Source organism: Hyaena hyaena, unplaced genomic scaffold (assembly GCF_003009895.1).
Source record: "Hyaena hyaena isolate Hyena2069 unplaced genomic scaffold, ASM300989v1 scaffold_3, whole genome shotgun sequence".
NCBI lineage: Eukaryota > Metazoa > Chordata > Mammalia > Carnivora > Hyaenidae > Hyaena > Hyaena hyaena.
In genome coordinates this window covers 6,454,199-6,515,146 of record NW_024080635.1, presented here as the reverse complement: position 1 = coordinate 6,515,146, position 60,948 = coordinate 6,454,199, and the positions used below count along the sequence as shown (strand labels likewise).

Sequence of the window (60,948 nt, the reverse complement as noted above, 5' to 3'; positions counted from 1 at the left end):
AAATGCGTATTAAGAAATCACTCTGGGAGAGCTGTGGGTACTGACGGTGGCAATAGATGAATAGGAACCTACCTGGAGCTGGGGCGCTAAGATCCCCAGGGCATCCAGTGTTGGCTTCCGTGGAGGGAGATCTCTAGGGCCTCATGAGGTGAGGGCCTGACGGGATTGGGGCCCGGGCTTCTTTCAAGCCTCTGCCTGGGTCAGGCCTGGAACATTCTGTGTGAATGAGTGCGCGGTGGTGGTGGTGGTGTGGATGGGTGCTAAGAGAACAGGGGCCTTCCCTCCATTAGCAGGGAGAAGGAATATTTGGGGCATGATCCCAACGAACAGATGAGGGGAAAGAGATGACCCTGGCGTGGTCCGTAGGGGAGGACAAGGTTTGGGAGGGAGGAGCCGGAAAGGCCTCTTCTAAGGCGTAGCAGAGCACCGAGCAGGGGCTCACGGCCGAGGCGGGGCCAATGCTCCCGCGCGCGGGGGGCGGGGGTCCGCTCCGGGAAAGCCGCGCCGCGGGGGCTGGGGCGGGGCCTCCTAAGCCCCGCCCCTCGCGCAGGTAGCCAATGGGCGCGGCGGTGCCGGGTGACGGAGGGAGTCGAAGTGCTAGTGCCGCGGCGGCAGCGGCGGCGGACGGCCCTGCCCGAACGTGAGGGTCTCGCGGGGGGGGGGAGGGGGCGCGGGGGCGCAGAGCCGGGGACCCCGGGACCCGGGAGGCGGTGCGGCCCGGGCCGCGGGAGGAGCGCGGGCGGCCCGGCGGCGGCGCGATGCCGCTCGCCCAGCTCAAGGAGCCCTGGCCGCTCATGGAGCTGGTGCCGCTGGACCCGGAGGTGAGTGAACGGGGCGGAGGATGGGCGCCGGCGGGCGGCCGGCGAGCCTGGGTCCCTACAGGGGCGGGGCGGTTTGCGGAGCCGCTGCAGCCTGGCGGGCGCCCGCGAGGGCACGAGTGCACTCCGATCACTTGCCTCCTTTTCGGCTCCACCCCGCCTCCCCGTGTCCCTTGTGTGTGTGTGTGTGTGTGTGTGTGTGTGTGTGCGTGCGTGCGCAAGGGACAGTTCCTCCAAGCGCCCAGGACCCCCTTATCCCGGAGAGGGGAATCCCGCGGGGCCCTAAGATCTGCCCCCCTCACTCCATACACCTAGGACCTGTACCGGGAGCTGTCGGAGCTTCCTCTATCAGAGCAGATGGGCAGGGCTGAAGTGCCAGATGTCTGGGATTCTACAAGAGACGAGGGTCATGGGAACCCCACTTCTCCTCGACGTCTCCCGGCACTCTACCCCAAGAGCTCCCTCTGTCTCCGCTGCTGACCCTAGCAGGATTACCCCTCTTGACCCTTGGCAGTTGTGGAAAGTGGGGTGACACCACCCATCTAAGGCTGAAACTTGTTTTTCTTTGCCCTGAGGCTAGGGTCAGAGGACACCTGTATCCCCTACCCCAGGCTTGAAGAGAGTGGGGAAAACCCCTTAGACCTTGTGAAGATTATTCCTGGAGACAGGGAGAACCTTGGTGCCTGCCTCCTTTCTTGTGAGCCCTTCCTTAGGAAGGGCTGGGCCCCTGGGGCGTTTGGCCTCTGTCACCTAGCCTCTTCTAGAAGCAGCTCCTGCCCTCCTCTGAGGATTCTGTGGTGCCAGGCCCTAGGATGCAGAAGGCCAGTGCTTCCTGTGCCCATTGACCCCCAGGGTCAAGGTCAAGACCCTGCACCAGCAGATCAGCAGATGGAGAAAACTTTCCCCTCAGCCTCATGCTGGAAAGGAGGCAGGTGACACTCCTTTTCCAGAAGGGATGTGAGGGGTATACTGGGAGGGTGTGAAGACCTCAGTGAGCCCAGGAGCCAAGGTGATTTTCTCCTGCCTTTGGTCCCTAGCCCCTGCCTAGCTCCACTCCTCTGTCTTCTCTTACCTGGGGCAACCACCCTGCCTCTCTGGGCCACAGTTGTGATCAGAGTGAGGACCCCAGGTCCCCAGCACCCCAGGTGTGCTACCCCTTTAAAGGGACGGTCATGGCTGACACTGGTTATTGGAGGGTGGGCGCGGCAGGATTAGGTAACCAACCTGAAGGTGCAATTTGGAGTAAATTGCTCTGGGATCCCTGCCATGGGGTTTTTACAGGCCCTGCACGACTCTCGGAGGTTCTCTCGCTGACTCACCCTCTGAGGTGAGGAACGCTGCCCTCTGCAGTAGGCCCCCCCCCAGGCCTGGGGCATAAGGGCCTGGTTGGGGGGGCGCTCCAAGGTGGATTCCTTTGCCCTGGCATGCCCCTAAGACTTAGGCCTCCCTAGAGGAAGGTAGGCTGGGAAGGACTTAACCCAAGGACTTACCTTGGGTTATACTCGAGGAAGCCAGACACCCAGGAGCTGGATTCCCAGTGCAGGGCACTACTTCCTGCTTCCCTTTGGGGAATCCTGGGGCAAGGGCCAGCTTAACCAGGGGACCAGGTTTAAACAGGAAACTCAACTCAGTTTTGAGTACTACTGCACCTGAGCTCTGTGAGGGGAGAAGACTGGTTTATTTCCTAGGATTGGGGGTGAAGGGGGGTCATGATTTTTCAGAGCTTCACCTTGGAAAGACTGTGACCCTCAGTCGGTCCTTAGCTTCTCTGCACCTTTGTTCCTCCAGTGGCCGGGGCTGAGTTCTAGCTTTGTGCTTCCTGGGCTTGAGAGGTGCAGAGCCCTGGGTGCTGCTGCCTCGTCTCCCCCTCCCCCACTCCATGGAAGTGCCAGGCGACTGGGTGTTATTGTTTGGGTAATAGGAGCCATGGGGCAGCCAGGGCGCTGGTTGGGCTGTTCTCACTGGAGAACAGGGCCTCGCTGTTCTTAGCCAGGTGACATGTAAGCGATACAGTAGCCTGACCTACAGGTACAGACACGGCCACCGGCTCCTGGCCGGGAATGAGGCAGGCAAGGGGCCGGTGGGGGCATTTGGCAGAGGCCTGGGATCTGGACTGCCGTGCTCTCCCTGTGACGCTACCGAAAATGGGCCGCTGGGAGGCAGGGCCTGGCCCAGGTGGAAGTGTGGGAGAGGACTCTGCCTGGGCCTTCCCTGGCCCTGCCGAAAGCAGTAACCTTGTCCTTAGGCCCAGGCCTGCCGTGCACAGGGCTTCAGTGTGTGCCACCTACCCTGCCTCACTTATGTCACTTTATTAAAATAAAATAATTCTTGAAACAGTTTCTCAAAGTAGAGATTGTTCCCAGGCCTGGCTGTCTTAGTGAGTAGAGCATGCGACTCTTGATCTCAGGGTTGTGAGTTCAAGCCCCGTGTTAGGTGAAGAGCCTCTTTAAAAAAATGGGGGGGGGGGTTATTACCCCTGTTTTCATATGGAACAGCTGAACTCGGAGGAGAGCTGACCTGTGAATTAATGCAGAGACAGGCTGGGAACCCAGATCTCTCACTGTCGTCCAAGTTTTTTTTAGGGGGGTGAGGGGTGGTAAGGATGGGGAAGGGCTGGGATCAAACTGGCCCAGGTGGAAGGTACTCCAGGAGAGGCTCCGGATGTTGGCAGACTCCCCGTGTCCCGCAGGGCCTCTGTCCAGCCTTTTCGGAGGGCTGGTGGTGCCAGCCAGCCTTGGCACCTGGCCCCCAGCCTCCAGCAGCGTGCCGGGCTGCCAGTGCTGGGCTCTGAACCCAGCTCCTGGGGCTACTTCCTGCCTGTGGGGCACGTGCTGTCTTTGTCCATCTGCTGCCCGGCTCCTCCAGATGCTGCCCAGGGCCCCCCTTCTCAAGACAGAGCTGCTTGGGTGGGAAGGAAGGATGTCTTTTGGAATCCATCTCTGACCTCTGGGGAGGGGGTACAGTGGTCTTAGAGCACTCCTATGAGCAGTGCTCTCTGAGGAAGAGCAGGGCGAATAGGAGAGGCCAGAGGGCCCTTCTTATACCAGACATTTTAGATAAGGTCTTTCATTAGTATTTTGCAAGGTCAGGATCATTGTCCCCTTTCATTCATTCATTTATTCATTCATTCAGCTAATATTTATTGAGTACTATCATGTGACAAGTACTATGCTAGGCAACAGTGCAGCTGTGAACAAGACAGACCTAGCCTCATGATACAGATGAGAAAACTGAGGGCCAGAGAAGTGATATGACAGACCCAAGGTCAGAGTGTGTGTCTGGCAGAGCTGGGATTAGCAGTATGTCTTCGTCGCCACAGAACTGTGGTCTCTCCACTGCTATGCAGTAGTAATGCCAGAGAGCGCTTGGACCCTGTCTTCTCAGGACCCTGGCTCTGAGGGAGATATTCACCTGTGGTCTCTTTGCACTCCAGTCCTTTTTCCTGGGCTGCCCATCCCCTTTTAGAGGACTTGCGCATCAGCTGTTCCAGGCATGGGGTTCTATGAGGATGGCACCCAGGCCAGAGACCCTGGGACAGAGGCAGCCAAACAGGTCCTGTGGGGTCCCTTAAACCATTCAGGATACTGCTCAGTAAGCCCACATGTCTGAGTACATCCATGGCTTCCTCACCTCCCTCATTGGCGATTTAGGCTTACAGGCATATGACTTTGGGTTATGGCCCCATGGCTGTCACGTGCTAGCTGTGGGACCTCAGGTAAGTCCCTTAACTTTCTGAGCCTCATCTGAAAAATAGGAGTAATAGCTCTTTACTGAGCTGCGCTTGCATTTGACAGACTGTGCTCTGGACCCTGAGCTGGGTGCTAGGGAGGTGATGATGGACAAGCCATGTGTCTTCCTGAGTTAACCCATGGCTTGCTTGGTGCTGTGGGGCCCAGGGGAGGGAGGAAAGGACTTGAGACTTTGTGGACACAGAAGATGACATTTGAAGTGAGTCCTGAAAGAAGACCAGGAGTTTGCCAAAGAGACAAGGCGGGAAGGGTTTTCTTGGTATTCAGAGTCACATGCAGATCCTTGGGGATATGAAACAAGCTGGTGGCCTTCTCAAAGTCCCAGGTCACTCAGTTAAGCTCAAGAAGAGGGCCCAGTCATAATAATAGCTTTGTTTGTGGACCAGTTATGTGCCTGGTATAGATATGTAGAGGCATTATTTTGTTTGCTTCTTGTAGCCACCCACCAGTGAGATACATTACTTTTCTCCCCATTTCACAGATAAGGAAACTGAAGCCCTGAGAAGTGAAATAACCTCACTTATGCAGGGCCATGCAGCAGTAGAAGCCAGAGTTTGAACCCAGAAGGTCAGGTTCTAGAACCCACATACTTAATCACCTGTGTTGGGCAGTTGGGATGATGGCGTTGGGTGTCATGCCAGGGAGCTGGGACTTCATTCTGTAGGCAGCGGGGAGTCATGGAAGGGTTTGGGGCCTGGTACGTGGAAGGTTTTCAATAAGGAGTGACTGACCGAGAGAGTTGATTGGTCAAGTGCAAGGGTCAGTTGAGTTTTAGGAGGGATGGGGGTTTGGAATGGGGAAGGCAGGGGGCTGGGGTGCACGTAGGCTGTTGTGACCATCTGTGGATTCCACAATTCCATAATTGTGGAATTATGTCAAGAGTAGAATGCTGGGTGAAATGGAACTCAATATATAAATGCACCACGCACCCCACTCCCTCCTGCCTGGCCCAGATCAACCCAGCCGTCTCCCCAGGTTGCTGGGAGAGGACAGCATGTATGTGTATGTGTGTCTGGAGGGGCCTGGGGAGGATTGGGGGCATTAAAGGGGCTCAGGGGGCAGGATGTCCTGGGAGAGGCAGGGAGGAGCTGCTCTAGGAGCAGGGAGATTATGTAATGGGCAGAGCACAGCTGTGCCTGCTTCTGCCAAGCAAAGCTACAGCTGCCCTGTGGACCCAGCCCCTGGCTCCAAAGTCCTGACCTGCCCTAGGCTGGGTCTTGCTAACTGGTAGGAGCCTCTGTCTGCCTCACCACACTTTTGCTTGCCAAGAGGGGTGGAGACAGCTCCTTTCTGCTTCCCAAGGCCTGGTTACTCACCTCGTATCACACAGGAAAGGGATGGGCTGGGTTTGGTATACCCCCGAGGGCGAAGTCTAAGAGATGGAGAAAACAGGGCTACCTAGAAAGGGGCCCAGTGCCCGCCTCTCTACAGGTGCTTCCCCCACTAGGGTGTGGGCTCCTTTTCGGCAGACCTTTTTTTTTTTTTTAGCACCTCCTGGGTGTCAGAGACCAGATTTTGGGTCCCCACTTACCAGTTGTGTGACCTTAGGTGCCATCAATATGCTCCTCTGAACCTCAGTTTCTTCTTCTGCCAAATGGGGCCAGGGCCTACCTCCCAGGTCATGAGGATTTAACAGTGCCACAGGTGTGAGGCACCGAGCCCAGTGCCTGGCATGTGGCAGGGGCTCAGAAGAGAGCAGCTGCTAGCACCAAGTCCTAATCTCTGTCCTCCTAGGACTCCCTGTTTATTAGAAAGGGCAAGAAGCCTATGTGTAAATAGTCCCTGCAGCGTGACACATGGTACAGTGAAGGAATGCAGGGGCGCAGTGGGGCTACAGCGACTCTGCCTGGCAAGGGCAGGGGAGGGGTCCCATAGTGGGGTGAGGACAGGGCAGCCACCATCTCCAGGCTGAACACTTTCCCAGCCTTTGTCCCCTTACATCCCTGCAGCAGTTCTAGGAGGGGGCTGTGACTGTCCCCATGCTACAGGTCAGGAGACTGAGGCCTCTTGCTGTTGATTCGTTGGCACAGAATCCCACAGTTTGTCTCTGGCAGAGCTGGGAGCCACATATGTCCTTTCCTTCTCACTGGGAGGAGATGACATTTAAGCTCAGTCTTCATAGATCAGGGGTTTGCTAGGCAGAGAGCACGAGGGAGGGAGGATTGGGAAATGCTGGTGAGGGACTGTCGCCAGGCTCGATACCTGTGCCCCTACAGTGAAAGTGGAGGTAGAGGGCTCCTGCTTACATGGCCTTCCTAGCTCTTGGGGGCAGCCACGGGCACGGGTTCTGATAGGGTCTGTTTTTACTCTGTCCCTCACTGGTAAGTTCTGATAATGTTCCCCCATCTCCCTTTTCTTTTCCAGAATGGACAGGCCTCAGGGGAAGAAGCTGGACTGCAGCCATCCAAGGTGAGGCCCAAGGCAAGCACCCTGAGCAAGGGACCATTTGCAGGGCTGTGAAGGAAGAGGGACACCTGCCCAGCTCGGCCTTCCTCTCTGGGCCCGTGGAATCCTCGAGGTGACCCTGTGCACAGAGATCGCTTGTTCCAACCTTCCTATTCCTTTCTTTTTTTTTTTTTAAGATTTTATTTTTTTAAGTCCTCTCACACCCAACGTGGGGCTTGAACTTACAATCTTAAGATCAAGAGGCGCATGCTCTACCAACTGAGGTAGAGTTCAACTCTACCTCAACCATCCTATTTCTTAGGTGAGGGCACTGTGGCTGAGGCAGGGTCAGGAGTAGAACTCTGGCTTCTCATTACCCAGGCCACTTCCTTGGTTTATTCGCTCACGGAAGTGAGAAAAGAGCTGAAGGGGTGATGGGACAGGCTCAGATCAGCTGGGCTTTCATGAAGGCCTGGGATCATCAGGGTACGTGGTGCTGGTGCATGAAGGGAGGGAACTTGGTGGCCTCCTATGTCTACCCAGGGCCCAGTGCCTGGCATGTGGCCCACCGGGGCCATTCCTCTGGGTTCGCACCTCCTAGCCGGGAGGCTGGTTCCCTCACTCCTACTATCTTTACTCCCCCTGGGCACCTCCCTTTAGCCCTTCAGCCCCTGTTGCTGGTTTTGTGTGTTGACAAAAGCACCAGGGGCTGGATGACGGGTGTGTGACCTTGGGTGGGTCCTTTGTTCTTTCTGGGCCTGGGCTTTCTCATCTCTGTGCCTAGTTTTCAGGAGCTGTGAGGTTCCAGAGCTACTGGCTGGGGGGTGGGGTGCTTTGGACGTTGCTTGGGCAGAACAGAGCATGGGTTCTGGTAGTAGAGCAGACCTGCGTTCAAGTCCTGGCTCCGCCCTCACTATTTGGCCAGATGTCTTCTCCCTTCTGAGTCTCTGTTTCCTCATCTGTAAATTGGGGGTAATGGTTCCTGCCTCACAGGAGTGATGGGAAGGACAGATGAGGTAGTAACCGCCTGGCACACTGACTTCAGCACCAGCAGTGTGAGCACCCCAGCACCAGCAGTGTGAGCACCCCAGTGTATTGCTCAGCTTCAGTTCCCTCCTGTGGCCACGCCCACTACATCTGGGTTGGCCTGAGCACTACACCTGCCATAAGCTTGACCTTTGAAATAGACCCAGGGCTAGTCCTGATGTTTGCCTTATCAGCCTCCTAAGATAAGGGAGCTGAGCTGCCTGGGATAGGGCAAGGTAAGATCGGGAGGCTCCTACCCCCTTCTGATCATTGTGGCCACCAGAGGCCAGACCAAGTGGTAGGGACTGGGTCCCTTGGTTGTCCTGGCCCCACGTCTGGAGACTCTTCTCCCACAAGGTAGCTCTCCCTAGTTGCTTAGTAACAAAATGGAGGGGTTCAAAGAAGAACTAGGATGTTCAGATCTTGGGGCTTAAGTTCTGGGGGCTACAGAGGAGCTTGCAGCTTTGGGGGAGCAGGTGGTCAGTATAGCTTCTCACCTCAGGAGCTAGAGGGACTTGTTGGGAGAGGACGGAAGCTTACCCCGCCAGGTAACCTGCATTTGACCTCAAGCCTATGACCATTGCTCTCCAGCAGAAGACGCTGGGGAGGGAAGAGGGACAAGGCGGGAGATGGATGGGCAAGGAGAGCCTTGAATTCCACGTTAAGGAAGGGAAAGAGCTTAACCCATACCAGGAGCTCTGCGTTTAGTTTTCACAACACCCCTGATGTAGAAATTGTTACTGTCCCCATTTTACAGTTGAGAAAATTGAGGCCCAGGGTCACATAGCTGGTGAGCAATGGAGTCAGGTCTTGCTTGACCACAGAGCCCACACTTCTCCCAGCCCAGAGGACACTGCATGCTGAAGAGGGGGAGTATTGGATCACTGTGACCCCAGGTTCCACCATTTCCAGGCGCCTGCTTCATCTGTCTTTTCTGTTGCCCCTAAGAACCTCAGAGTATCCCCCATTGCCCACTTCTGGGCTCAACACACCAGGGGGCGCTCAGCCTGTGGTCAGGACCTCATCACTTTGTGCAGTGGAATGAGCTGGCAGCAGGCCAGTTTATCCTTTGCCTCATCAGACTTTTGGGGCACCTTGCTGCGGCACTGGGGACCCTCAAATGAGGTCAATACCCCCAGCCCCAGCAAGCTCTCAGGCTTGGGGAGAGGGTAGAGACAGGAAAGCTGTGAGATGGGCACTGTGGTGGGGAAGAGCATGACTGTGGGCACACAGAATCTCCATTCTGTGCCAGGCCCCATTTTGGGTAGAGAAACATAGCACTTTCCACGTACCCACATTTCTCCGGGCGACATGGTAAGATGAGCACGTCCTGGGGAGCCCCGCCGGGGGCATCTGCGCTCCGGACTGAGCATGGACCACATGGATGGTCACTGCCATGTTTGGCAGAGGAGGAAGAGCTTCAGTGGGCTGTAGGGCACCAGGCCATCTTCCCTGCAGAGCTGGCAACTTGGCTGGGCCTGGAAAAGCAGGATTTGGCAGCGCCAGAGAGGATTGGGTCTTCCAGGTGGAGAAGAGGCAGGCAGGAGCACTTGCAAGTCAGGTGTTCTGAGTTCACAATCCTGCCCCTCTTTCTTGTTTGCTGTAGAACTCAGGCGAGTGATTTGCCCGTCTGAGGTCTGAGGTTTGAGGTTCGGATGCTTTTCCTGTAAAAGAAGAATAGGGTCCACCCCTCAGGGCCACCTGGAGGAGGGAATGTGATATGTATAAATTAAACAATCCCACAAAGTTTGGTGTGATTTTTTTTTCTTTAAAGATTTTATTTTTAAGTAATCTCTACACCCCAGTGTGGGGCTCTCACTCACAACCCCGAGATCAAGAGTTGCCCACTGCCCCAAATGAACTAGCCAGGCGCCCCCAAAGAGTGGGGGTAACGCTTGTTTATTTTATTCATTTTAGGAAGAAAGGGGGAATTGGGGTTTTAGCAGCCACAGTATGGACAGCGGTCTAGGGCAGGAGCTCCCGGATCCCTTCTGCACCCCTGCGCACCTGGTGTCCTCAGGCACACTGGGGCTCCCCTCACCCTCCCTCCTTCCATGACAGTGGACCAGGCATCCCAGGCCCCCTCCCCCGGCTATCTCCGGAGCTGGACCCCTTTGAAGCGCCTGCAGGTCTATTTTGAGAGCTAAGCATTTCCCCCCTCCCCTCCTCTCTTCCTGTTTATGAAACCCTGATCCATCCCGGATCCCTGATGCTACTCTGGCCAGAGCACAAGCAGGATGTGACTGTGGACTTCGGGGAGCCTTGGAAGCCTCAGGTGTTGGGGGGAGAGCTTCCCTTGGACTGGCCAGGGTAGGCTAGCCCACCCTCCCAGGTCCTGGCACCCTGTGGCTGAGCTGTGTCCCTTCAGACTGCACAAGGGGACTCTACGGCAGTAAGACTGGCCATCTTATCAAGGGGGAAGTCCTGTTTACAACATCCTTTTGTCTCTGCGGCTCATTTTGTAGCAGCAGCCCTCCGAGGGTTGGACATTTAGCTTTAACCCCTTTTACAAAGGAGGAAACTGAGGCTCAGACAGGGAAGGAAATTTGCCTGGTAGCACTCAGCTAATGAGTGGGCAGTTATTTTTTTTTTTTAATTTTTATTTCTAGGAGAGAGAGAGAGTGTGTGAGCAGGGGAGGGTCAGAGAGAGAGGGAGATACAGACTCTGAAATAGGCTCCAGGCTCTGAGCTGGCAGTCAGCACAGAGCCCGACGTGGGGCTCGAACCCACGAACCGCGAGATCATGACCTAAGCGAAAGTCGGACATGTAACCGACTAAGCCACCCAGGCGCCCCTTAACATTTATGATTTTTGAGAGACAGAGACAGAGCATGAGTTACGGAGGGGCAGAGAGAGGGAGACACAGAATCTGAAACAGGCTCCAGGCTCCGAGCCATCAGTAGAGTCCAACGTGGGGCTCGAACCCACGAACCGCGAGATCATGACCTAAGCGAAAGTCGGACGCTTAACCGACTAAGCCACCCAGGCGCCCCTTGAGTGGGCAGTTCTTAACTTCCTACCCTGTACTCCTGGCCTCAGCCTCTTCACGCTGGTCTCTCTCTACATGGAGTGCCTTTTCCCCCTCTTTTCTGCCTGGCCAACTCCTGTTCATTCTCAGCATTTAGCTGGACCCCCCTCTCTGTGGAAGGTATTTTGGGACCTCACCCTAGGCAGATAGTTACTGTCTCTGGGCCATTGCAGCCAGAGACTTGTGTTTTGTTATGTATTTTCAGGAGCTGCCTGAGAACAAGGCTTGAGTTTGCCTTAATATGTGCCCTTCCTAGTGCTGAGTTCCTGGCTTGGGGACAGAGCAGGAGCCTGGTGTCTGTGAGCGATGTCCAAAGGGGAAATAGGCTCGCAGGGAGGGTGATCACGAAACACTTCCGTGTAGGCTTTGGAAGCAAACAGTCTTTGATCTTGCTCTTAGCTGTCCGCCTTTCTAGCCATGTGGCTTGGGGCAAGTCACTTTCTGAGACCAGTTTTCGCATCTCTGAAATGGGGTGACAATATCTCCCTCGGAGCTAAGGCGCAGGGCCTGGCAGAACCCATACCAGTAGAGGCTGAAGGAAAGGATGGCCCTGGTGCATTATTTGCTCAGTTTCTAAGGAGCACAGTTCTCGCTGTCACTCACGCCAGGCCTGGCCCAGAGCAGCAAGGCCGCCTGTGAACTGTGGCCCCCCTCCTCGCCCCCCCGGAGGCATGCTAGGGAGACGTAGCAGGAGCTATCTGTCCCCCCAGAGGGGGCAGGCCTGGGAGGCCCTGCATATACTGCCAGCCGGGGAAGGGGTGGTAGGTGTCCGTTACAGCCAGGATTCGCAGCTGGGCTCCAGCTGGTGGAGGGAGGCCCAGGGTGGGGACCCTAGGGACCAGGGATCAGGCTAGGGGGCTCTGGGCTTCTCTCCCAGCTGCCCTGTGGGAGGAAGTAGGTAAGAGGAAGTATCTATAGGGGGGAATGGGGCAGGGACCAAGGGATGTGGTCTGGTGCCTGTCCTCCCCCACTCTTGCCACCAGAGGCCTCACAGCCCCAGCACATACCCTTCGGCGAAGGCAGTTGTGAGACTGTTTCCTTCCTGTTGTCCCTTCCTGTACCCTGCTGGCCACAGAGTCTTCCTTTGCGTCTGAGGGATTTGAGGGGTGGTGGGGGCCCCGGCTGGCTCTGGCTCACCGCGCTTTGGGGCTCCCAGGGTCGTCCCAGCCTCCAGACTCCTGCCTGCAGAAGCTGGGCGGCAGCGAGCAGTCTAAGGAGGCGCCTTTCACAACCCGCGGCGGGCCATCATCAGACTGTTGTTGGAGGCCCTTTGAGGACTGGAAGGGGAAGTCCGTGTGTACGTGGGAGCGTGTGTTTCCACATGTCTGTGGAAATGGTTTCCGATCATCGGCCTGTTTGTATTTGTGGGCGTGCCAGTTCCTGTGGGTGTACGGGTGGGACTGGGGCGGCCTGGCCACGTGGAAGAGGGCTGGGCCTGGTCCACCCCTGCTCTACCGCTCCATGCCCCTTCTCTCAGACTTCTGTGAGGTCTTGCTAGGCCCTTTTGCCCCCCGCTCTCCCCTTGCCCATCCCGGGGGCCTGGGCTGGCGGGCTTCTGCAGGGCAGGGCTGGGTGTGGTGCTGCCTGCGCTGAGGGCTGCCATTTTGGGTGGGTCCAGCCATAGGAAGGTCAGTATGTGGGAAAGGAGCTCCTGCGCTCTGGGCTGGGGCACTCAGAGACTGTGGCCTTGCTGACTTCTGCCCCACATTCTCTCAAGGGGATGTTTGCAGGTGCTGGGATGCCCAGTGTGTCACTGCCTCATTGCTTTGTGACTTTTGTCCGTGTTCTAGTCTCCCCTCCTTAGGATCAAAGGAGACCAGGAAGGATGTATCCCTGCCTCCCCTCCCCCCGGCCCCCCCTCCCCGAGTCATGGGCTTAGGGTCTACAATGTCCCCTCCTCAGCAGGGGAGCCTGACCCATCTTCTGTCCCTCCTCCCTGCAGAGGGGGAAGTGAGAAGGAGGGGGTCAGGGACCCTGCCTTCTGGGCTGGGAAGGCTGAAAAAGCAGAAGTAGAGGAGTAACGGGGCCCTCTGGCCACCGGCTTGAGCCCCACCATGCAGACCCCGGCAGAGTTCCCCAGGGTTGAGAGAGACTCACTCCCCTGTCCCAGAAAGGTGAGCAGAGGGTTGGCCTGCTTCCAGCAGCGTCTGTCACCATGACCCTGGGCAAGGAATGGGTTTGGGAGTGGCTCTGTCCCCTGGGGTTTCCGGGTGACTGCTTCGGTCCCAAGGGAGTGTTCTCAGAGGCAGACAGGCAAGCAAGTGGAGGCTCAAACCTCAGGGCGGGGTGGGCAAGGGTTGCTGTGTGGCCTTGGCTCACCTCAGCCCCTCTCTGAGCCAGGCTCTCTGCCGGTCCCACCCAGGGTTATACTCAGGGGCCTGATGAGCCTGCAGCCTCTTATAGCCGGAGCTTTTGTGGCTGTTCAAGGTCCCCTGAAGATGGGGCTGTGTCTGTCAGGGTCTAGACATAGAATGGGAAGTCCGCAGACCGACCCCAGTACTGAGGGAGGGGGTGGGCTTGGAGGGGCAGGGCAGGGCTCTGACCGACTTACCTGCCCACCCCTTCCTGGCACTTGAGGCCCGCTGACCCCAGGCCAGGCAGTAACTAGAGGAAGGATTCGAGTTTAAGCTGGCTCTGCCGCTGGTTCTCTTTCGGGCTGGGTGAGTCACTGTCCTCTGGGCCTCGGTTTCCTGTTTCTGAAATGGGGAAACATTTAGGGAAATTTGGATCAGAGGCACAGCCATCGGATTGCATTCAGGAGATGCTCCTCTCAGTCCGCTATCTTAGTCCTGGGCCCTGGCACAGGAAGAAACCTCCGAGGTGTGTCGGCCACAAACGCTGGACTGTCCTCCCACGCGCTAGGTGTTCTCAGGCGGTGTCTCTGCACCTCCCTCCCCACCCCCTGGCAGAGCAGCGAGAACCCAGAGCTCTGCCGTTGAGTCCCGGGTCTGACTTTCTGTGTGTCTTTCCTGCCTATGTGTATGGCCTGGGCATCTGTCGGTCTACTTGGGCCTCACTGACTGGCCGTCTCTTTCTGCCACCCGCCTGCTTGTGTTGTGGGGTTCCTGTCTCTGTCTTCACTCGACGAGTGCCTGTCTTCACCTGTTGGGTACATCTCATACGCTGGGTGCCTGTTGGGTTGTGTCCCCTTCTGTCTCTGCCTGTTGAGTACGTGTCCCATCTGTCTCCACCTGTTGGATGCAAGCCCCCATCTGCCTCTGCCTGTTGGGTCCCCATCTGTCTCTGCCTGTTGAGTTTTATCCCCTTCTGTCTCTGCCTGTCAGATACGTGTCTCCATGCACCTCTGCTTGTTAAATATGAGTTCCCTCCAGCCTCTGCTCGTTGGGTGCATGTTGGGTATGTATTCTTCCTACCGCCCTTTCTTGGGCTCGTGTCCCTATCTGTCCCTGCTCTGTGGGCATGTGTGCCCTCCCCCCTCTGCCTGTTAGATACCTACCTTCCTACCTGTTGATGCCTGCCTCTGCCTGTTGGCTGTCCCTCTTTATCGGCCTCTACATGCTAGGTGCCTGTCTTTGCCTGTTGGGTACCTGTCTACCCCTCAGCAGCTGGGTTGGCCTGGGGCTTTCCCTTTGCAGACCCACAGGGAGGATTGGGGGGAAGGGCCTGAGGGCGGCCCTCAGGCAGTGGGGAGGGGGGAAAAGAGAGGAAGGGAACGTGGTGAGATTGTAGGCCTGGAGCTGGGAAACCACAGGCCCTGAGTGATTGGCGGCCCTGAGCAGGGCCCAGCCCCCGCCCTCACCCTGCACATCCGCCTTGGGCCTGGCCACCTCCGAGGCAGCCCCCGACGCTGCCTGCTCCTGCCATGGTGCCTCGGCCCTGCCGGGCGGATGGAGCAGGATCCCAAGCCGCCCCGCTTGCGGCTCTGGGCCCTGCTCCCCTGGCTGCCCAGGAAGCAGCGGCCCAGGATCAGCCAGACCTCTCTGCCTGCCCCTGGCCCTGGCTCTGGCCCCAGGCGGGACTCGGTGAGTGTGCCCAGATGTCTGGTCCTGGCCTGCCGATGGCCTTTGGAGCAGGTGCCTGGGCAGCGAGTTTGGCCTCAGTTGGCTGTGAACTCTCCAAGCCCAGGCCTGGCCCTGCTGGATGACTGGACCCTGCCCAGGTTTGCTTTCCTAGGGAAGTGAGGAGGCACTTCAGGCCTCTAGGGCAATACCAGCAGACTGGAGGGAGGCCAGAAGGGTCCTAGAATGACTAAGACCTGGCAAGGGGTTTTCAGTAGACTTCTATGAAGGAAGTTTCTATGGGTGGATCATGGAGTCTCTGGCCTTTGCTCCTTTCCACCCCAGAATGGCACTTGGGTTGGCTGGGGAATCTGGTGACTTTTGGGTCGCTGTGCATCTCAGCCCTGTCCTTCTGGCCAGAAGGATCCTGTCATCCATTCTGACCAGGAACAAAAGCCCAGCTCTGCCTCCCCAGTCTGAGCACAAACTCTTACTTCCTATTGTGGGAGAACCAAAACCTTTGCAGAGGGGAGGGGAGCCCCGCAGGGAGGGCCCACGCAGAGCTTTGGGCCTCCGCCAGAGCCTGGGGTTGGCTCAACCTGCCTGTGCCCGGGCGTCCCTTTGGGCCTCTCTAGGCCAGCACGGCAGGAGCAAGAGGAGCAATGCCTCGCCTGACTCAGCACCTTGGTAGTTTGACCCTCCCTGGCCCCTGAGACCCTTTTGGGATTGATGAACCAGGAGGCGGGTCCCTTTGGCATAGCTGTCTGGTGCTGCTGGCAGGGCCCTGTCTGCTCAGGTCTGGTGGGAGTGGGCTTGGATGGGGATTATTGCCCTGGATGAAAGCCACCATGCCCACCGGCTGTATCCCTCTGTCAGGATGAGGGCATCCTCAAGGAGATCTCCATCACGCACCACGTCAAGGCCGGCTCTGAGAAGGCCGACCCATCGCATTTTGAGCTGCTCAAGGTTCTGGGCCAGGGATCCTTTGGCAAAGTGAGTCCTGAGCCCGCAACTGGGAGGGCAGCACTGGTGATGTCAGAGGTGGGGGTGAGGGGTCACTGGGGGGTTCAGGATCCAAGGGCAAGGGTTGGTGGGTCTGAGGGGAGGACAGGAGGTCACCTTGGGACCCAGGGAGGGCAAGAAAAGGTCAACCCGGAGCTCAGGGAAGTCAGAGGTCAGTCTGACCTAGAGGATGGGAGCTGATGGGCTCAGGCCCCTCCCCCGCTTCTCCTCTGCTTCCCTCCCCCCCCCCCCCCCCCCCCCCCCCCCCCCCCCCGCTTTCCCAGGTCTTCCTGGTGCGGAAGATCACCCGACCTGACAGTGGGCACCTGTATGCCATGAAGGTACTAAAGAAGGCAACGCTGAAAGGTGAGTGGAGGTCACCTCCCCAGGCAGAGCCCAGGCCGGGCACAGGATTGAGGGAGATGGCGCAGCTCTCAAAGGTGTTGGGTCTGATGGAGGAGACAGCTCTATCTCCAGGAGTACCTAGGCTGAAGGTAGAGAAACACGCCTGTCCTCAGCCACCCCCTACTCCCTCTCCCATTTCATGGCAAAGACACGGTCCATTTCGAAGAAAAGACTTCTGGGAAATAACCTCATCCTTCCCCTCCCCCCTCCCCCTAAACCAGCCACCAATTACCATAGCTGAAGGTGAAGGTCTGGAAGGAGCCGGGGGTGAGCGCAGTATGCTTGTGGCAGGGGCCTTCACACAGCTGATACTGAGGTCACTTGGGCAGAGTTGCTTCACGATGCTTGAAGAGTCTGAGGGACCTTCAGGGTGGAGAAAGGCGTGAGGGAAGAAGCAGGAAGTCCAGGCGGGCAGCTAGGGCAGGCAGTAGAGACTGAGTTGAGGCAGGGCCCCAGAGATGGACAGCAGGGAGGTTCAGAAGGGAGCCCAAGGCCAGGTCTAGAATTCCACAGCTCACAAAGGGGCTCACTGTGGTTAGTAGTGGACTCTGGGCTGGGCAACGACCCTTTGGCCTGGGAACCAGTACAGCCACTGACCAGGTAGAGTAGGCCCTGGCTGAGGGGAGGTAGGGAGGATCAGAAGCGTTGGCCTCAGGGACTTTAGGGGTCATGTGGCCCATAAAGGACTGTCGGTGGGGTGCTGTAAGGCCAGGCTGGTAGGGGTAGAACTCATTCCCCAGGGGGGTTGATGGGAACCATGAGGGAGGATGTCAGACTTGGTCACTGCTGTGAAGGTCTCCCAGGCTGGGGCGGGAGTGGCTGCGTCGACCCTGCAGTATGGCGCGGTTGGTGCCGTGAGCAAGAAGTGGAGAGTGGGGTGCAGCCTCACAGCGAGGAGGCTCACGTAAGGAGCAGCCACGTGAGCTGCGCCTTGAAGGATCAGGAGTTCTCCAGCCTGAAAACAGTAGAGGAAGCGTTCCCCAGGAAGGAGGAGCCATTGGCCTGAGCAAACGTGTAAAAATGTAAGGTGTATTTGGCAAACAGTGGCAGGAATAGTTAACTCCAACACGGTCCATGACCCACCTGGTGAGGGAAACGAAAAAATTAAAATAGAGGGTAAAAAGGAGCTTGCCCTGGAGGAGCAAGCACAAGCCCTATAGGAGAGAGGGCCCTAATTTAGCTTGGCAGTTTAAGGAAGACTTCCTGGAGGAGATGAGGCCTAAGCTGAGTCAAAGAAGAACCTGCTGGTAGTCAGGATGCCTAGGGACTTTCATTCTTAAAAAAAGAGTAGGTGGGAGTGCCTGCTCAGACTCATGAGTCTGAATTTTAGGCCCAAGAACTCTCCCTAAGCAGCTCCCAGGTGCCTGTTCTCTCCATCCCCCCCAGACTGGAATTGGGGATTTTTGATCTGGTGACGGCATCCCAGGGGGAGCCTCAGGGGAAAAGGCTAAAGGCACACAGGACAGGACAGGTTGCTCAGAGGGGCTGCATTGAATGGCCTTTGCTGGCATGTGGTGGGAGGTGGGGCGAGAGGATGTGCTGGGCGCTAAGAAGTGAGGAACTCGTGGAAAAGACAGCCCTTCTTAGGCAGGGCTTGGGGCTGACTGTTTAGGGGGCAGGGCTAGACTGTTAGTGACTGTCTCTCTCCTCGGGCCAGTGCGTGACCGCGTTCGGACCAAGATGGAGAGAGACATCCTCGCTGATGTGAACCACCCGTTTGTGGTGAAGCTACACTATGGTGAGACCGCAGTCCACTTGAGTTCCCGGCCTACTTGAGTTCGCACCCCGCCTGCCAGCCTTTGCCCTTGCCTATGGGCTACTGCCTTCCCCGTATGTTGCCCCCCACCCCCAGCAGGCCAAGGGAGCTTAGGATAAAGGTGCAGGGCCCAGGGCCCAGCTGGCTCCACCGTTGCCTTTTCCCCTCTCCCCAGCCTTCCAGACTGAGGGAAAGCTCTATCTTATTCTGGACTTCCTGCGTGGCGGGGACCTCTTCACACGGCTCTCTAAAGAGGTGAGCTGACACCCCACTGCCACAGGGCCCTGGGATGGAGCTGGAGGGTCAACGAGGCTTTGCATCCCAGAGCCCTGTGAAGAACGTGTCCAGTGTGGCTTGGGCCTGGGACCTCCCAAGCCTGCCTAGCAGTCCCTGGCCCAGGAACTGACACCCAGTGTCACACTGGGACAGAGCATACAGCCTGGCAAAGCCTTAGTTTCTCCCAGAATGGGTGAGGGGAGATCTAACGCCTCCCTGGTTCCCAAGAGCTAAGGAGTCTTTCTTCTCTCCACCTCCATTCTTCCAAGGCTGCCCTGGGCAGGGCTGTGAGGATGGGAAGAAGCTTAAATCCACCCAGAAACCTAGGTATTTTAATATTATGTCCCATAATAACCCAAAGGATTTTAACTGACATAAAAGAATTTGAGCCAGATATAAAAATGGGACCGTTAATACAAGTCAAACTTTAAAAGAGGAACAAACTTTAAGAAAATTTTTTAAATGTTATTTTAATGTTTGAATAGGTAATACATTTACACGATTGAAAAGAAAAGAAAATTTACATGGTTGAAAAGACCCTTCCATAGGTCAACACTTTCACTGATTTCTTGTTTAAGTGCTTCACGTTTGGTAATATACCCATTGTGGTACTTGTTCTGAATTCCAACTCCCATTTCCTTACATAAAAAGTGCTAATCTGTATGTCCGTTCCGTACCTTGCCTTGTTCAAGATAGTAGATCATGGAGATGGATCCACATGAGAACGTGGAAGATTCTTGTTCTAGTTCATGGCTGCATAGCACTCCATTACACGTGGGAGAGACGGTTTATACGAGTCTTCTGCTCAACCCTTTTGCTGTGTCCAAACAATCCCACAATGAGTGACTTGTATGTTAGTCATTTCATACTTCAAACCCCTTTATATATTTTTTTAATTTTTTAAAAAAATGTTTAATGTTTATTTTTGAGAGAGAGAGACAGAGTGTGAGTGAGTGGGGGAAGGGCAGAGAGAGAGACACACACACAGAATCCGAAGCAGGCTTCAGGCTCAGAGCTGTCAGCACAGAGCCTGACGCAAGGCTCAAACCCATGAACCTGAGAGATCATGGCCTGAGCCAAAGTCAGACACTCAACTGACTGAGCCACCTGGGCACCCCTCACACCCCTTTATATAGAGAATGGTGTGTGCCACTGGGGTGTCTGAGAGTCCTTCCCAAGGTGGCCCCTCGGCCCCAGGAAGCAGCAGTGCCCTAGCTCCTGAGGAAGAGGCAGTCGCAGCTGACGTCCGCCCCTGCCCCTCATAGGTGATGTTCACAGAGGAGGACGTGAAGTTCTACCTGGCTGAGCTGGCTTTGGGCCTGGACCACCTGCACAGCCTGGGCATCATTTACCGAGACCTCAAGCCTGAAAAGTGAGCGAAGCCCCAGCTCTGGCCCAGCCTCCCTAGTGAGGGCAGAGGCAGGCCTCGGGGTCTCTCCTGACAGGGGTGGGTGTGACTCTTCCCAACAAAGTCTCCCTCTGTGGGGCTGCCCCGTGGATAGGTGGGTGGGACGGGGTGATGGCAGCAGCAGGCTCCCCTCAGGGGTCTGCCCGATTACCAATGCTGCCGTTCAAAGGGCTAGGCACCTCCTTGCAGGTACGTTGCCTACATTGTTTTTGGCTAATCCAGTGGGATGTCTGAGATGCCACCCCTCAAGGTCATTCTTTGATATGGTCCTCTCTAGAATTTTCCTTAAGATCTAAATATCCTCAGATGGTGATTTGACAGCCAGGGGCAGGTGCTGGGCTGGAATGAGATGTGGTGTTAGAATTAGGCAGACCTGAATTCAAATCTTGTCTCCATCACCTTTTAGCTCTGTGGGGAGTTACCTAACTTCCCTGAGCTTTAGTGTCCTCGTTGTTTAGATAGGGCCATGATAGCACCTACCTCATCCAGTTGTTCCGAGGACTAGCAAAGAAGGCAGGGAACACATCTGCACGGCACCGCCACCACCCTGTTCCACCGCTCATCGGATGGCTCTGGGTGGACCACCTTCTCTGGGCTGGGCCCAGCCCCCACAGCCCCATGGTGTCACCAGAACCCAAGGGGCCACAGCTGAGGGGCCCCAACTCCCATCTCTTCATTACAGCATCCTTCTGGATGAGGAGGGCCACATCAAACTCACTGGTGAGTGGAAGGCACCTGCCCCCTCAATTCCCAGGGGAGGTCAGGATGGGCTTTTGATGGGCCTGGGCTGAGCGCTAGGGGGCCGTTCTTCCTAAGAGGCTATGCCAGGCACTCGGAGGTGGGCAGAAGCCCAGACCCTAGACTTGGGATGGCCTGGTGTGAACCCCAGCCCTGCACTGTGTAACCTTGAGCGTCACCTAACCTAACCTCTCTGGGTCTTGGCTCCCTCCTGAGTATCATGGGAGTGATGCCCTCGAGCCTGTGGGCAAGGGGCTTGGGTGTGCGGGGGTTGGCAGCGAGGAAGGTGGGGGGGGGGGTTCCTAAAGATGTGTCCTCTTGCCCTCCTTGCTACAGATTTTGGCCTGAGCAAGGAGGCCATTGACCATGAGAAGAAAGCCTATTCTTTCTGCGGGACGGTGGAATACATGGCCCCCGAGGTCGTCAACCGCCAGGGCCACACCCACAGTGCAGACTGGTGGTCCTATGGGGTGCTGATGGTGAGTGGTCAGACAGGGGGAAAAGCATTCAGCCCATCTCTCAGGCCTCAGTTTTCCCATCTGAACAGTGAGAGGGTTGGTGGTCCCTAAGACTTCCTCCTGTCTTCTCCCAGTCAAGCTGCCTCAACTTCCACCCAGCTGCAGTTTCCTTCCTTGGGAGGATTCCAGGCTTGGCCCCACCTGGTCTGCCCCCGGCCCAGGATTGGGCCTCTCCTCAGCCTCAGCTCCCTAGTACTGCTTTTGATGTTCTGATTGACAAAGGAACCAGAGACAGTCACAATTCTTGATCCAGGTGGACCTGCCACAGGCCAGCAAGAAGCCTGGGAGTAGAGCTGAGTGGTTTGCGTGGGAGGAGGTGGGGGACATGGGACATGGAGACCAGGGCCTAACAGACCCTTGTCTTTTGCAGTTTGAGATGCTGACGGGCTCCCTGCCCTTCCAGGGGAAGGACCGAAAAGAGACCATGACACTGATTCTAAAGTAAGCACCAGCCCTTCCCTGACACCTCAGGGTCTCCCCTGATGCCTGGCCCCAGTTTGGAGGCCAGAATAATACCCTGTGCCTGCCTCAGATGTCCCCATCAATGAGACCCTCCTCTGGGTTAAGCATTATGCTTTCTAGGGCCCCCTTTTCATCCACCAGGGCCTGTGGGCAGGGAATCCCTGAAGTCTTTGGGAGGTGAGTTAGTGGATGGTTTGTCTGGATTGAGCTGGAGATTAGACCTGGACAGAGTGGGGAGGGGAGACAGGCCTCTGGGGCGGGCTCAGCCCTGATGAGACCTGGGGGCTGTTTTAGGGCGAAGCTAGGCATGCCCCAGTTTCTGAGCACGGAAGCCCAGAGCCTCCTGCGGGCCCTGTTCAAGCGGAATCCTGCCAACCGGCTCGGTAAGCAGCCCCAGCTCGGGAGGGGAGCGGGGTACAGCTGCAGCCTAGGCCGCAGAGTCACATCTAGGGCTGAAAGGGGCCGTTGTCCTTTGTGTGGGCAGACAATGCCGCCGGCCACCCTGCTTTCTGGCTCCATGTGCGGTGTTTGGGGCGGGGGGTGACCTGTGTGTAGGGGGAAGGCAGGAACTGAGTCATCCCCTCTCCCCCTGGGGACAAGGACAGAGGCCCCCACACAGCTCCGCCAAGGCTGCTGGCACCAGAGGAAGCATGAGCTCAGGAGTCAGAAGGCTCAGGTCCCAATCCTGTCCCCACGGCAGGTCCTCACTGTCCCGCACACAGTTGTCCCTCCATAAATATTTGTTGAGTGAGTGCCATTTATGAGCTAAGTGACCCAAGGCAGTTGACTTCACCTCCCGGGGCTCTGGGTCCTTGTCTCCACGGGAGATGAATGAACATGCCTGGTGTGGAGTAGCCGTCCAGGATGTCTTGGCTCCTTGGGTCCTGGGTTCATCTGGACCATGACCTGCTTTGTAAGGTACAGTTCAGGTCCCTGGGGTCAAATGGAGTGAGAGCCTGCCTGGTGGCTAAGAAGGGCCATGGGATCAAAGCGATGGAGATGAGGCCTGGGTTGGGAGGGAGATGGGGGCCCGCTGCAGATGTCAGAATAAGTCTGATCTCTGTTCTGTGTGGCCTCGGACAAGTTGCCTGACCTCTCTGGGCCTTTCTTCTTCCATAAGAACATCAGAGCTTGATCATAAGGGTCTCCAGAAAGTGGAGAATGCCAAGCAGGCAGTAGGCCTTTGGGGCGATGGCTGGGTGGATTTGGGGTGGGAAAAGCCTTTCGTCCCCCCTGCTCCTAGTAGACAGCTGTGGCCACTGGTCCCAGATGATGGTGAGGTCTCTCAGCAGACATGGTGGGTGTCTGGGGGTTGGACCATCCAGGGGCAGACGCCTCATCTGGGCTCTTTCAGGCTCCGGCCCTGATGGGGCAGAGGAAATCAAGCGTCACGTCTTCTACTCTACCATTGACTGGAATGTGAGTGTGTCCGTCCACCCCAGAGCCCCGGTCAGGCCTTCACCTGTGGTGGGAGGGGGCTTCTACCAATGAGGGCTTTAGATGTGGAGCAGAGGGTGACAGCCTGGCCTTGGAAGCAAGGGCCAGCCTCCCAAGGGCAAGCAATTATGCTCCTGTCTGTATAGCCTGTGCTCTAGGCCAATCATCTTCTCCCGCATGAGGCTCCTGGCGGGCGGCTAGGGGTAGGCTGTGGTGACGAGTGCCCACCCCCCTTGCAGAAGCTGTACCGTCGTGAGATCAAGCCACCCTTCAAGCCAGCCGTGGCACAACCTGATGACACCTTCTACTTCGACACTGAGTTCACGTCCCGCACACCCAAAGGTCTTGGGCTGGGGAAGCAGGGAGTCCAGGGCCCCTCGGGATTTAGGGTGGTCGCGCTAGTAGGCCCAGGTGTGTGGGTGGACCGGAGGGTGGGTCTCTGACTCTTTGTCCCCATCTCATTCTTCCTGACTCTCCCACTCCAGGGCTGTATGGGTCTCTTTGTATGTGGGTGAGGGGGTGGGGGGAGTGGGTGGTTAAGGCCACAATAGAAAAGTCAGGCCCCCTGCCCCGGGCATCTTCCAGCCCACTGGGAAGACCAAACACATCAGGCTCACACTCACGTCAGGGCTAAAGAATCTGACCCAGCAAAAACATGAGGTGGAGACAGTCTGGCAGAGCAGAGGTGACAGCGCCCACAGGTCAGGGGCAAGTGTGGGAATCGCCTTTGGCTGCTCTGATCACTGGACCTCAGTGTATTCATCTAGAACCTGGGCTCGGTCACAGACCCACTCAGTTCCTGGCGTTATTACGAGAAGCCAAAGGGGGCTTTCTGGGAGGGAGTTTGGTAAACCCCAGTATTTTGGTCAGATATCAGGGGTTAGTGTTAGTTCTGGAAGGCTTCCCGGATGGATGAGTTTTAGCAAAGGGGCTGCTCTTCTCCCTGTGGCTTGCACATCTCTGATGACAGGGAGCTTGGCACTTCGCCAAGCAATTGGTCTCATCTTTATTCACTTATCTGACCAGTACGTACCCGGTTCCTGCCGGTGCCCTTGATCAGCCATGTGGGATTGCCCTGCCTCATAGGGCTGACTGTGGTTGGGGGAGAGGCGTGAAAACCCTGCTGGGCGGTGTGGCAAGTGCAGCTCATAGAGGTGAGGAGCTGGAGGAGAAGCCTCAGGCAAGGCTTCTCAGTGAGGGTGTGCTCACGGGGCCTTGAAGGATAGACAAGCAGTGGAGTACTTGGTCAGAGGAACAGCATGTGCGGTGGCTCAGAGTCTCCTTTAAGGCTCTGGGAAGCCTGGTGGGGCTGAGCTGGAGAGTGGTAAGAGAGGAGGCTGAGATCACAAGGGCCTCGGTTGCCAGGCTGAGGAAGGGGGCTTTCCTCTGAGGGCAGAGAGTGGCACTTGAAGTGTTCCAGCAGGGGGTAGATTTGCAGTTGGGACCATCCCTCCCGCTGCCTATGCAGAAGATGGACCTGAAGGGGCAGACCTGAGGCAGCAAAACAAAGGGGGAGGCCTCCAGAAAGGGATGAAGTGTCTTGGCCTGGGCCGAATGCCCATTGTGGGGTGTCTTTTATGTTTCTCGAGTGTCAGGGCTGGACTGGTCTAAACACACACGAGCAGATGGGCTAACTGAGGCCTGGCAGGAGGCGCCTGTCCAAGCCCCCTCCACAGCAAGCTGCCGAGGGCGGGCCTGGAAGCCCCACGGTCTCCCTTTTCTGGGCTGCCTCGGGGTGAAGGACGCCTTCTCAGGGTCACATCCCCCTCCCACCCTTGCAGACTCCCCAGGCATCCCACCCAGCGCAGGCGCCCATCAGCTGTTCCGCGGCTTCAGCTTTGTGGCCACCGGCCTGATGGAGGATGATGGCAAGCCTCGGCCCACGCAGGCCCCACTGCACTCAGTGGTACAGGTGAGGGGGGCAGTCGTCTTTTCGACCCTGAAGCCACAAAGGCAGAACACCTGAGAACACAGGCTCTGGAGTTCGAACCCCGATTGCTACCGTGTAGCCCACTCCAAACCTCCTTGGGCCACACGTTCTCCGTGTGTAAAACAGGGATATATGTTTCCTGGCACAAAGCCGGGGACTTTGTGGAGCCTAGACAGATAAATGCAAGGTGGCGCCCAGGGTGGTGGTGCTGTGGGGTGGCTCTCGGATCCCTGACCCGGATTGGTGGCAGAGGGCTCATTTTTTTCTTACACTTGCCCCCCATTGGTACACTTTCCCAGCGCCGTGGGAAATTTAGAATTGAGAGGCCTGAGCGTAGACTCTGGAGCTCATTGCCTGGGTTTGGAGCTTCCATGGTTAAGGGGCTTTGGGTGAGACCCTTACCTTCCCAGTGCCTCAGTTGCCTCATCTGTAAATGGGAGTGATGATAGGACTTTTCTCCATTAGGTTGTTGCGTGTGTAAAATGAAGGTGACTGTGTAATTTAGTCTATATCTGGGACATTTTTGTCTGGGGCAAATATTACACCAGACCAGATATGAGGACGACAGGCGTAAATCAGGGCTGTCATAAGGGATGGCATCACCTGCCAAAAAATGCTGAGAGCAGTGCTTGCCGCACGCCAAACACCATGAAAGCCTTTGCTGTTGTTAATGTCTCAGAACTTTAAGACGTGTCAAGAGGTGGGTTGTGACAGCCCAGAAGGGGGAGGCAACCTGCCCACGTTCACGGGACGTAGCAGAGCTGGGAGCCAGCTCAGGGCTCCTGTGTCCCTCAGGCCTTCCCGGCTTTCTCAGAGCCGCAGATCTCTCCATGTGCAAGAGCCAGTGAGCATGCCCATACACAGTAGAAAACTGAGGTCCCGAAGCCAAGGCCGTAGGTACTGGGGGACAACCCCTGCGTTCTAGAGCAGAGGGGCAGCCCCACCCATTTGTCTTTTGCAGCAACTCCATGGGAAGAACCTGGTTTTTAGCGATGGCTACGTGGTAAAGGAGACGATCGGTGTGGGCTCCTACTCCGTGTGCAAGCGCTGTGTCCATAAGGCCACCAACATGGAGTACGCTGTCAAGGTGGGCCTCTCGACCAGGTCGCAGCCCAGGCTGCTGGGCCCGGGGGGGAGCCACTGGAGCCTCAGTCCTTTGGCAGGGGGTTGGGGGAGTGTTGGTGCTTTAGGCTCTGTGGGGGGTGAAAAGTGTGCAGCTAAGACCCCCAAACACTGCAGTTGTGGGCTCCGTGACAGGGAGGGACTCTGGAGACTGTCTCCCTGATATCACCTACATACCCCCCTTCCTTAGGTCATCGACAAGAGCAAGCGGGATCCCTCAGAGGAGATAGAGATTCTTCTGCGGTATGGGCAGCACCCCAACATCATCACTCTGAAAGATGTGAGTGGGGCGTCCTTGAGACTGAAGTGGGGGCTGGGGACTCAACTCTGGGATCTGGCTCAGGACTGTCATTCCTCTGACTTCTGATTTTCCTCTGCTCACGGGAGGGGAGGGATCTTTGTGCCTTGGGTCTGGCTGCACCCCCAGGCCCTCCACTTCAGACTCAGGCATCTCTGACAGCTTCCCTGACCCTCAGGGGACCAGTGTCAATATCCTCCTGTCTAGGGAGAGGACAGAGGCCCAGACAGGCGAAGGCCCTTCCAGGACCACGGGTGCACAGAGCTGAACACACGTCCGAGGCCTATGTTATTCTTTCCTGGCCCAGGGAATGGGTGACCAAGGGGCCCAGTCCTGGCACGGAGGGGAGGGACCTGACGCTGAGGTCTGTAACAGGTGTACGATGATGGCAAGCACGTGTACCTGGTGACAGAGCTGATGCGGGGTGGGGAGCTGCTGGACAAGATCCTGAGGCAGAAATTCTTCTCGGAGCGGGAGGCCAGCTTTGTCCTGCACACCATCAGCAAAACCGTGGAGTACCTGCACTCCCAGGGGGTGAGTCTGGGGTAGGGGGCGCCCAGTGCAGATGGTGGGCGGCCAAGGGTCATACCATCAGTAGAGTGCATGAACCATGGGCTGGTGCAGGCAGCAGCAGTCTTCAACCAGCCAGACAGGGGGGGACTAGGGATGGAGGGTGGGTGAGTAGACAGATATGAGGAAGGGAAAGAGGGAGAGACGAGGCCCGATTGTGAAAAGGAACGTTTACACAGTGCTCACTGTGTGCCAGGCACCGTGCCAAGCTCTTTCCTTATGTTATCTCAATCGATTTTCACAACCCTATGAGGTAGGTGCTGTTATTGCCCCCACTTTACAGGTAAGAAGACCAAGGCTCAGAGATGTGAGGTCACTTGCCGAAAGTCACCCTGAGGAATGCGGTTGGGGGGCTGCAGAGAGGGAGTGGGTTTTTGAGTTGGGAAGCAGCAGGGTCAGCAGGGAGGTCAGTCTGGTTGTGGGGTCAGCTGCTAGGACAGAGGAAGTGGATGCAGGAGTAGATGTTTCTGGAAACACAGCAGGTGCTATGGAAGAGCGTTTGTCCGAATGATAGGATGTGGCCTTTATCATTGCATCGGATGAAGGTAGAAAGTTTCCTATGGTGTATAGAAGCTGGAAACAGAGTTAGCACGCATTTCTCTCTGGACGAGGTGATGTTTTGGGGGCACTGCCAGTCAGTGTGGGGGTCAAGAATCCTACTGCCTGTGTCCACATCCTGTGTAGATGGTCGGGAGGGCCTGTCACCTCTGAGCTGCTTCCTCGTCTGCACACTCGTGATAGCAAGAGCTGCCACCTCGCAGGGTGGACGCAGGCTGAAGCAAGGTGCTGCCCCGGAAGGCACTGGGGACCAGGGCAGCCCCATGGAAAATGCTGCACAAACATCTGGGGAAATAAGGCCAGATCATTGCTGTGCCCTTTTTTTTTTTAAACATTTATTTATTTTTGAGAGACAGACAGAGCACGAGCAGGGAAGGGGCAGAGAGAGAGAGGGGAGACACAGAATCTGAAGCAGGCTCCAGGCTCTGAGCTGTCAGCACAGAGCCTGATGTGGGGCTCGAACCCATGAACCGTGTGAGCATGACCTGAGCCAAAGTCATAAGCTTAACCCACTGAGCCACCCAGGTGCCCTTGCTATGCCTTTTTTTTAAATTAACTTTTTATTATCAAAAATTTTAAACATGCGAAGCTATGAGAAAAGTATAATGAACCTCCAGACACCCATGGCCCAGATTAAAGAATTGTTGAGATTTTTATCTCCCTTCTTCCCTCTCTTTCTTTCCTTCTCTTTTCTTCCTCCATTTTTTCCTTCCTTCTTTCCTTCCTTTCTTTCTTCTGACCCCCCTTTCTTTTTTGTTGTTGCTGAAGTATCTCTCCCAGCTTTTTACTGAGGAAAACATTTAAATCTATAGAAAAGTTCAAAGAATCCTACAATGAAAATGATTTCCCTTCTACATTCACCAAACCTTTGCAGTGTGCCACATTTGCTTTCTTGCTCTCTCTCTTTCTGTCTTTGTCTCTATCTCTATGCCCTTATCTCTATATATAAATATATATTTTTATGGGTGCAGTTGAGAAGCATTGCAGATATTATGACACTTGACCCATAAATACTTATAATCAAAGTGTTTTATTTTTATTTTTTTAATGTTTTTTTTTTAATGTTTTATTTATTTCTAGGAGAGAGAGAGAGAGAGACAGCATGAGCAGGGGAGGGTCAGAGAGAGAGCGAGTCACAGACTGAAACAGGCTCCAGGCTCTGAGCTGGCAGTCAGCACAGAGCCCGACGCGGGGCTTGAACCCATGAACTGCGAGATCATGACCCAAGCGAAAGTCGGATGCTTAACCAACTAAGCCACCCAGGCGCCCCTTAAGTGTTTTATATATACAGAGAGTGAGAGCAAGAAATAGCGTGAGTGGGGGAGGGGCATAGGGAGAGAGAGAATCCCAAGCAGGCTTCACGCTCAGTGTGGTGGGGCCCGAGGTGGAGCTCCATCTCACAACCCTGGGATCACTGAGCCCACCCCTAAGGTATCTTAGCATATCTCAGACCTCACGTAATCTTATTGTTATCTGTGATTCTATAACACACATTCTTTCATAACAACTAACAGAATTAACAATTCCTTGTGTTCACATGGTACTCATTTAATAGATGCATTTCCCTGTTGTACTTTCAGAAAGTCTTTTTGCCATCAGTCTATTGGAATCCCAGTCTCTGCAGGACTTCACTTTCAGTCACTTGTTAAATCCCTAAGTCACTTTTCAAAAACCGAGATAAGGGGCACCTGGGTGGCTCAGTCGGCTGAGCTTCAAACTCTTGATTTCAACTCATGAGCCCAGGGTTGTTGGATCGAACCTCACATTGGGCTCTGCACTGAGCATGGAACCTGCTTAAGATTCTCTCTGTCTCTCAGGGGCATCTGGGTGGCTCAGTTGGTTGAGCACCTGACTCTTGATTTCAGCTCAGATCATGGTCTCATGGTTCATGAGTTCAAGCCCTGTGCCTGGCTCTGCACAAAGTGTAGAGCTTGCTTGGTATTCTTTCTCTCTCCCTCTCTCTCTGTCCCTCTCCTGCTCATCTCTCTGTCTCTCTCTCAAAATAAATAAATAAACTTAAAAAAAAAAAGATCCTCTCCCTCTTTCTGCCCCTTTCCTCCAGCTCACACATGTGCACCCTCTCCCCCTTCTCGAAAAATAAAAAATACTGAGATACAATTTGCATACAGTAGATCTTAAGTGTATAATCTGATGAGTTTTTTGTTTAGTGTGTACATCCACATAACCTCCATAGTAAAACCTCCCCCTTTTTTTTTTTGGTGGAATGTTTTATTTATGTGTTTTGAGGGGGGGAGGGGCAGAGAGAGAGAGGAGAGAGGGAATCCCAAGCAGACTCCACACAGAGCCCAATGTGGGACTCGAACTCACGAACAGTGAAATCCTGACCTGAGCCGAAACCAAGAGTCAGACACTTAATCGACTGAGCCACCCAGGCGCCCCCACCCCCTTTTCTGTGCTACGGGAATGCCCCACTTTGTGAATGTGTGTGCGTTCTTGTGGCACCATTTTAGTTGTTTCTCTGGTGCCTGTATTTCTAAAGTCTTAACTATATTCTGCTTCAACTTCTTTTTGGGAGCAGGGAGTTAGAAAACACTTGATGGGGGGCGCCTGGGTGGCTCAGTCGGCTAAGCGCTGACTCTTGATTCCGGCTCAGGTCATGATCTCAGGGTTCATGAGATCAAGCTCTGGGTCGGGCTCTGAGCTGATAGCATGGAGCCCGCGTGGGATTCTCTCTCTCTCCCTCTCAGTCTGCCCCTCCCCACCGCCCTCCCCCCCAAATTAAGTAAACATTTTTAAAAAACAACAAAACACCACTTCATGGGAGGTGCAGTGTACTTCGTATGACATCAGCTCCTCAAGCCCAGTGTCCCCGTGCCCCCTTAGTCATTGTCATGGCGGTAAGAGTCCCCTCAGGCGGTGAGAGTCTAGGGATGGGTGCACTGGTAGCAGGCAGTGCTCGGGCCGGATGGCGCGCTCTGCTCACCCTCCCCAGCCTTTCTGGCAATGACTTCATCCTTTCAGGATCTTTGCCTGAATTCTCGTTTCAGGAGGGTTTGCAAAAATGGCAGCGTCTGATTCTGTCTAATTCACTTGGGGGAATTCTTTTGTACAAAAAAGAACCAGAGCCTCAATTTGATTACCACATATACCATTTTAATAGACACGTTTGAAGTGGTTTTGGTTTTTGAAATGGCCAGTGCAAATAGGCTAATATTTAAATATGTCAGGTCACATAGTAAATATTTCCTTTCCCCTCTTTGTTCTCAAGTGAGTGTTCGTTAAAGTTACCCCCCAAGAAGATTTAGACAACAGAGCCAAAGCAGTGAGTTTCCAGTGGGTCACCTAAAGGTCAGAGCAAGGAAGGACTTTCTAGAGTAAGAACTGCCCCCTCTACTAGGGACGTAAAAGTTCCAAGTGCAGACAGCCACTTGGTGGCACTGTGATGGGAGAAAGTTGTCTGTTTCCCAAAGCCACAAGTCCATGGGTCTCTAAAATGTCTGACCCTTTTAGGGGCGCCTGGGTGGCTCAGTCGGTTAAGCGTCTGATTTCAGCTCAGGTCATGATCTCACGGTTCGTGAGTTCAAACCCCACATCGGACTCTGGGCTGACAGCTCAGACCCTGGAGCCTGCTTCAGATTCTGTGTCCCCCTCTCTCTCTCTGCCCTTCCATTCATGCTCTGTCTCTCTCCATCTCTCAAAAATGAATAAAGTTTAAAAAAAACAACAACACTTTTTTAAAAATAAAGTTTCTGACCCTTTCCAAATGCCAGGGGAGATGATGAGGAAATGGGAAACTCTCACTGAGGTATTTGGAGGGAGATTCTTTGGGCTAATTATGAATTGGCAGCGTCTGTGGTCAAGAAGCTAGGAACCTCATAAGGGGGATGGGAAGGGAGTGACTGGGAGCAGGGTCCACTGGGACCTTCTATTTGTTTTAATGTTATCTTTATGGTGAAGTATTATATAAACACAAATCATAATGTACAAGTCAGTAAATTTTCAGAAAGTGAATACTCCCAGGTAGCCAGCACCCAGATCAAGAACCCCTTCCAGTCCCTGCCCCGCCCCCCAAGGACAACTATTCTAAGCTAACAGCTAATAGCTTAGCCTGGTTTTGCCTGTCTTTGAATCGTACATCAACATACTCTGTTATACGTGGCCTCTGCCACGGCACGTGCTCTCTGGGATTCATCCATGGTGCTGTGTGGCTACAGTTCATACATCCTCATGGCTGAGTAATTTCTGCTAATGGACGTTGGGTTGTTAACCAGTTTTTGATTCTGACAAATAACACTGCTGTGACATGTTTGCAACATGTGGGTTTTAATGCTGTGTGTGCCCCTGGCAGTGGACCTCTGTGTGTGTGTGTGTGTGTGTGTGTGTGTGTGTGTGTGTGTGTGTGTTCATCCTTAGTGGGTGATGCCAAACAGTTCTCCAAAGCTGTTCTGCCAGCTTACACCCCTCCAGACTGCACGGGAGTCTTGGGGCTTGCTGACACTTGTGCTTTTGCATCGTTTTAATCTAGCCATTCTGGTAGATGTGGAGTCCTTTCTCATAGTGGTTTTATTTTTTTAATGAAAAAACATTTTTTTAATGTTTATTTATTTTTGAAGAAGAGAGAGACAGAGTATGAGCGGAGGAGGGGCAGAGAGAGAGACACACACAGAATCCGAAGCAGGCTCCAGGCTCTGAGCTGTCAGCCCAGAGCTCGATGTGGGGCTTGAGTCCAGGAGCTGTGAGATGATGACCTGAGCCGAAGTCGGACGCTTAACGGACTAAGCCTCCCAGGCGCCCCAGAGTGGTTTGAAATCGCCTCTCTCTGATGGCCAGGGAAGTTGAGCACCTCTCTGTGGACTTCTTGCCATTTGGGCAGCCTCTTTCGTGACCTGCCTGTCAGTGTGTGATGTTTGTTTTTAAAAATCGGGTTGTCTGCCTTTTTCATCTTATTTTGCAAGAGTTTTTTGTTTATCATATGGAGCCCTCTTGAGCCTAGCTTCCCTCCTGTTGTCTCCAAATGAGCCCCGGTGTGCCCAGGGCAGCCTGTTTGAGAACTCAGTAGGGAGTCACACTTTGGCTTCTTTGTTTAACCAGATGATTTACACAGAAAAACTTTTTTTTTTTTTTTGTGGCCGGTCTGAGTCACCTAAATGTACGTCCTCCTCCGGTGATGGCAATGAAGACAAAGGTGTGGCTGCTGCCGGGGTAGCCAGCATTTCACAGCACTTCCCACAGGCCACACACGTCTAAGCCCCTTACAGGTCAACTCACTTCGCTGTTCCGATAAGCAGTCGGAAGTGGGTATTGTTGCTATGCCCACGTTATACGTGAGGGAACTGAGGCTCTGGAAGTGAGTAAAAGTCTCACAGCTAATCTGGCTTCCTCTATCCTGTTCTTGTCCTCTAAACTGTAAGGGCTTCTTTTGAAAAAAAAAAAAAAATCTCTTTTAATATTCTTTTTTTTTTTTTTAATGTTTTATTTATTTCTAGGAGAGAGAGAGAGAGAGAGAGAGCGTGAGCAGGGGAGGGTCAGAGAGAGAGGGAGTCACAGACTCTGAAACAGGCTCCAGGCTCTGAGCTGGCAGTCAGCACAGAGCCCAACGCGGGGCTCGAACCCACGAACCGCGAGATCATGACCTAAGCAAAAGTCGGACGCTTAACCGACTAAGCCACCCAGGTGCCCCTTAATATTCTTATTTTTGAGAGAGAGAGAGACAGAGTATGACGGGAGGGTCAGAGAGAGAGGGAGACACAGAATCCAAAGCAGGCTCCAGGCTCTGAGCTGTCAGCACAGAGCCTGATGCAGGGCTCAAACTCACAGACCATGAGATCATGACCTGAGCCGAAGTCTGACGCTTAACTGACTGAGCCATCTAGGTGCCTATAATCTATAAGCGCTTTTTAACAGGCACTCACTGCATCTTAACCTCCGGCATGGGGTGGGGGGGGCTCATTCAGCCCAAGGAGTGCTGGTGTTACTATGACAGCAGCTGTCATTTCCCAAGCCCTGTGCTAAATAGTCCTGGTATACAACTCATACTCCTGCCTCAGCGCTGTTACCAATCCCATTTCCCAGGTGAGAAAACTGAAGACCAGAGAGGTTACGTGACATGCCCAAGGTCACACAGCTATTGCCGGTAAAAAGCCAGGATCCACACTCTGGCCTGACTGAAATCACAACTCTGCCAGAGACCACAGCCTATTACTCAGTGGCTGCATCTGACCCACATGCATATTTTGTCTGCCCTGCAAGATGTGGGGTGGCTTATTGTTTAAGGTTTGGCTGATTTGGGTAGTTTGGCTGCTTTTGAAAACTGTGGGCTGAGTTGCTACGTGGGTGACTGTCAGCCGGAGTAAGTAACAGGTGCCCCTTTAGACTGGTTGGCATAGCTCCCTCCCAGCCTGGCTTCACTCATTGCTTGTCCAGCCTATTGTGCTTTCCGGTGCAGAGAGATGCGAGTATTTGCTACCCATTCCGCTACACATACACCTGGGGAACAGATAGCAGAGTCACCAGTGGGGCTACCTGCCATCGTGAGCCACGGTTACCTTCAGGAGTGAGTCGTTTCTCTGTGTTGTGTTAGAGCAGAATAAAGATCGAAAGCTTCGCTATCCCTATTTCCCCAAAGTGTCATCTGTGTCACACCGAACTGAAAAGGCTGTGGAATGAAGGTCAGAACCAGGTTCAAGTCTCACTTCTGCTTCTTACATGCACAACGAAGTCAAGTTTCTTCTCATAACCCCGGTTTCCTTCTCTGTAAAATAGAAGCCGGCAGCCCCTGCCCTGCCCACTTACGTAGGTGTAACCGGCAGCCCTCATGAGATCAAGGTCAGAGAAGTGCTTTGTAAACCAGGAAAATCATTTGTACAGGGGAGTCAGTGTCCTCAGCCAAGCCAAGCCCCCCTGCCCTCTGGGAGGCTTGTCTGGGGCCCTCCGCAGGGAAGAGAATCTACATCCTTGAGGTCTGGCCTTGTCTTCAGGGTCATAGAATTGTATTAGGAAGGAGAGCCCTAGGAGCTGGGCAGGCACTGCCCAGGAAGGGGCTTCCTGTGGGTTTGGATACACTGCGCAGCGCATTGCCAGGACCACCCTACCTGTGTGGCGCTCTCTTCCGCATCTAGCGCTGTTCCCTCTGTTGAGGTGGACTGCCCTGGGCCATGTCCAGCCTCCAGCCTACCCGCCCCCACAGGCACCTGCCAGAGGGCTTGGGCTCAAGTGGGACTGTGACAGGATCGCCTCATCAAGCCAGCTGATCTGTGAGAGTCCACTAATGTTACCCTCAGGATCTCTGCGTGTTTCAGAGGTGTAATTTGTTTATTCATTGCACAAAGTTCACTTGGCACACGCTCCCTGCTGGGTGCAGGAGGTAGGCAGGCGTTGCATAGATAGGTATGGTTATTTGTGCTTGAAGGAGCCTCCTCTGGCCTGCGCTCAGGACTCTTGAGGAGACGTGGTGGACGGTGAGGCTAAAAGGGCTAGCTGAGCCTCCCACACCAGGAAGGGGACTGGGGCTTTATCTTGTAGGCAGTAGGGAGCCATCGAAGGTTTTTGACAATGCCCTGTTAGCTTATGGGAGGAGGAGCATGAGAGTAAGACCAAGTTTAGTCTGAGATGTGTTGGGTTTGAAGGTCTGTGGAACATTCAGTGGTTTCTATCTGATTTGCAGTCATGCGAGCCTGGACTCAGGAACGTTCTGGGCTAGGGTTGGTCAGTGATCTGGGAGTGGTCAATAACTAGGTAATAGAGGAGTGGCTATACATAGAACCATACCGAGGGAGGGAGGAGGATGAAAAGTGGAGTGGTTCGGCCCCCTCAGATTACAGAGGACCAGGTGGGAGCCAGAGGAGTCATTTGCTTCAGGCCTCAGAAGTAAGTGTCATTTGAGGCTTCTGGGTGGCTTAGTCGGTTGAGCATCTGACTTCAGCTCAGGTCATGATCTCATGGTTTGTGGGTTTGTGGGGTTCTGTGCTGACAGCTTGGAGCCTGGAGCCTGCTTCAGATTCTGTGTCTCCTTCTCTCTCTCTGCTCCTCCCCTGCTCACTCTCTCTCTCAAAAATAAGCATTAAGAGGGGCACCTGGGTGGCTCAGTCGGTTAAGCATCTGACTTCGGCTCAGGTCATGATCTCATGGTTCATGGGTTTGAGCCCTGTGTCGGGCTCTTTGCTGACAGCTAGCTCAGAGCCTGGAGCCTGCTTCAGATTCTGTATCTCCCTCTCTCTCTGACCCTCCCCTGCTCACGCTGTTTCTCTCTCTCAGAAATAAACAAAGCATTAAAAAAAAAAAAAAAAGGCATTAAGAAAAAGTAAAAAAAAAAAAAGAAGAAGTAAGTGTCATTCATCCACTTATAGATACTCATTGAAATCCACCCGTGTGCTAGGAACTATTCTAAATGTTGAGATAAAACAGGGAGCAAACCACTCATGGAACTTATATTCCAGAGGGCAGATTCAGAAGAACAATTAAATAAATATTATGTCAACTGGTGGTAAATGCTATGGATAAAAAGAAAGCAGGGTGAGGAGAGTAAGGAGTACTGGTTGGCGATTGCTGTGTTATATGGAATGGTCCAGGGAAGGCCTCACTGCGATAAGGTAACATTTGAGCTGAGACCTGAAAGAAACAAGAGAATAAGCAAGGCAGGTGCCTGAGGGAAGAATGTTCCTAAAAGCTGAAACAGTAAGTGCAAAGGCCCTGAGGCAGGAATGCGCTTGGCACGTTGAAGGATGTGCAAAGAGGCTGGTGTGGCTAATGCTGACTGTGCAAGGAGGAGGGTGCTTAGAGGACAGCAGAGTACAAGAGATGTGGGTGAGGGGCAGGAGAAAGATCTGGTGGGGCCACTTAGGCCAGGAGTTTGCCAACTCACAAGGAGTTTGCCTCTTAAGTCCGGAAACCTCGGAGGGGTTGCAGCCAGAATGACTTGATCCGACTTACAGTTAACGGGCTCACTGTGGCTGCTGTATTTAGAACCGACTGTAGGAGGCAGGCCAGTTAGGAGGTGGTTGCTGTAATCCCAGGGAGGGGTGAGAGCGTCCCCGGTTGGGGGCACTGCTGCCGGTAGACGGTTGAGAAGTGGCTCAGCTCTGGATATATTTTAATGGTAGAGACAGCAGAGTTTACTGAGGCCTTGATTGAGGAATACAAGAAAAAAAGAGGGATTGAGAATGACTCAGAATTTTGACCCAAGCAATGGGAAGTATCGATGGAGTTGCCTTTAGGAAAAACTGTGAAGAGCAGACTTAAAGGGAGAAGTAAGGAGAGTTCGGGTGTGGACAGGTGAAATTAGGGCTGCCTCCCAGACACTGACGTGAAATTCAAGTCGGCAGTACCAGCAGCACTCAGGGCCCCGTTTCAGGCCCTTCCCTTCCTTTCAAATTCTGGGTCCTTCTGTCCCTTTCTGGGCCCATCTTCCTAACTCTCAGCTCTCCCCTCCCTGGCAGTTGACCTGGGCCACTAGCAGCCCGTCCACATCGAGAACTGACCGGACCCTCTGCCCCTAGGTTGTTCATAGGGACCTGAAGCCCAGCAACATCCTGTACGTGGACGAGTCTGGGAACCCCGAGTGCCTGCGCATCTGTGACTTTGGCTTTGCCAAGCAGCTGCGGGCCGAGAATGGCCTCCTCATGACGCCTTGCTACACTGCCAACTTTGTGGCACCCGAGGTGAGTGCTCCAGCCTCCCCACCGGCGAGAGTGAGGGGTCCCGGCGCAGGAAGCCTTGTGCCCTTCACAGAGGCCCTACGCTCGCCAGGATTCTAGCATGTACGGTCTTGGCGTAGGTACCAAGAGAGGAGCCAGCTCAGCCCTTGGTTGGGATCCTTGTCCTAACCCTTTGGGGAGTAGCACACAAGTGTATGGGGCCACTTGCCACGGCCCCTCAGTCTCAGCCCCCTCCCCTGCCTTGCTGCTAGGTACTGAAACGCCAGGGCTACGATGAAGGCTGTGACATCTGGAGCCTGGGCATTCTGCTCTATACCATGCTGGCGGGGTGAGTGTCCCCTTCCCCCGTCCCCCCCCAGCCCCTTCCTCCAGCCCTCGTGCACAGGCCAGGGTTGTCTGATGGGAGAGACTCAGCCCTGCCTCAGGAAGGTCTGAAGACACGGATGTAGGCCTGCCTTTGGGAGCCTCGCCTGGAGGGAGAAGATACTGCCCTGGGGAATACCCAGTCTGGGGGTGGGGGGGAGGAGACAGTTCCCCCTCCCACCCCCAGCCCCAGGATGGAGGCCCGAGGCTATACCCAAACTGGGTGGACTTTTCTCCAGATACACTCCATTTGCCAACGGACCCAGTGACACACCAGAGGAAATCCTGACCCGGATCGGCAGTGGGAAGTTCACCCTGAGTGGGGGAAATTGGAACACAGTTTCAGAGACAGCCAAGGTAAGTCTGCGAGGCCCAGCTCATTTGGGATGGCAGGGGGTGGTCCCGTGCTAGGATTTTCTAGCAGTTCATGAACAGATGGCCTGCAACCTGGTTTCTCCAAGTGGAATGTTCCGTAAATCCCTGTTGCTATATTTCTCCAAGTGGAAGATTCCCAGGCGGACTGCCTTCCTACCTTGTTAGGACAACCTGATGATTGTCACCGGCCCTTCCCATGTCCTGAACCCTGTGAGGGAGAGAAGGCTGCGTAATTGCAGCCCCTGCCTTGTGGGAACTTGGTGTGCGGAGAGATCCAGGCAGCAGGGAAAGGCAGGTCCTCCCCCAGGCATTAAAGGCTTGGAGCAGAGCTACTGACCACGTCAAGCACAGAGGCCTTCTCAGAGGAAGGAACACTTGAGCTCTCAGTATTAGCAAGTTTCCAGTTAGGGGAGCCTCTGTGCCAGACGATGGGTTGAACCCTTAATAAATAGTACCTCACATCAGCCTTATAAAGCAGATATTGTTACCTCTCTTTCTCAGAGGGGAAACTGAGGCTCAGAGAGTTGAAGTAATTTGCCCAGGATACTCAATTGATCAGAGGAGTCAAGTTTTTTTTTTTTTTTTTTTTTTTTTATTTCTAGGAGAGAGAGAGAGACAGCGTAAGCAGGGGAGGGTCAGAGAGAGAGGGAGACACAGACTCTCAAACAGGCTCCAGGCTCTGAGCTGGCAGTCAGCACAGAGCCCGATGCGGGGCTCGAACCCACGAACCGCGAGATCATGACCTAAGCGAAAGTCAGACGCTTAACCGACTAAGCCACCCAGGTGCCCCAGAGGAGTCAAGTTTTGAACCAGAGTCTGCCTGGTCCCAGTCGTAGGTTCTCCCCACTTTCCCACATGGCTTCTAGAAGGTGAAAGAGAGAGGAAAGGAAGGACTTCCAGGAAGAAGTCCCAAAGAAGGGCATCTGCTTGGGGAGGCCTTGGAATGATCTGGAACAGGGATCGCAGGGGCCCGTGTAAGGGTACAGGCAGGAGACGGTGGCAGATGGTCGCCTTGCCCGTTTCTCATCCGTGGGACACAGCCTGTGCTCCCCGCCAGCCCCTCCCATCAGCCTTATTGTCTGCTGTGCCCCCAGGACCTGGTGTCCAAGATGCTGCATGTGGACCCCCACCAGCGCCTCACAGCGAAGCAGGTGCTGCAGCACCCATGGGTCACCCAGAAAGACAAGCTCCCCCAGAGCCAGCTGTCCCATCAAGACCTGCAGCTGGTGAAGGTACGACCACTCCGGGCTGCTGGGTGCCTGGGGCTCCAGGCCACGGTTCCATGGGTGAGAACCCGGGTGGCATAGTCAGGAGATGTCAGATCTATCTGTCCTCACGGAGCCCCAGGCTAATATGCAAGAGTGTCAGCTCTGGGGGCCACAGCCTCTGACCTCTAAAGCCTCCTGTCTGACAGAGGAGGCGGGACTCATGACCATGAAGGAACAGCAAGGCTGAATTAAGAGATGGATGGGGGGAGGGGCACATGTCCCCCCTCCCACCTCTACAGCCCCGCCTTGTGACCTGACCTCCCACCTTCTCTCCCAGGGAGCCATGGCAGCTACGTACTCGGCACTCAACAGCTCCAAGCCCACCCCCCAGCTGAAGCCCATCGAGACCTCTATCCTGGCCCAGCGGCGGGTGCGGAAGCTTCCGTCCACCACCCTGTGAGCGGCTGGGGCGTCCAGACCGCAGGGCGGTGCTAGCTCGATGGAGGCAGCATACTTCCCAGAGGGAGCAGGCCTGCGTCGCGGGGCCAGAGGACGCCGAGCCCCCGAGCGACCCAGGAAGCAGCCAGCCCGGATCACCCCCACTGAGGGTGTGAGAAGTGCCTTCTCCTTCCCCGGGATGGACTCTTCTCGGCTCATGCTCTGCTGGTTGGAATCAGTTCACTGTACAAACTCTTACACATTTTTTTAAGGGAGAAATGGCATCAGGTGCCATGGATTTTTACAAGACCCATTTGCCTTTCTGGGAGCAGAAATAGCCAGTGCGGCCCCAGGAGGGGCACTGAGTCGTACTAGGGCTCTCTGTGGCTGAGACTCCTTAGAGCTTTGACATCCTACCCTGGGGAACCCCGCGACTGGCGGCCATCTGTAGCCATCTGCACATACCTCCAGTCCAGCACCTCCTTCCAAAGCCCTTGGCTGTTTAGCAGAACCTGCTCTGTCTGCAGTCAGCTCCTTTTCCGTTCTGTTCTGCTGGGGGTGGGGAGGGTCTAAACCTCTTCCTGCCAGAAGAGAGGACCAAGACTCCATGGCTCCCAGCTCCAGGCACCAGCATCTACACTGGCCCCGCCAGTGGGTTCCCTGCAGTGAGATTGGGCAGCCCCAGGAGGAGGATCCAGAAAGCACTTTTTGGCTGACTTAGGTTGGCGTCTGCTACGGGACGGAGTTCCCAGGAGGCCTGTGGGGCCGGCCAGGAGAGGAGGGGGCTCTTTTTCATTTCTTCCTCAGCTGGTAACTCAGGGTTCATCTGTCCATGGCCTTTCTAATAAACTTGCAGTTGAGTTGAAGCACACTTGCACCCACTTTTCATCCCTGACTGTGTCCTCTGTGTGTTGAGGACGTTGTGGCAACAACGGACCACGGCCAGTGAGCCCAGCTGCCTAGAACTCAGGTCACTCGGAGAGCAGGTGGGACTCCCACTGGGGGGCTCCATTATGGTATTAATAATAGTGATGGTATTATTAGCCACCGGTGACCAAATGTCAGGCACTGTGCCTGGGTCTTACATGTATATTTCGCTTAATCTTAATGTGGTGAGGTAAATGCTGTTCTATTATTATCTCCATTTATACAGGCTCAGAGAGGAGAATGACATTTTCTCCCCAAGTATTTTCTGAGCCCTTGGCCCTGCTCCAGATCCTGGTGAACCAGGTAGAAAATGAGGTCATTCGTTGTTTTCATGGGTCTTTCCTCCTAATGGGGGAAATGGACAAACTGAGGTCAGCTATGGATAAGGCGTATGCGGAATTAAATTGGGATGCCAGATGGCATGGTCAAGAAGACCTCTCTGGGGTCTTCTGAGGTGACCCAGAAGCTGAGATTGAATGATAAGGGGCTATCCAAGGCCGGAAGACAAGGCAGCATCGGGACAAAGACCCCAAGAGGGAAACAGCCCCAGCACGCTCAGGGAAGGACCAAACAACAGCCGATGTGGCCATGCTATCAGGGCCCGGGGTTTGTGTGAGATGAGGCTGGAAAGGAAGGTGGCGCTGGTCATGCTGGGCTTTCTGGCCCAGGGTAAGGAGTTAGGGTTTAAGTCCAAGAGGAACCAGATCAGTGGCTACTGCAGTGGCTCTGTTAAGAGATGAAATGGCCTGGACTAGGATGGTGAGAGAGGAAGATAGAATATGCTTTGTAGGTAAAGTAGACGGCATTTGCTGGCAGTTGGGATAGAGAGGCTAAGTGAAAAAGGAGATTTACAAGATCTTCCAGATTTTTAACTTGAGTTGAATACCGAGGGGAAGGTTGTGGAGGAATAGGTTTGAGAAGTCTGTGGGAAATATCTTTTATTTATTTTTTAATTTTGTAATGTTTATTTATTTTTGAGAGAGAAAGAGACACAGAGTGCTAGTGGGAGAGGGGCAGCGAGAGAGGGAGACACAGAATTCAAAGCAGGCTCTAATCTCTGAGCTTGTCAGCACAGCCCAACATGGGGCTCGAACTCATGAACTGAGAGATCATGACCTGAGCCAAAGTTGGACTCTCAACTGACTGAGCCACACAGGTGGCTCTATCTTTTAAATATCCAAATAGAAATGTCATCTAAGAGTTGTACTAGAAGATGGAGTTCTGGAGAGAGGTCTGGATAGGACTTATAAATCTGGAAGTCATTCGCTTGGAAGAAATTTGTAGAGCCAAGAGACTGGACTTTTCCAAGTGTGTTCACAGTCCAGCAGCAACAGCATCTGGGAACTTGTTGGAAAGGCCAGGCCTATCCCCAGACCCTGCTCAGTCAGATCCTACGTTTCAACAAGATCTGTATATGGTTTGTGTGCACCCTAAAGTTTGGGAAGTGTTGGGGCGCCTGGGTGGCTCAGTCGGTTAAGCGTCCGACTTTGGCTCAGGTCATGATGTCACGCTTTGTGAGTTCGAGCCCCATGTCGGGCTCTGTGCTGACAGCTTGGAGGCTGGAGCCTGCTTTGGATGCTGTGTTCCCTCCTTTCTCTGCCCCTGCCCCACTTGTGCTCTGCCTCTCTCTGTCTCTCAAAAATAAATAAATGTAAAAAATAAATAAATAAGGGGCACCTGGGTGGCTCAGTTGGTTAAGCCTCCGACTTCGGCTCAGGTCATGATCTCACGGTTCGTGGGTTTGAGCCCCCATGTCAGGCTCTGTGCTGACAGCTCAGAGCCTGGAGCCTGTCTTCACATTCTGTCTCTCTCTCTCTCTCTCTGACCCTCCCCTGCTCACTCTCTCTCTCTCAAAAATAAATAAAACATTTTAAAAAATAATAAGTAAATAAAGTCTGGGAAGTGCTGTTCTAGGGGCTGAGAGCAGAGAAGAAAAGGGACGGTCACTGAGACCTGGAGCAGAGGAGGGAGAGCCAGCAGAGGGGACAGCCCGTGGGTGAGGCCTGCCAGTCTGGCAAGACTTGAAGCCTTATGAACCAGGGCTTTTGCTCCTGTTATTTCTCAGCCTCCCCACATTGCAGGTTAGAAAGCCAGGACCGTAGAAGTGAATAAATCCTGTTGGGATGGAAGGAGTTTCTGACCTGACAGCTGAGCTTCCGAATTGGCCTAAGCATGTAGATTCGGAGCTAGCAGCCTCGCCACAGGGGCAGGGAAGGCAGCATTGGAGTCCCAAGGGCTGAGGAACCCTCCTGAGCACCCACCGACACACACAGTACTGAGCCCCCGACCTGGGTATGTTCCAGTCCCCTAAGGCCCTATCTGTACGGTGAAACCAACATTTCCAGTCCTGCCCACCAGCCAAGGCTGTTCACCCTGGACCCCCTCACCCCGACTGGAATCCTGCATCATCCCTGACTCCTTCCCTCACTTCCCACATCCAATCTGCATTCTGACCCCACTGAGTCTGTCTCCTAAATATTTGGGGGGACTTAGCCTCTCCTCTGCATCCTCCCCATCATATTTTTGTTCTTTGCCACAGCCTACTAATTCCCTCCAGTCTGTGGTGTCCCCAGCATCCTCCATTTAGAATGACAAATCTGGGGGAGCCTGGGTGGCTCAGTCAGTTAACCATCCAACTTCGGCTCAGGTCATGACCTCATGGTTTGTGGGTTCGAGCCCTGTAGCTCGATGCTTCAGATCCTCTGTCTCCCTCTCTCTGTCTCTGCTCATTTTCTCTCTGGCTCTCTCTCAAAAATAAATAAACAGTTAAAAACTAAAAGTGAGAATGACAGCTCTTACCCAGCATCTGTCCTGGAGGGGCACCCTCTAGTCCAAGGATCAAGCTCAGGCTGATAGTGCCTGTGGGACCTGGTCCGTGCTGAGCATCGGTTCTCAGAGCCTGTCCCTTCTACCGCACACAGAACCTGAACTTGCCATGCTCCTGCCTCCCCTGGATTCTGCTGCTATGTGTTCTGGTTGACTTCTACTCATTCTTTAGGAAACTTTGAATGATACTTCCAAAAAACCAACTAGCATACCCCCCACAGATGCTGGTAATTCCTTTGGGATCCCCAGACACGCTCATGCTCCACTTCTTTGTACATCACACTGTTTGGAAAGAGCTCATGATGCCTTCCCCACACACACTCACCAGCCTGTGAACTTGAGGATGCGGACGTGTTTTGTTCATTTCTGTACCCCAAGCACCAAGCATCAGGCCTGGCCCCAAATATTTTGGGCCTTAGCTAGCATTTGTTGAATGGGTGAGCACAAGAGAAAGCAGGAACAGTGGACCTGATGGCGGGACTGGGGGAAGCATAGAACCTATGTCCTTGGGGCGCCTGGGTGGCTTGGTGGTTAAACGCCTGATTCTTGGTTTCAGCTCAGGTCATGATCTCATAGTTTGTGGGTTCGAGCCCCATGATGGGCTCCGTGCTGTTGGTGCAGAGCCTGCTTAGAATTCTCCCTCCCTCTCTGTCTGCCCCTCCCTTGCTCATACTCACACACACACACACACACACTCTCTCTCTCTCTCTCTCTCAAAATAAATAAATAAACAAACAAACAAAAAAGAGGGGCACCTGGGTGACTTCAGCTCAGGTCATGATCTCATGGTTTGTAAGTTGGAGCCCTGCATGGGGCTCTGTGCTGACAGCTCAGAGCCTGGAGCCTGCTTCAGATTCTGTGTCTCCCTCTCTCTGCCCCTCCCCTGATCATGCTGTGTCTGTCTCTCTCTCAAAAATAAATAATAAACATTTAAAAATTAAAAAAAAAGAAAAACTATGCCCTCAGAGTTGCAGGAGCCTGGAATAGCATCTGGGGAGGAGGAAGAGAAGCTGGTGCTCTGAGGTCCAGAACAGTCAGTATCTTGCCCCAGCCACTAAAGGAAAGATTTGAGAACCAGGAATTGGTGATGGGAGCCCATAGGTGTTTACTTAGCAGCTAAACTCTAAAGCACAAAATAAGTCCCCTCTCTGCACCTCTGTTTCCCCACATGCTAAATGGGATCATAATTCATGTCCGTCTCACAGTGTCACCTGAAGATCAGTGAGCAAATGGATATGAATATGTTTAGGAAGTTAAAAGTGCAGCTTATACCAGGAAGCTTGTTCTAATTTTCACAAAGTCAAGACAACTGCCCAAGAACTAACTCAGTGGACCCCAGAAATAGTTCCCAGCCACCTGCATCGCAGCCGGAATTCCCTTCTCTGAGGTACTGACTCCCCGGGCAAAACCCACCAATAGAAATAACCTGGTTTATGGGGCGCCTGGGTGGCTTAGTCGGTTAAGCGACCGACTTTCACTTAGGTCATGATCTCGCGGTTCGTGGGTTCGAGCCCCGCGTCGGGCTCTGTGCTGACTGCCAGCTCAGAGCCTGGAGCCTGTTTCAACCTGTGACTCCCTCTCTCTCTGACCCTCCCCTGCTCACCCTGTCTCTCTCTCTCTCTCTCTCTCTCCTAGAAATAAATAAAACATTAAAAAAAAAAAAAAGAAAAAAAGAAATAACCTGGTTTGAGGCACCTGGGTGGCTCAATCAGTTGAGCGTCTGACTTCGGCTCAGGTCATGATCTCATGGTCCGTGGGTTCGAGCCCCGCATCGGGCTCTGTGCTGACAGCTCAGAGCCTGGAGCCTGCCTCGGATTCTCTGTCTCCCTCTCTCTGCCCCTCCCCTGCTGGCTCTCTCTCTCTTTCTCTCTCTCTCTCAAAAATAAATAAACGTTAAAATTTTTTTTTAAAAAAAGAAGAAGAAATAACCTGATTTGAGGGGAACAAATTGTGAATCCATGTGTCCCTAAATTCCAGACTCACTCTTCCCTTTAATGCTCAGTAACAACCCCTGTGCTGCTACCCTGTGGGACACCCCTTCCCATGAGATATGGGCTCTCACCTATTCAACGAATACTATGTGGAGGTGCTGGGCACCAAGTGTTCTCCATGCTTTACTTTATTTGATTCTCATGTGAAGGTGACCTGATCAGTTCCACTTCATACATGGGAAAATTGGGGTTTGGAGGGTAAGTGATTTGCCCAAGGACACAGGTGAGTGGCAGAGCAGAACTTGACTCGGAGTCTGTGTGATTCTGAAACTCTCTCAATAGAGTGTGCTGTCCCACCTCTGTGCTTCTGAGAATGCTCAACATCGAAATGTTCCACAGATCTGCCTCGTCATCGCTCTTCTCCTCAGCCAGCCGTGTGATCATAAACGTTCCTATAATACAGGGTCGGCTCTCAATCAGAGGACGTAGTCGTTAGTTCCCAGTTCCCAGCTGGCAAAGAACGGAGAACACACTGGGAAATGTGGGGAGTTTCCTGCAGATGGTCTCAGAAGGTAGTGAGTTCCCCGTTGCCTGGGCTGCACACAGAGAGTGAACGGTATTTGTCCGGATCTTAGAGGAGAGTTTTATTCCCAGCCGGGGACTGTTTAGATAGCCTTACATGCCCCCTCTGAGTCAGAGACTTAGATTCTCAGCTGTTGGCATGGACATCAAAGTCCTTTTTTGTACCATGTTCTTCATGATTGTTTCTAAGACAGGCAACCTCAGAAAAAAGGGTGGTTTCCTACATATGGTAGATATCCAAACATTTGGTGCTTTGGTTAACACTTGGACTTCTCTGACCCAACCCTATAATAAAAGGCCACCAAATGACCTGCCAATCTGTAATTTGGCCATTCATTTAATGGCCATAATAAGAGGAACGATTTATTGAGTTCCTTCTTTACACAGAGGACAAGATACACATGCAGTTACCCCCATTTTTCAAAAGTTTGTGATAGGCCACTAAGCAAAAGACACCCAAAGAGGATCTTCACTTACTCGAAAAGGACAAAAAGCGAAAATAAATAGTGCTCAGTATTTGTTTGCAGTGAGCTCTTATAGAAGCGGTGCTCACCCCAAAGCAGCCCCACCAAACTCCTCCCGGGGGGGAACTACACTCAACATCAAGCCACCACAGCTTTTTTTTTTTTTTTTTTTAAACGTAAGCTCTACACCCAGCTAGAGCTCGAACTCAGGACTCCAAGATCAAGAGTTGCATGCTCTACCGACTAAGCTAGCCAGGCCCCCACGAGCTACCACAGCTTTGAACTTTGTGAACATCTGTGCTTGGGTTTCAGTTTATTCCGTGTATCCGTTAGCGAGATGGGTCCTATGGTCTCAGAAAAGCCCAAGAGGTTATTTTTGAGGTCTGGGAGAGCTAAAAAAAATTTCCATATAGATTAATGTTCATTGCTTCTTCACTTGATGTCATTTTGGCTTACAGAGGCTTTCATAGAAACACTCGTACTTTCGGATAGTGGAGGAAACCTGGACTCAAAGCAATCTCATGAAGTAGGTATTATAATTTCCATCTTATGAGGCTAAGAGAGAAAGCCTGCCCACAGTCCCCCAGCAAGGAGGTGACTGAGTCAGGTTTTGAACGCAGGTCTCTTTGGCCCCAAATCTCCTAGTAGACTACCCTGATGCACCGGTTGAACTTCATCCCGCAGTGACTCACAAAATCTCACAGTCAAAAGGGCTCTCAAAGACCTAGCCCCAATCTCCACCCACTACAGGAATCTCCCATAGATGGTTATCCTGTACTGCTCAAATACCCCCAGTGACAAATACCCCCAGTGACGGAGACTCCACCACATCACAAGCCAGTCCCCACGTGGTTGGAAAGTTCTTCCATTTTGACTGAGGTCTTCTGAGTAGCTTCTGTTTCTTGGGGGGGTTCCCACTACCTCCAAGGGACTCAGGGGAGAAATGACTCAACAGTAGTAGGAAAGAAGTGTAAATGAGCGCCCCTGCTCACCCCCAGTGAAGGTATCTGCAGCAACAGGCAAAAGGTTTGTGCTAAGGCTGTGTTGCCATGAGAGAAAGACCCTGCGAGGTGAGCAGGAGGGCCTCGTGGGCCATCCCTCCACCCCCACCCCCTGGCCCATGCAGTGCTCCCCAACCCCATTCCCTCCTGCCTTGACTCCTACCCAGCTCATCTGTGAAAGCAGCAGTGAGTTAGTAGTGGGAACAGCACTGGATGTGAGTCAGACCTGTAATCATACTCCAGCTCCAACACCGACCTGCTGTGTGACCTTGGGCAGGTCACCGTACTGCTCTGAGGTTCCTTCGACTGTCAACTGTCAAAGGGTTATTGCGAGCATTAAGAAATGGTGTGTGAAGTGTCTACAGAGCTTCTCAGTTACAAGCAAACAGCAACGTAGGAAGCTGTCTAGAGTTCTGGTTAAGTGCAGACTCTGTGGTTAGGCTATCCTGGTTTTGTTGTTTACCTGTTTTCTTGACATACAGGCAGTCCTGGGGTAGAATTCAATGTTGACCACTTATCTGTGTGACTTTGGGCAAGTCATTTAACTTCTCTGCCTTGATTTTCTCATCTTTAAAGTGGGGGTTAACAGTGGTGTCTATTCCTTGGTGAAGATAAAATGAAGTAATGCATCAGAAGCATATAGCCCAGGGCCTGACACATACGAAGTACTTAAAGTACTTAACCCTTGTTGACTACTGCCCAGTCCCTCACCCCAGAGCACAGACTCCAGCCCCTCAGTTTCCTCTCTTGCTCTCTCTCCCCACCACCCTTTTAAGTAGAGGGAGCAGCACTCAAAGCCTGGAGAGAGGTCCATCCCTCCAAGCATCTTTCCCCCCAGGGAGAGGACGGAGCCCTCTCTTTCTTTTTCCCCTCCCACCCCAGAGCCTCTTTCTGAGTTATACGTAGTATGTATGACTCAGTCTGAAACTTCTTATTATAAATAATTTCCTCTGTTTCTCTTTCCTTCTTCAGCTCCACACCCACTGGCCAGGCTGTGGGCCAAGTTGAGAAATGGAGGGACGGATGACACATTTTTGAACAGGGCTTGAGGGCTGTACTTGTGATGGGCCTGGAGTCACCCACCCATCGAAAAATCTGACCAGAGCTGGATTTGGACAAAGTCATTCCAACCATCACAACACGCTTTATAGTAATCAGACCCTTTCCATGGGCTTCAGAGAGCACTTGAAGGGGATTAAATTCTCACCTGGAGGCATGAGTAGAGGATTGGAATCAGAAGGCATGAGACTGAGGGAAAAACTTAACGCCAGCCACGACTAGCTCTTTGATCTTGGGCAAGTCATTTGGCCTCTGAACCTCATTTTCCTCATCTGCAAACCATCCTCAAAGAGTTATATGAATAAAGGCTCTGGCAGAGATTAGGTGCAGAGTGAAGGGTAGCCAAGTTGCAAGAATGCTTGATAGAATCTTCAGAGCCAGGTGAGACCCTCCAGAACCGGAGGATCTTAACTCGGGTTCCAGAAGCTTCCCAGGAATATGGAAATGACATGTATATGTAAACCAGCATATACATTTTTATTTTTCTGGAAGGAGAGGGTACAGGGTTTTCATCAGATTTTGAAAGGTATCTGTGATCCCCTAAATTTTAAGAACTACTGCCTCCAGGAGAGCAGATAACTAGCACTTTTATTTTACGAGTTTGCAGGATGGACTTTCTGTCCCAGTGCTGGGCATTAGTCCATTCAGGAGACATTGAGTGTTCTAGATGCTGATGATACAAAGATAAATCCTCCGTGCCTTTCTGGAGCAGGGCACGTCAAAGAGGTTAAGTCATTTAACCAAGGTCACACATTTTTGAAGGAAGCCCGCTGTTAGCAGGAACCCCAAATCTCTGACTGCAAAGCCAGCCTCCGCCCCCCCCCCCCCCCCCCCCCCCCCCCCCCCTGCCATGGGTCTTAGTAGAGGGCTCTCTCGTGTCCTTTTCATGCCAGACAGAGTTCCCTCTGACCCCCTCTGGCCATGAGAACAGCAGGATCAGCATTCCGTAAGAAAAGCCCTGGGGTCACCATGAAAGCACCAGATTTAGGCTAGGGGCATCCCTGGGTTGGGGACAGGGGTTGGTCTTGAGCTGCCTGTGGGTGGCAGGTCATTGACTGTAAATAGCCCTATTGTGAGCTGACTAGGGGGTTGGTGGAGGGGGGAGGTTCCCTTCCTAAACTCCAACTCAGGCCGACAGACCAAGAGGGAATTCCACATGTGTATTTATATCAACCGTATTGAGGTTTGATTTACATACAATAAAAGGCATACGCTTTGTACACTTGAATGACTTTTGACAAACACATAAACTGGTGAAATCCATAACACTCTCAAGGTATAGAACATTTTCATAGCGCAGAGAATTCCCTCATGTTCCTTTCTCAATCTCCCTCAATGTGAGAGACAGCCACTATTCTGATTTTTGTCACCACAAATTAGTGTTGCCTGGGGCGCCTGGGTGGCTTAGTCGGTTAAGCGTCAGACTTTCGCTTAGGTCATGATCTTGCAGTTTGTGGGTTCGAGCCCCGCGTCGGGCTCTGTGCTGACTGCCAGCTCAGAGCCTGGAGCCTGTTTCAGTCTGTGACTCCCTCTCTCTCTGACCCTCCCCTGCTCACGCTGTCTCTCTCTCTCTCCTAGAAATAAATAAAACATAAAAAAAAATTTTTTTTAAACAAATTAGTGTTGCCTGTTCTAGAACTTGTACACATGGAATCGTAACAGCCTGTGCTCTTTTGTGTCCGGCGTCTTTTTGTGAACATCCATCTTTGCTGTTGCAAGTGTCAGTATTTCATTCCCTTTTGCTGCTGAGTAGTACTCCATTGAGTGAATATATCACAATTTATTTAATCCATTCATGTGTTGATGAGCACTTTTCCACCCGGTTTTGGGCTAAGGAGAATATTCATGTAGGATCTACGCAAGGACATGTTTTTCTTTGTCTCGGGTAAGTATATGGAAGTGGCAGATATATATGTTTCACTGTATAAAAAATTTTTTTCCTGGGCCTCCTGGATGGTTTATCTGGTTAATCATCTGACTCTTGATTTAGGCTGAGGTCATGATCTCACAGTTTGTGGGTTCAAGCCTCCGCATCAGAGCCTGCTTGGGATTCTCTCCGTCTCTCCCTGCCCCTCCCCTGCTTGTACTTTCTCTCCCTCTCTCAACAAAACAAAACCTTTAATTTAAAAATAAAAAAAACTTGGGGTGCCTGGGTAGCTCAGTCGGTTGAGCGTCTGACTTCGGCTCAGGTCATGATCTCATGGTTCGTGGGTTCGAACCCCGCGTCTGGCTCTGTGCTGATGGCTAGCTCAGAGCCTGGAGCCTGTATCAGATTCTGTGTCTCCCTCTCTCTCTGACCCTCCCCTGTTCATGCTGTTTCTCTCTCGCTCTCAGAAACAAATAAAACATTAGGGGCACCTGGGTGGCTCAGTCGGTTAAGCGTCCAACTTCGGCTCAGGTCATGATCTCATGGTTCATGGGTTCGAACCCCGCGTCGGGCTCTGTGCTGACAGCCAGCTCAGAGCCTGGAGCCTATTTCAGATTCTGTGTCTCCCTCTCTCTCTCTGACCCTCCCCTGCTCACACTGTCTCTCTCTCTCTCTCTCTCAGAAATAAATGAAATATTAAAAAAAAGAAATAAATAAAACATTAAAAAAAAAACAAACCACTACTGTTTCCCAAAATACATTTTACACCATGACCAGCAATGTATGAAAGTTCCACTTGTTTCATACCCTTGCCAACCTTAGGTATTATTAGTCTTTTTAGCTTTAGTCATTCTAGTGGGTGGGAAGAGGTTTCCTTTTGCGGTTTTAATTTGCATTTCTCTAACGATTAGTGATGCTGAATATCTTTTCATGGGCTTCGCAGTTATTCCGATATCTTCTTTCATCTGTTCAAATCTTTGCCCTATTTTCAAAATTGAGTTATCTTTCTATTGTAAAGGATTTGTTTTATATTCTGGCACAAGATCTTTGTCAGACTCACGTATTGGGACTATTCTAATCTGAGACTTGAAATTTTATTTGAAAAGTAGGAGTTTTTAATTTTGATGAAATTACAATTCATTTCTCAAACTTTAGTTTTGTTTCATGTTTTCCTATCCAAAAAGGTTTTTTTGTTGTTTTTGTTTTACGTATCTGGTGGTCACAAAGATTGTCTTGTAAGGGAAACCCAAAACATTTTTAAAGGTTTTTTTTTTTTTATGTTTTATTTATTTTTGAGAAAGAGAGACAGAATGAGAGTTGGGGAGGGGCAGAGAGAGAGGGAGACACACCGAATCTGAAGCAGGCTCCAGGCTCTGAGCTGTCAGCACAGAGCCCGATGTGGGGCTTGGACCCACAAACCGTGAGATCATGTCCTGAGCCAAAGTCGGACACATAACCAACTGAGCCACCCAGGTGCCCCAGGGAAACCCATAATTTTAATGAAAATTGTACCTAAAAACTGCTCTGATGCCAAATCATCAGAGTGACCACCATGAGGCAAATTATCATCTCCACTTAAAAGATGAGAAAACCTAAACAATGAGAAATTAAATGATTTACTCAAGCGCCCACAGTTAAGAAGAAACAGAGTTGGGATTCAGTTCAGGTCCTTTTATCTTGGAATTCTCTGCTCCTAACCTTTATTGCATTACTTCCATTATTTTAAACCCAGATGATGGTTAGTCTGGAAATTTTAAAGATCTGTAAGGTTTTTATTGAGATTGCATTAGATCAATAACTTAATCTGAGGAGAATTAATATTTTAACAATATTGAGACTTCCAATTCATGAACAAGCTGAATCTTCATCTGTTGAGGTTTTACTTAATTTTGTAGATGTCAGTATTCAGATCTCGCCTATCTTTTGTTGACTTCATCCTTAAGAGTTTAATATTTTGGAGGCACCTGAGTGGCTCAGTTCGTTAAGCATCCGACTTTTGGGTTCAGCTCAGGTCAGGAACATGCGGTTTGTGAGTTTGAGCCCGCATCGGGCTCTGCACTGATAGTGCAGAGCCTGCTGGGGATTCTCTCTCTCTCCCTTTCTCTCTGCCCCTCCCCTGCTTGCTCTGTTTCTCCCTCAAAATAAATAAACTTTAAAAAGAAGAATTTAATATTTTGAATAATGTTGTCAATGACATGGTCTCTTAAATTTCAATGTTCAATTGTGTGTTGCTAGTATATAAGAATACAGTTGATTTTCATATATATTGACCATGTACTCTGCTGTTTTCTTAACATACTTAATAGTTCTTTTTTTTTTTTTGCTCCCTTTCCAATACTTATTAGTTCCAATAGCTGTTTTTGTAGATTCCTTAGAGTTTTCCACAAGACAATCTTGTCCTCTGCAAATAAAGAGTTATATCTATTGTTTTCTGATCTGTATGCATTTCATTTCTTTTTCTTGTTTATTCCATTGGCTAGAATCTCTGGAACAATATTACATTTAAAAACATTTTTGCCATATTCTCAATCTTAGGGGTAAGCACTCAGTTTTTCATCATTATAGATGATGCTATCTGTAGGATTTTCTTAGATGTCCTTTATCAGGCTAAAGAAGTCCCTTTTCTTCCTGGTCTGCTGAGAGTTTTGATCGTGAATGTATTTTGGATTTTGTCAAATGCTTTTTCTGTACCTATTGACATGATCATATGTTTGTTGTTTTTGTTGTTTTAGTCTCTTCATGTAGTGATGATATAGATTGATTTCAGGTGTTAAACCAACATTGCATTACTGAGATACACAGCTGGTCGGGTTATCTATTTCTTCTTGAAGGAATTTTGGTCGTTTGTGTCTTTCAAGAAATTTGTCCACTTCATCTAACCTAGATGTTGGCATCTAATTTACTGGCATAAAGTTGTTTATAATATTCCCTTATTATTATTTTTAAAGTTTATTTATTTATTTTGAGAGAAAGAGTGAGCAGGGAAAGAGCAGAGAGAGGGAAAGAGAGAAAATCCCCAGCAGGCTTCACACTGTCAGTGCAGAGCCCAATGCAGGGCTCAAACTCAGGAACCGCGAGATCATGACCTGAGAGTCTGACACTTAACCACTTAACCGACTGAGCCACCCAGGCACCCCTCCCTTATTATTATTTTAATGCCTGTGGTATCCAGAGTAATGTCCCTGGAATGTCTCTCATTCCAGATATTAGTAATTTATGTCTTTTCTCTTTTTTTTTCTTGATCAGTCTGGCTAGAGAGATCAGTCTGGCTAGACTACCAATTTTGCTGATACTCTCAGAGAAATAACTTTTGGCTTAATCAACGTTTTATATTGTTTTTCTATTGTCTATTTCATTGATTTCTGCTCTTATAATCTGAAAGGTTTATCCTGCTTCTTCCACTGGAAACTGACAAAAATACCGACTCTCTGGGGCGCCTGGGTGGGTCAGTCGGTTAAGCGTCTCATTCCGGCTCAGGTCATGATCTCACTGTTCGTGGGTTCGAGCCCCACGTCAGGCTCTGTGCTGACAGCTAGCTCAGAGCCTAGAGCCTGTTTCAGATTCTGTGTCTCCCTCTCTCTCTGACCCTCCCCTGCTCACGCTCTCTCTCTCAGAAATAAATAAAACACTAAAAAAAAAAAAAAACAAACAAACCCCAACTCTGCCTCATTCTCATAAGTTGCTAGTAAAAGGGCTTGACCTTTCTGGAGGGCAATAAGGTAATAACAAAATGTTTAAAATGTGTATAAAATGCACATCTTCTTTGCTTCTGAAATACTACTTTGAGGAATTTATACACTAGTATACTGGAAAATAACAGCTGACAAGGGCAGGGAGAGCAGCCCTTGATTTGTAGCCTTTACCGATTTTGTGATATAAATGTTCCCACAATGGCCAATTTGAAGCTACTAACATAAATGTGCAGTTGTGAAGAGATGCCCACACTTGGCTCTCAGGAGCCAGCACAAATAGGCTCCAGAACACTACTGAATTTATGTTAAAGAGAAAATTGGGCGGGGCCTGGGTGGCTCGGTTGGTTAAGCACCCAACTTTGGCTCAGGTCATGATCTTGTAGTCCATGGGTTCGAGCCCATGTCAGGCTCTGTGCTGACAGTTCAGAGCTTGAAGCTTGCTTCAGATTCTGTCTCCTTCCCTCTCTGACCTCCTTCACTTGTAATCTGTCTCTCGAAAGTAAATAAATGTAAAAAAAGAATTTTATATGTATAGGAAAACCCCCCAAATGGTAGACAACAAAATATTAACAATGATTCTTTGTATTTTTTAAATACTTGACAAACTTTCTAAAACGAAGCTATGGGGGCACCTGGGTGGCTCAGTCGGTTAAGCGCCCGACTTCGCTTCAGGTCATGATCTCACGGTGCGTGGGTTCGAGCCCTGTGTTGGGCTCTGTGCTGACAGCTAGCTCAGAGCCTGAAGCCTGTTTCAGATTCTATGTCTCCCTTTCTCTCTGACCCTCCCCTGCTCACGCCATCTCTCTCTCTCTCTCTGTCTCTCTCTCTCTCTTAGAAATAAATAAAACACTAAAAAAGATTTTTTAAAAAATAATAAAAAATTAAATGAAGCTATGAAACTAGAAAAAAAGAAAAAGCCACAAACTCCTAAGGAAAAAGGATTGTGTGTGTGGTTTTCAGAGCCCAGTTGTGTCCTAAGTATGTGTCTGAAGAATTGAAGAGGTCAGGAGATTCAGAAGTAGCTGACTGTTCCTATGACCGTAGCCCTAAAGAGTCACTTTCCTTCCTTTGGGATCTCAGAGGAGAGTCTTGACTAATTCCCACAGCCTGTGTAGGGACACTATGGGCAAAAAGAAAATGATTTACTGATCCCCGACTAAGAAGCTAGAAAGCCTAGCTAGGAACAGGCAAAGTGTTCTGAACGCCTAAAAAGCAACATGTTTTAGAAAAGTGAAATTTATTTATTATGCTGTATGTTACCGTGATTTTGGCATCTGCTCATTTGCCAGTCAACAAATGGGCACCTTCTCGGTATCTAATTTTTTGGAGAAAAAAATATGACTTCAGTTTGGTATTTCTTAAAAGGCAATCTCTCTGTTCCTTCCTCCCATTTACCTCACACTAAGCACTTTACTAGAGGCTTTAAAGACTTTAGCTCATTTAATTATTTAAAAAAAAACGACGGGGGTGCCTGGCTGGCTCAATCAGTAGAGCAGGTGGCTCTCTACTGTAGTCCCTGCAAGACTACAAGCAGGGAAGGGGCAGAGAGAGGCTGGAGAGGGTGAGGACAGAGGATTTGAAGCGTTCTCAGCACTGCTAGGCTGAGAGCAATAAGCCCTCAAATTCATGGGCCACAAGATCTGAGCCAAAGTTGGACGGACACTCAATTGACTGAGCCCCCTAGATGCTTGAGTATGTGACTCTGGACCTCCAGGTTGTAAGTTTGAGCCTCACATTGGGTGTAAAGTTTACTTAAAAGTAAAAAAAAATTTTAAAAAACTCGCAAAGGTGGGGCCCCTGGGTGGCTCATTTGGTTAAGCCTCCAACTCTTGATTTTGATCAGGTCATGATCTCATAGTTCATGAGATGGAGCCCCGAGTGGGGCTCTGCACTGGGAGTGCAGAGTCTGCTTGAGATTCTTTCTCTCCCTGGCTCTCTGCCCCACTCCCACGCGCAGGTGCATATGTGTTCTCTCTCTCTCTCAAAAACAAATAAATAAACAACTTCAAAAAAATAGCAAAGGAGATATTATCTCCATTTACATATGATAAAAACACTGGAATGTCAGAGAACTTAGACCCAATGGTATATTAAAGAACTTAAATCCCTTAATCAATAGTTCATGTTTATTGAGTGCTTATCCAGTGCCAACCACTGCACCAAACACTTTATAAGTACTTAGTGCCTTTACTTACTTACCGATGGAGAGAAGGCCTTGATTATATTCATTTTACTTATGAGGTTAAGTTATCTGTGAGGTTAGATTACCTACTCAAGATCGTCTTGTTGGAAAGTGATAATGCTGGTACCAGTACCGATCTTAACATTTGAAGACCTGGGTTCAAATCCTGTTTCTATTATTTTTTATTTTTTATTTTCTATTTTTAAATAATGATTATTTCCCCCCCCATGTTTATTTATTTATTTTAAGAGAGAGAGCACAAGTGCGTGAGCAGGAGAGGGGCAGAGAGAGAGGATCCCAAGCTGATAGCACAGAGCCTGATGCGGGGCTCAAACTTATGAACTGACTCAGGGCTCGAACTAATGAACCATGAGATTATGACCTGAGATGAAACCAAGAGTCCAACTCTTTTTTTTAAATTTTTTCTTTTTTTAAACATTTATTTATTTTTGAGAGACAGAGAGACATAGAGCATGAGCAGGGGAGGGGAGGAGAGAGAGGGAGATACAGAATCTGAAGCAGCCTCCAAGCTCTGAGCTGTTTATTACCACAGAGCCTGATGTGGGGCTCAAACTCATGAACTTCAAGACCATGACCTGAGGAGAAGTCAGACACTCAACCGACTGAGCCACCCAGGTGCCCAAGAGTCCAACTCTTTATCAACTGAGCCACCCAGGCACCCCAAATCTTGTTTTTACATGTGATTTTGGGCAAGACGCCGAACAGTTCTGAGATTTAGTTTAGCTTAGTTTTTTGGGGGATTTTATTGTTGTTGTTGTTGTTTTGCTTTAAGGCTTTTTTGAAATTTATTTATTTTGAGAGAGAGAAAGAGAGAGTGACTGAGTCACCCAAGCACCCGTATCAGGTCCTCTATATTATACCTACTTTACAGAGGTGTTTCAGAGGATGGAATTAATTAAAGTACCCAGCACCAAGTTTGGCATAAAACAGTTATTCAATCAGTGGTAATTATTTTATTTGTTAGGGGCTGTAGGCAATGTCCCTTCTGCCTGTGTCCCATCTGAGTCTATTTCCCCCTCTTCCTGAGTGAGCATGCAGCCAGACTACATTTCCCATGTTCCCTTGCTGTTAGGTATGGCCATGTGACAGAGTTCTAGCCAATGGGATGATAACAGACGTACTCTGTCCACTGAACCATCCTCTCCATGCCCTTTCTTCTTCCTGTGGTTTGAGAGCATGGGGACTTGGGGAGCCATGCAGTGAAGATGGGCAGAGCCATGAGATGGACGGAGCCTGGGCTATTGAACCTCTGCTAAAAAGGTCGCATGTCAATCAGGGACACTTGTTTTGGAGTTTATGTGAGCAAGAAATAAACTTATTTTGTGGGTTTGTTTGTTATAGCACTAAGTATTACTGTAAGGGATCAGTGAAGGGCCCATTCTCACTGCTGGCAATCCCCAGGCTCCAAGCATCACAGGTCCTGTCTTTGTGGTCCTGAGAAGTCCACACACACGGCCTGGCCAGGGTAGTACTGCTCCCTCCGGACCTCTTCATGCCCCGCACCACCACTAAGCAGACACAGATTATCAAATGATAAGAAGAGCCAAGGACTGAACTCTGCATTCAGTGTGCTGGATAGTTACCCTGACCTAGGACTTCTGGAGACATATGATCTCAACCTAAAAAATTAAGGCTCTGATAATAACATTTTGAGGCTGGCAGGTTTTCAAAGGAAAAAACTCTGTATGGGATGGTGGGGTGCCTCCCAAGCCATATTCTTGTGAAGTCCACCTGCTCCCTGGTAACTAAACTCTCTTGCTCACAAACCTCCTATAGCTGTCTTTCCAGGTTTCCATCAAGTCCCACCTCCACCAGAAAGCCTTTCCTAACCATTCAAGTCCAATTGATTGCTCTTATCTCCCCCTTTTTTTTGTTACTTACAACACTCATTCCACTCATTTGACTATTGCTTTTCCATCTTTTTACTTATTCTTTCTCTACTATTTCTTAACTCTATGAGCTAAGAAATAGTTACTTTTCTTAACTCTTTGAGACAGAGAAAATGAAGGAGTGAAGTGGAAGAAAAGGTGTCCCATGGAGAAAGCATCAGCACACAGAAGGAGTTATTGCTCCAATCTGTTACTTAAAAGTATATGACAATGGGCAAATCACTTTCCTCTCTGGACCTGAGGGATTGAAACCCAGCCAATGGTTCTGTTTGCTTGAGAACCGCTAGAGCCCCCTGTGTGGGTTATTTTCTTCCTTTTCAAACCCCGTGAACTACAATCAAAACACATTTGCTGATGGGAGCAGTGGAAAGAGTGGAAGAGATCTGAAGTCAGTTAGATCTAGACTGGGATCTCAAATCCACAGTTCATTAGCTGTATGACTGTAAGTAAATCTCTTTCCCTTTCTAACTCTGAGTGATGCTGCTTCTCCCTCTTCTTTTCCCTTACTTTCTCTTATTCCTTTTGTTTCCTTTCTTTCTCTCTTTTTATTTTTGAATCAAATGTACTGTTCTAATTTTCATATAATAAAACACACTTATTTAAAGTATACAGTTGGGGATGTTGTTGGGCTTGTGCTGAGCATGGAGCATATTTAAGATTCTCTCTCTTTCCCTTTGCCCCTTTCCCCCACTGGGGCTCTTTAAAATCCATAAAGATAAAATAAAATAAAATAAAATAAAATAAAATAAAATAAAATAAAATAAAACAAAATAAAATAAAACAAAATAAAACAAAAAACACCCCAACCAAGATATGAAACAATTATATTACTTCCCTAAATTTTCTCATTCTCCTTTGCTGTTAACCTCTATTCTCCCAAAAAATCACTGATATGCTTTCTGTTATATAGGTTTGCCTGTTCTAAAATTTCATGTAAAGGGTATAATACAGTACATACTCATTTTTGTCTAGCTTCCCTATTAGCATAATGTTTTTGAGATTCATCCATATTACTGCAAAAATCATTTCCGTTTGTGGCTGAGTAGTATTTCATTGTATTATTATACCACAATTCATTTATCCATTTACCTGCTGATGGACATTTGGGTTATTTCCAATTTGGGGCTATGTTTATGCTATAAATGTTCATATATAAGACTTTTCTAAAGACTTATATTTTTATTTCTCTCAGGTAAACATCTAGGAGTGAAATTGCTGGGTCATAAGTTAAGTGTATGTTTCATTTTACAAGAAACTATCGAAATGTTTTCCAAAATAGTTGTAGGTACCATTTTACCATCCCACATGGCATTTGAAGGTTTTAGTTGTTTGATTTCCTCACCACACTTGGTATTATCCATCTGTTAAAATTATAGCTATCTGATGGATGTATACAGATATCTCATTTTAATTTCTTAAAAGGTTTTCTTTTCTTTTCTTTTTTAAAGGTAAGTAATCTATATACCCAGCATGGGGCTAGAACTTACAACCCCGAGATAAAGTCAAATGCTGTATGGACAGAACCAGCCAGGCACCCCTCATTTTAATTTTTTTAATGTTTTATTTATTATTTATTTTTGAGAGAGAGAGAGAGAGACAGAGCATGTGTGGGGAAGGGGCAGAGAGAGAAGGGGAGACACAGAATCAGAAGCAGCCTCCAGGTTCTGAGCCGTCAGCAGAGTCTGACGAAAGGCTCAAACTCACAAATCGCAAGATCTTGACCTGAGCCAAAGTTGGACGCTTAACCGATTGAGCCACCCAGGTACCCTTACCCCTCATTTTAATTTTAATTTGCATTTTGCTGATGCCTAATAAATATTGAGCATCTCTTCTTGTGCTTATTAGAAGTTCCCATATCAGGGGCGCCTGGGTGGCTTAGTCGGTTAAGCGTCGACTTTTCGCTTAGGTCATGATCTCACGGTTCGTGGGTTCGGGCCCCGCGTCGGGCTCTGTGCTGACTGCCAGCTCAGAGCCTGGAGCCTGTTTCAGAGTCTGTGACTCCCTCTCCCTCTGACCCTCCCCTGCTGACGCTGTTTCTCTCTCTCTCACCTAGAAATAAATAAAAACATTAAAAAAAATTTTTTTAAATAAAAAAAATTAAAAAAAAAAAAAAGAAGTTCCTATATCTTCTCTTGAAGAGTCTGTACAAATCTTTTGCCTATTTCTCATTGGGTTTTCTTATTATTGAGTTGATGAATTCTTTACATATTCTGGATACAGTTCCCCTGTCAGAAATATATATTACAAGTATTTTTCCCTAGTCTGCAGCTTCCTTCATTTTCTAAATGGTGTCTTTTGAGGCGCAGAAGATTTTAACATTGATTAAGTCTAATTTATCAAGTTTTTCTTCTATAGTTAATTTTTTATTTCTTTTCTTTTCTTTTTTTTTTTGTTCTAAGAAAGCTTTTTCTATCCAAGGTTTCAAAGATTTTCCTCTGTTTTCTTGCAAAAGTTTTAGCTTTTATGATTAGGTTTATGATCCATTTCAAATTATTATTTTTTTGTATGGTATGAGATATTTATTTTTTTCCTTATGTATATCCAGTTGTTTCTGCACCACTTTTTTGAAAAAGACTATCTTTTTGGCACTTTTGTTGAAAATCAGTTGACTGTATGCATGTGCCTCTGTTCCCAAACTCTATTCTATTGGTCTATAGGTCTTCATAATACCACACTGTTTTGATTTCCATAGCTTTATAGTCTTGATATCAGGTAGTTTAAGTCCACTTCACCTGTACCTTTTTGTATTTACTCTTCTTTGATTTTGTGCAGTTTCACTATGATCAGATTCTTCTCTTTTTAATATTGACCCAGGAATAGAATTACTGGGACCTAGACTGAAGTCAAAATGAATTTGACCGTGTAGTGGCACCTGCTCTCCAGAATGGCTGTATTAATTCAACATTCCCACTAGAGCCCCTAATTTCTTCCATTTTGGCAAACACTTAGCATTACCTAGCTTTCTAATTTTTGCTGGTCTAATGTCAGAACCTAATTATCTCCATGCTGTTTTTAAAAGCAGATTTACAGGTGCCTGGGTGGCTCAATCGGTTAAACATTCGAC

General features: G+C 51.1%; 1 protein-coding gene across 4 annotated transcripts; it reads left to right on the top strand.

Annotated features, from left to right (window-relative positions):
• The first annotated feature begins 671 nt into the window (after positions 1 to 671).
• RPS6KA1 (ribosomal protein S6 kinase A1) lies at positions 672 to 40,312 on the top strand. 4 transcript variants are annotated; one of them, XM_039231189.1, is made up of 22 exons: positions 672 to 821; positions 6,932 to 6,976; positions 15,842 to 15,958; positions 16,252 to 16,333; positions 18,030 to 18,110; positions 18,304 to 18,383; positions 19,670 to 19,776; positions 20,495 to 20,532; positions 20,887 to 21,029; positions 21,439 to 21,509; positions 21,825 to 21,913; positions 22,885 to 22,949; positions 23,207 to 23,309; positions 24,749 to 24,879; positions 25,859 to 25,984; positions 26,210 to 26,299; positions 26,693 to 26,851; positions 36,901 to 37,062; positions 37,311 to 37,387; positions 37,662 to 37,779; positions 38,892 to 39,029; positions 39,343 to 40,312. In XM_039231189.1, the coding sequence occupies exons 1-22, from the start codon at positions 759 to 761 to the stop codon at positions 39,463 to 39,465; spliced, it is 2,208 nt and encodes a 735-aa protein (XP_039087120.1). In that variant the 5' UTR covers positions 672 to 758; the 3' UTR covers positions 39,466 to 40,312. The 4 variants fall into 4 exon arrangements, with proteins under 4 accessions (XP_039087120.1, XP_039087129.1, XP_039087138.1 ...); XM_039231198.1 differs by lacking the exons at positions 672 to 821; positions 6,932 to 6,976 and adding an exon at positions 13,025 to 13,120; XM_039231207.1 differs by lacking the exons at positions 672 to 821; positions 6,932 to 6,976 and adding an exon at positions 14,694 to 14,987 and having other exon boundaries at positions 15,823 to 15,958.
• Positions 40,313 to 60,948: the final 20,636 nt, after the last annotated feature.

Bases quoted from the DNA above. Each gene is read 5' to 3' on its own strand.
- RPS6KA1 (XM_039231207.1), top strand. From the start codon at position 14,830: ATGGTGCCTCGGCCCTGCCGGGCGGATGGAGCAGGATCCCAAGCCGCC. The intron at 23,310-24,748 runs GTCTTGGGCTGG...CCACCCTTGCAG, and splicing joins CACGTCCCGCACACCCAAAG to ACTCCCCAGGCATCCCACCC. The intron at 39,030-39,342 runs GTACGACCACTC...CTTCTCTCCCAG, and splicing joins AAGACCTGCAGCTGGTGAAG to GGAGCCATGGCAGCTACGTA.